At 31.7% G+C, this 72,089-nt stretch overlaps 3 protein-coding genes across 6 annotated transcripts; 1 reads left to right on the top strand and 2 right to left on the bottom strand.

Annotated features, from left to right (window-relative positions):
- The first annotated feature begins 20,532 nt into the window (after nucleotides 1-20,532).
- On the top strand, nucleotides 20,533-33,395 carry LOC126770772 (uncharacterized). Of its 3 annotated transcripts, none has more exons than XM_050490323.1 (16): nucleotides 20,533-20,658; nucleotides 20,737-20,857; nucleotides 20,995-21,124; nucleotides 22,087-22,311; nucleotides 22,786-22,924; nucleotides 23,446-23,587; nucleotides 24,196-24,330; nucleotides 25,231-25,331; nucleotides 26,109-26,197; nucleotides 27,003-27,124; nucleotides 27,938-28,049; nucleotides 29,405-29,551; nucleotides 29,798-29,907; nucleotides 30,665-30,769; nucleotides 31,237-31,445; nucleotides 32,478-33,395. In XM_050490323.1, coding segments are annotated over exons 1-16 (2,040 nt in total). In that variant the 5' UTR covers nucleotides 20,533-20,656; the 3' UTR covers nucleotides 32,629-33,395. The 3 variants fall into 3 exon arrangements, with proteins under 3 accessions (XP_050346280.1, XP_050346279.1, XP_050346278.1); XM_050490322.1 differs by having other exon boundaries at nucleotides 21,994-22,311; nucleotides 32,532-33,395; XM_050490321.1 differs by having other exon boundaries at nucleotides 21,994-22,311.
- Nucleotides 33,396-35,603: 2,208 nt separating this feature from the next.
- On the bottom strand, nucleotides 35,604-38,237 carry LOC126770851 (protein FAM234A). The gene is given in 1 exon segment (XM_050490452.1): nucleotides 35,604-38,237. A coding segment is annotated over 1 exon segment (1,860 nt). The 5' UTR covers nucleotides 38,112-38,237; the 3' UTR covers nucleotides 35,604-36,251.
- A 1,004-nt stretch (nucleotides 38,238-39,241) lies between these two features.
- On the bottom strand, nucleotides 39,242-70,560 carry LOC126770829 (suppressor of cytokine signaling 2-like). Of its 2 annotated transcripts, none has more exons than XM_050490421.1 (4): nucleotides 70,100-70,560; nucleotides 41,928-42,229; nucleotides 41,606-41,751; nucleotides 39,242-40,928 (listed from the first exon to the last, which is right to left on the bottom strand). In XM_050490421.1, exons 1-4 carry the CDS (start codon nucleotides 70,116-70,118, stop codon nucleotides 40,601-40,603), a joined length of 795 nt encoding a protein of 264 aa, XP_050346378.1. In that variant the 5' UTR covers nucleotides 70,119-70,560; the 3' UTR covers nucleotides 39,242-40,600. The 2 variants fall into 2 exon arrangements, with proteins under 2 accessions (XP_050346378.1, XP_050346377.1); XM_050490420.1 differs by lacking the exon at nucleotides 70,100-70,560 and adding an exon at nucleotides 42,779-43,337.
- Between the last annotated feature and the right edge of the window lie 1,529 nt (nucleotides 70,561-72,089).

The raw sequence follows: 72,089 nt of genomic DNA, 5'->3' as shown, positions 1-72,089 counted from the left end.
CAAACCATTTGTTGTTTTTTTAGTAATTTCAATTGAAAGCATCAAGTGAAAAATGTATGCTTTCCATTGAAATAAATATGATGATTATGCACAGAAATGAGCAACTATTTTTACAAGCTTTCATTTAAATTACAATGATGATAGTTTTTTTAGGTTAAATTTTGCAAGCTGAATTAGAACCACTTCCTCTTGTACTGCCGGGTTAAAATTTTATATGTTATTTCATTTCCGATGACATTGCATTTTCACATAGCATGACCAGATTCTACTTAGGATTAGCACCAAACAATGGAACTCTTCAACCGTTAACAGCATAGAAAAGAAATTTCGTATATAAAAATTTATATTTAAGCGAGCTCTGTGATTTGATTTAATTTCGAAATTAATTGAATAAATTTAATCATAATTTTCGTCTTAACAGTTAAAAAATTAAAACAATAGAGGTAATGAAAGTCATTATACTTTAAATCTATATAAATTTTCGTTACTTTTACCAACACAAACCGCCGGGACTGAATGTGAATTCTACCGAAAAGATCCGACAAGAAACTCGGCAGTTAATCATTGTAAGCGCATATAATTACATGTCTAAATATCTTCCGTTATACTTATTTTAATTTATATGCCTTGTTAAAAGTCAACGTACACTAATTTCACACTTTTTTATTCTTAACTAGCTAGCCGATGATTCGATGCTTGCGGATATAATCCTTTATGCCTAATTTTTGTTTAAAATTCTGTTTTCGATTGTATTTTAAATTATTACAAAAGTTTATTCAATTAGAAAAATATACAATTAATTTTTATCTAAATCGGGTTAGAATAATAAAAAAATTAATGATAAAATAATCAAAAATGAATATTACTGATATTTTAGACATTTGTGCCAGAAAAGATAAATTGTTTAAAGTGACTGTGTAATTTGTACCTGTGGTACGTTTATACTCCTTATAACGAAGCTAGTTTTTTTAAGAACGGCGACAATTTATTCTCTACATTAATAATAAAAAATATATTTAATCTACAGTAATTATATCAAAACGACGGTCACAAACGACATATTCTTTTAATAATAACGAAGCACAATCAAGCTTTTGAATATTTTATTTTTCTAAGCGAGATCGTGTGCTAACGAAGACATATTGATATAAGTTGAATCTCATTAACGAACGCGTTAAAATTCATAACGAGATTATATCGATATTAACGATTAATTAATAACTCTATCGACAGCCCGTTATATTTTTCCGATCGTATGTAAATGACATTCCGCTTTGAAACGCACACGCTCACAGTTTGAAGTGACGCAACGAGGCGTAAGAATATATCGGTTGATAATCATAGCATATAGATAATATACAGGCAACATTATATAACTTTGCAAAGTTTTTTAGTGGTGAAAGCAAATTAAACTCACTTTCACACTTATTCTATTGTAATAAAGCAAATACTAATAATATCTATTAGGATTTTAGAATTAATATTGTGTGATAGATATTAAGAAGATGAAGCGTATCACGAGGTTAAAGTGGAGTTGGCCTGGACACTTGGCCAGACCGGAAGATGGAAAGTGGACTACAGTCGTCACGGAGTGGTGGTCTAGAGAAGCAAAACGGCCAATGGTCAGACGATTTTAGAAAAATGTCGGGTGCTCAATGGATACGATAAGCACAGGACCGGGAGAATTGGCGCATCTGTGAGGAGGCCTATGTCCAGCAGTGGATTAATGTGGGCTGAATATGATGTTCATGATGATAGATATTAAACAAAAACATTATCTTCGCAAACACAATCTCGTACTCCGTGGTGAAGGAAATCCTTAGAAATCTGCATGTGTCTAGTTCCTGTCAAGGTGTATTCCACATTGGAGCAACGTGGTGGAATAGTCTCCACAGCTTCTCCTCGAAGGGAGAAGAGACCTTAGTCAAGCAATGGGATATTTACTTTTGTTTACCATCCTCCCAAGAAATTATAATCATAACGATGTACTCTGCTAGATTTTGTTCCATTTAATAATACTTATATAATATGTTTGCAAAACCCAATGAAATTGTGTTATATTCAAATAAATTATTACACCAATGTAAATATTTTCGTTTTTGTAATTTAAAAATAGGCTGGCAAATAAGCTTACTATCAGATAGTAAGTGTTCACCACCGCGTATAGAATTGGCGCTGTAAGAAATATTAGAAATCCCTTGCATCGCAAATGCGCCATCAACTTTGGGAACTAAGATGTTATGTCCCTTGTGCCTGTAGTTACATTGGCTCACTCGAAGTGGAAAACGGAACACAAAAATATTAAGTAGGTTCTTATTGCTGTTTGGACCCAGGTTTATATTCAAAGGGGGTATGGGTTTATACAAGACAAAGCCAATCCACCAAATGTGATTTTAATATACTATTCACACAAAACCGAAGCGGACGCTAAATACTTTTATATAAATAACATGTAATCCTTTACTTTAAATAATGAAATAAATAAACGCTTCTACGGAATGTATTCAGTCTTATTTATTTTGATTAATACAAAACTATTAATTGATTTGATTATTATTTAAAAAAAACGCAACATTATAATGTTTATATTATGGACGAAAACAATTATGAGTTTCTGATTAAAATGCACCATTACACCGCTTCTAGAACATAAATCTTTGAAACGCGTAAAGTATCCGTCTGTTCACACACCTATATCTACAAATCAATTAAAATTCTATGACTTAATTGAAAAATTTAAATAATATTATATGATAGCGTTTTTAAGGTGACGCTCTGTTGCGTCAAAAATAATAACCCAAATGTTATAAATTTCAAAACATCCATTATTTTTTATGGGCTGTATCTCATGTTTATTAAAATTTCAACAATATTTTACTATTTAATATGAATAAACGTTTATCAGTTTCACGTTATATTTTGCGTGTATATTTGTTTAAAAGGGTTTTGTATTAGCAGCTTTAGAAGATGAGACATCGATTTATTTGTTAAACAAAACAGCATTTTTAGACGATTTAAAAGAAGGTTTTATCGATTCGGCCCTTTTGTTTGTTCCTTAGTTTGGCCCATTGTTAGTAGCTTCGCCAATTGTGAATCAATTTCGTTCCTGTGTATACGATCGGTTATATATCAAGGGGAAGACGAAATTTAATTAAAAAAGCATCCCTTAGCGCTGTGTAAAAGTAGAAAACTCTTGGATTTGTCAATTGTTCTCTGTATTCGATAAATTTTCCTATTGCGAACAGTTTTTAATGATTTCTATTAAATAGATTATAGGTAGAGGATGGTCTGATGTCAATTCAAAATAATAGTCCATTTTTAGGGTGAAACATTTAATAGTCCACTCGTTAGGGTGAAACATGAATTTTGGAATTAATCACTTATGTATTTGATACTCGATATATTGAAATTGTCAATGTCATATCCAATGCGCCACCAACCTTGGGAACTAAGATTTTATGTCCCTTGTGCCTGTAATTACACTGGCTCACTCACCCTTCAAACCGGAACACAACAATATCAAGTATTGCTGTTTTGCGGTAGAATATCTGATGAGTGGGTGGTACCTACCCAGACGAGCTTGCACAAAGCCCTACCACCAGTAACTGCAGCTGTGTGCGTTCTTTTGTTGCTTTATTACCTAGCCCGTAACAAACTCAACTCTATAAACTCTATAAATCTGGTTCAAATATTAATGTTTGTTGTTTGTAAATTTTATACTTGACCAGTAAATAATATTTTAATACATAGTAGAATGATATTGATTTTTCTTCTCTCCATTTAACGGCAACTCTCAATAACGTCATAATATGCGCAGTCCCTTCAGTGTTGTTATATATAATTTACAGTGTATTATAAAATAATTTTAAAATTATTTGATTCCAAACAAGACAAAATATATTTTGTTACCTAAGTACCTTTGTAGGTATACCATTGAACACAATATATATATAAAATTAATGCTACAATTTTTAATTCCATAGACAAAAAAAAATCACAACAAAACTAAACGTTACCTTTGTTTCCATACGTATTTAAGAGAAAGACTGCCTTGTTGTCCTAGTAGCTGACATATAAGACCCTAGATAATACGACGTAGGTTCAAGCCCCAGGGCGGGCTAGTAAAATGTTATAAAGGTTTTCAGTAAAAAAAATCTAAGTAGCATTCCGGACTCTAGAAGTTGGAAGCGGGGATGTCCAGCGCCTCGGAAAGCAGATAATGACTCTTTCCGCTCGTGTCGGCTGTACCATAGGATTATGAAAGTGTGGGAATAGAGAGAGAATTAGATAATTTATTGATTTTTGATTAAGCTGAAATAATTTAAAATAAGTCTTCATGGGAAATATTAGTATTGGTAATACATAATAATAACAATCGGTATTTGGCAAAATTGAGTGCAACGTTTTAATGTAACGTTTAATTTAAACATTTCGAACGCTATGAAGTACAATTTGTCTTTTAAATATACGTTATATTATTTGTAAGCATTACGTCAGAACAAGGCGAACAGTAGCTTTTATTGTTAAAAGAATAAAATTAATATCCTGTCAGTTAGACTCACCTTGCCTTAATGCGTTCCCGATGTGAAATAATTTTCTCACTAATCCTAAAAATATATCGCCCATAAATAATCACTTGTATTGCCGACTGTCCAAACGCAACGACTTACGTAATGATGTAACTTCATTTCATTTGATATCGATAAACTTATTTTTATTATTAAACGAGGATCTTTTAACGTCAAAAAATGTACCTTGAGACTTTAAATTGTCTACATTTAATATAAAATATAAAAAAATAAATAATAACTGAGAATCAATCAGCTTATAAAATTTATTTTTATACTTTTGTACCCACGTACATAAATGTTTCACATACTTATAACTTCAATATTTTAACCATTCACGTTCTGCTCGGTAGCGTGAAAAACAATCGTTCCTCTTGAGCTATGACCGTAACTACTCCAAGCAAGTAATTAAATTTACATAAAATAACTAAAGATGCATTATCTCACTATCGATACATCAATGAACATCACTAAACAACAAATATAGTCGAGAACATCGACTGAATTAAAGACATTTGTGTAGATTAAAATACGTATGCTTAATAATGTATTAGCTGTTATTAAATTTTCGTTTTTTTTTTATAGACCAACACTTTCTCGCGCGTTAAACGGTTTTATGTCTTTATCAATGTTAAATTCTTTCCTCACGCCCTTTTCAATTAATTTCAACACTAGCTTCGTCATCCGGCTTTTTGAATTAATAAATATATTAAGAACAATTATGTGTGTGTAGTGTAAAATATTGGCGTCAAAGCACTTTGAAGTTATAACGATGTTAAATAAACATTTAAGATAGTCTGATTATTGTTTCCTCTTGTAAGAAATAAATTTAACTTTAAATATCTTTTTTATAAACTATAACAAAATTAATTAAAAAATATTATCCTCTTTTTCAACTAAATGATAAAGGTTACTTAAAAATTACATTTGATCCAATATAATTTAAAAGTACTTTTATCATTCTATATAAAACTTTTTTATACTTGACTCCTACATAGACAGCCTTCAACTTTTATTGAAATTAATTAAAAAATTAATTACACACATTGACGGAAATTAAAAAATGTAATCCACCAATTAGTCAAATATGGCGTTTAAATGTGGCAATTTAATCATATTTATTTTTAAAACAGCTTTTCTTATATTAAAAACTCAAGGTAAGCCATAAAAAATCTATTCTCAGTTACAACGGTAATAAATTATAACACTGGCAACGACAGAGCTCATTTCAACCAGTATAAAGCGAAAAGGTTCGAAAAAATGAAGCGTTCGAAATTTAATTTATTCAAAATTGAAACGTCACGGCACACAAAGGCACGCGGCGGACAATGGCGGTCGCGGCGAGTGTTAACACGAAAATTAAATGCTGATATCACAATTAATCAAGGGCCCATATTAATAATTGGCTATTCAGTGCTGCGAGGTGTCAAATTATATAGCTCAATTAACTTGTAGAATAGAATAGGGCGTGTTTTACGCTGTTTATAAATACGGAACTTGTACTTTTTTCGGACTTTTTTAATTTTATTATAAAATATTTTCAATGATTATTATGTATAATATCTATATAACTTAAACAATATTAGAAAGTTATTTTATTTGTTTCATCCTTATTTGTGAAAATAAAACATTGTTCATCAGCTAAAAAATAATCCTACACGATAGGTATCATGATATATGCGTATAAATAAATTATATATTATCGATTGTTTATTTTTCTTAGTCTCTTAAATTCTATCAACGCTTTTATAAAAATACAAAATAAACCAGACATAACCTAAAGAATAAGCAAAACTTATCTACATCCACGTTCAACATTTACTATTAGCGACTGCCGTAATAAATGTTACCATTAAGAATTCAGTTCATATAAATTACGACAGGTATATAATAACTATACAAAGACCATAAAAGTTAGAATCTAAAACACTTATAAAGAGACAATAACATCTTACTTCATATTATAATAGCATCTAATTATATTAAGATATAACAAAATGATTTATTATCCACTTTTTATTAACTACATAAAATCTATTAAAAAAAGGAAACAATTTTAAACGAATAGTAAAATTGGTTTCAGTTAGCTACCGGCCAATGAGATTATCCAATTATCGCGTTTATGGCGGCAATTTGGAAGATGGCCGCACCCGTTCCAATTTTCAAAATTTAAAGCTTGCATTCGAATCAATGGCTTTATTCTAATTTTATTATCCAATTGTTAGGTATTTCGTTCAACATTTTGAATATAATATACTTAAAAATTGAAATTAAAACGTATGTGTGGTGTTAAATTGGTAATTATTAAACAACGTTAGAAGCATTTATTTTAAATGTTTTCGTAGTAAATATCTAGTCTACCGCAATACTTCGAAATCAAAGTCAGAAGTAAGATTTAAAAATCAATCCTCTATGTCTAATTTGAGTATTCGATAATTTTTTTTCTATATAAAAAAAAAAACAAAAGTCAAAAGAATAAATTCTCAGCCCTACTGATGTATTTTTAACCACTTGACGCCAAGAGTAATTACATACCAGCGCTCACCTGCGTGAAGATTGAGCCATTTCCCCACCAAACTGTAATGATAGAGCGCTAATGATGTTTCTTAATAGCTATTAAAATGATCATTTCATTTATTCGAAAACATTAGTATTCATATTGGAATAATTGACAATCATCGCATTTTTTCATATTAGCCGTATTATCATACTCATGTAATAAATATATACAAAAGTAAAGGGATAACATATTTTTATCCAATGTAATTTAAAAAAAAACAACTGATAAATTGATTATGACATTCTACAATAAAAAGTAACTTGATGTATCCAGATTAAAAAAATAAAAAACCATTTTAGGCTTTTAATATATTATAAATTTTAATTTTATTAGCACCATAACATAAATACTTAAAAAAAACACTAATTATTATTAGAAGCCAACTTCTCTCAGCGTAAATTAATTTGTTGTTTTAATTATTTCAATTTATATTAGGATTTTATTGTAGTTAGATGAACTACAATAAAATCCGAGCCGTTCGAGCGAATGAACGAATAGTTTCGCATGCTTAATAATAAAGTGCAATTTATTTATTAAAATGAATAGAAACGAAATTATAACAAAAAAATCTACTGCTAACTGATGGTTTTACATCTGACATAAATGGAACGTCACTGTTATTAAAATATTAACAACAATTTACAGCTTAATACTGCAGTTAAGAGAGCAATCTCCCAAATAAGATGTCATCAGTAACTCATTTATACACAGATATAAAACAGCCGACAAATCAATTTCATTCACGCGAACGAATCATTAAAGTCGTATCAAAGGTGAGCGGTTCGTGAGAACATTCGTTCACTCGTTCGGTCACTCACGATCTGCTAATAGGGTATGCAAAAATTTGTCTCTGCACAGGATTGAGGCACTTTAAGTGTCTAGAATTACCTTAACAATAAATTACTTCAACCATAAATTATTATTTAAATGTGAGTCAACGAGGCTTTGATATATATGGCATCAGATTCTATTTATTATAAATGTACAAACAGATAAATTATGATAATAAGGAGTTTATTTCTTTAATTTACAATTGAAATACGATTCTAATCCAAACAAATATAAAATTAGTTTAGAAAGTTATTTAGTTTGAGTCTGAAAACCATTACAAACGACTCAACAACAACCAGACTATTATCGTACTATAAAAATAACCATATTTTATAAAGACTAGCTTCCTTCTCTGTATAAATTAAATCATATTAATAGTAAACTTATGAAAATACTATAACAATGTGAAATTAACCTACGCTATTATCAAGACATTTTTTAGTCTAGAAAATGTGAAAATTTATAAACTTGTAAAATATACAAAAGCATAGTTAACACACACAACTTGATTTTCCGAGTTAAAAAAAACTTATTCAGAAAAATAGGTACTCGTAAATATTTATACGTATAAGATCTAATTATATATGAAGGTATGTTTATGATTTTTATTTTATTTTCTGATATCTACACGTAAAAAATATACTATCTAACTCAATATTTTTATTCGTAACTTATTTTCATTGCGTTTAATTATTGCTGTTTCGACATTTTTAAACGACATTTTCAGATCGGTTCAAATTCTACTGCGATTGAAATGAATAAAAAAAACAAATGTTTGGACAATTGCGTGGTTTCCCTACACTTTATTCTTCTGAATGTCAATCGTCTGAGTTCCCATATTAATTTAGCGTTCCTGACACCTCTGACAGTTTGTAATGGCGGACAATTTGTTTGTCACTGTTCCATCTACAATGGACGCCGAAATTGAGACGTTTTACATCTAATAAAAGATCGTGATACTTAAGAGAAATTTAAAGAGACATCGTTATTGATAAAAATAAAACTACATTATTCATTAGTGATATAAACGAACAAAAGTATATTTATTTATATTATCACCGGACGGAAGATAATTAAAAAAGGTGGCGTAGCCGAAATTATTTTTATAATCTGTGGCAGTATGTCGTGGGGTACGAAGGAAGAGAAGAGGCACAGTGCAGACGGGGCGTGGCGCGGAGCGTTTATTAACATGTCATTGGCAAGCATAAACATGACACGGGTTACACTGCACGGACCGGTTCCCTGCTCCTGCGTTAAAGCCTCCTTTGTTCTCTCGCTTCACACTTGTTGTCTATGGTTAGTGGCTTTGTTTATTACACGAAAGGAAATAAACTAAGGATAACAACGCATTATACATTAAATATATATTTTTAAATTATATATAAAAGTAGAGCTCTAAGATAATATATTAATTAAATATAATGAGATCAGCGTCCAGAATTACAGGTTATATACGAATGTGGAATTTACATAAAAACGTAAGTAATATATAACTAGCATCGCGTGACTGTTTAAACACTATCGGTCTATAAAAGTTATTTAGCGGGTGATAAATTAAACAATCTTCTTTATAATGTCAAAATCAATAATGACAGCAAGAGCGAAGTCAGTTAAAACAGCCGCTATGCAACGTTTACAAGTAAGGCCGTATTTGCTTAAATTATGAACAAATTGCTTAGACACCAAAAAAAAAAATAATTAAGACGCTAAGGATAACTAAATTGTATTTGATGTAAGCAGTAATTAATACTTTCCTGATAAAAACCTCAGTCTTTTTATCTTCTGCAAGAACTGCTCCGATCTGATACGTTTAACATTCAAAGAAAAAAAATGCTTTCAGTCATACCCCAATACTGATGTTTGCTAAAAACAAAATATTCTAATATTTACATATTAATATTAACAATATGCAATAGCGTCAAAGGTAGTTCGTTAGTTCGTTTTAACTGAATCAAAGTACCGAAAAAGTTAACTTATATTAATTATATAGTATATTTTTTTAATTAATTGTTCATTATAATTAACGAATACCGGAAAACAGGTTTATTTTAAATACATTCTGATAAAAAAGTTAATTTATTACAAAATTAAAAGGTATTTTATTCAGTTGTGCGATAAATCATCGAATAATCAAAACGATTAGGGTTGCCACTGTCAATAATAATAACTACATATTATATTTATTTATCAATTATTAATTTCGATATGTCCCATATGAGATATTTCTTAGTATTTTTCATTATTTTATTTAACCTGGTAACCCTGAATACAATTGGTATTATCCATCAAGCGGGGCGTTTTAAAACCGCGATAATGCGTTGTTCTTTATTAATGTAATCAAGTGTTACATTTCTATTAAGACATTAATCTGGAGGCGTCCGTTCTTCTAACTATGTTTTAATTATGGGCCACGGGCGAAACAGCTGGATACTGGTAATAATTACAGGCTCGGAGCCGACCGTGCTGCGTTTACTTTATAATGAAGTTAGTGACTCATTGCGCTTCGTGAGTTACTAGTGCGAAGAAATTATTATTTCACTTAATTATTAAGTTAATAGTCAACTTGCTTGTGCATTAATATACTGTTTCTGCCAAATTTATATGATTTTAGAAAAAAATACTAATTTAAATTAAAACATACATATATTTATGTAATATACATTTATATTCAATAATAGTTTAGTTACCTAAACTAAAGAAATTAGCCTAGTGGTTAGAATACGTCAATCTTAAGCAAAAATTGTAGGTTTAAGCCCGGACAAAAACAATTTTCATGTGCTTAATTTGTGTTTATAATTCAATGTTTTCGGTGCTGGAGGAAAACCGCGAGGGAACCTGTATGTGTCAGACGAAAAACTGCTACATGCGTACCTTCATTGGACACGATGGACTAAATTCCAAACTCGCTCCTCAATGTAGAGGAGAAAATTTACAGGCTGTTACTTAACTTTTTTTTTAGTTACCTCCATAAACTTTATACCGTATGTATGGTTTTAAGATGTTCCATTACGTATAAACATATACCAGACGTAACAAACTCGCTCCACTGTAACAAAACACGATATCATAAGATATTATCCTATACTGAGTACATTTATACAATTAACGAAAAAATTAAAACAATTCTAAGAAGCAAGTGCAATAGCACACGTAAATGCTCCTCAGCGATTGATTGACGCTCGCTAGTTGCTAACGCTTACTTCTAGATGCAGTAATCGTAATTAGTCAAGGGATTAGCCCTCGAGTAATGTTCTATTTAATAAGACTCAGTAAAAAGAATACAATTAATGTGCTAAAGCGAGCGTAAGTCTAACTAAATTAAAAAAAAAACATAAATATACGTAATAGTTATGAAACCTCTTTGGTGTGTAATTTGTTTCAAGATCGTTGGCCTAGTTTTAAAGCATATCCCGAGATTTTGGGTTCAAATCTTGAGCCGGAACATTAATTATATTTTTTTTGTATTCTGGCAAGAAATTCGCAGTTATGTCGTAGCTTTAGACACCGGAATTTGAAATTGGGCAGCATTGACGCTAACTTGCCTTTTGTCCTACGTCTGAACATGACCGGAGTCATGTTGGTCTTGCCAAGAATATTAAAATGAGAGAATAGAGAGGGCACTTCCGCCTGCACACATACGTAAGTATATTTATTATATTATATCACACATAAGTAACTATTTTAAAAATAAAAAATAGAGCTTTTTACATTTAAATTCTTATTATATAATTATTTAACTGATAAGTTTAATTAAGACAAACATTGTGAAATGATTACACTTGATGTACGTTTATATGATTGAAAAATATTGTTCAAATAAATAGAAAAAGGCATTACTAACCTCTTAGGTATTATATTTACTGGTGGTAGAGCTTTGTGCAAGCTCGTCTGGGTAGGTACCACCCACTCATCAGATATTCTACCGCAAAACAGCAGTACTTGGTATTGTTGTATTCCGGTTCGAAGGGTGAGTGAGCCAGTGTAATTACAGGCACAAGGGACATAACATCTTAGTTCCCAAGGTTGGTGGCGCATTGGTGATGTAAGCGATGGTTAACATTTCTTACAATGCCAATGTCTAAGGGCGTTTGGTGACCACTTAGCATCAGGTGGCCCATATGCTCGTCCGCCCTCCTATTCCATAAAAAAAATAAAAAATTAATATTATATTTATCAAATTTTAAAACATATAGGCTTATGATTATAATTATATAATTCTGCAGTTTTATTTTTACTTGGTGGTAGGGCTACAGGTTTGGGTAGGTACCACCCACTCATCAAATATTACCGCCAAACAGCAGTGCCGATTTGAAAGGTAAATATGTCAGTGTCAAATATTTTAAATGCGTATTTCAACTTCTGTAGGCAAGGTAAAGGTAAACGGCGTTGAATCGTGAGTTCTCGCTTGGATTCACTTTAGTAATACATACACAGGACATTTTCACACGGCCATCTGGTCCCAAATTAAACTTGTACAAAGCTTGTGCTATGGAAACCAGACAACTGATATACAACATATACTAGTTTTCTTTTGTAAATACATACTTATATAGATAATTACACCCAGACTCAGGACAAACAGACATGTTCATGTACACAAATGTTGTTTATAAATTACCTTAAAAGGTATACATACCTTAAATATTATATAATAAATGTAGCTACTGGGCAGCTTAGTTTAACAAGATTTGAATTAATAGCATACTTAAATCGAGCTGTATAATAAATACAAATATAACAACTCTTTGGTACGTTTTCAAGCAAAAATATATCATTAACATCAGCGTATGACATCCATCCACATGTTAAACGCCCGCGAATTATCAGATAACTCAAAAGGCATAACAACCAGCAATTTGAAGATCTCACGAGCGCGTGAAATGGAGATATTAACGCAATTTACGATGCCTAACAACCGCCAGTAAACTATAACATCTAGGCTATATCAATAAAAGCTATTAACATCGATCAAGGTAAGTATCTGTCCTGGGGTATTACTTCAAATTAAGTTAAACGCGCCGGCCTGCAGTGCGGTAATGATAGTCTCTCGCCGCCCCAAGCGCGAACCTGACTAGGGAATGATAAAAATGGCTGGTAGTCGCAAAACGCCTATCAGAAATAATCACCGATTCGCATTCTTAGTAGGCCGTGTTTTAAGTATTTCACATTGAACAAAAGTCTTGTGAAGACTTGCCGGGCTTGCATGTTTACTATACTTAAAAAAAAACAAGCTTTGGTGACTCTATACCAGTTTGTTGATTAAGATAGATATTCTACTTACTTAGACGCAAATATAAAAAAAAAATACGTATAAATAATAATAATTTTGTTCTCTCCGGGTCTGCGGCCTCACATCTAGTCAATTGACCAACGAGGTAGTCAATTCAAAGTCAGTCAAAATTATATATAATAGCACCTTTATTATAAATAACTAAGACAATATACGAAAACAAATCTGTTACATAAGGCTCAGCTTAACTTAATTTTTTCCAAACGCTACGTAACATTATAATAAATCATCTGTAAAAGAAAACCACTTATTCGACAGGAGTTAGAAAAAAACTGCTGGTACTATTTATAATACCAATTATAATTATAACTTTTGATCCTAGAATTGATAATACGAATATTTATGAAATAAAGGTTATAAATTACACTCATTATTTTGCACAATTAATCATATTAATTCTAAGGTTAATTAAAAATTCATGTGACTATAATTGTTATGTCTATACTATTAGACACTCGTCACACGTTTCGCTGTCTGCTATTAAATGCTCTACGTAAAGTTCAGCGTAAACTTCCGATCGACGTTTCAACGCCAGACACAGCGTCAGCGGTCAATACATATCTCAGAAGGTCACACGTCGGTACGTCTCGATCACAACAATAGTCAACAAAGAGAGCGCGCGTGTGGTGTTTTTTTGGTGACATTTTGCAACGGCTTGAAATAACAAGAGACGCGACCCACAGCGTTTGAATGCCGCCTATCAACATGCCGACATCAACGTTTTAAAGAGACCACTACAGTACATTTCTATAGAAAGCATCGACGCGGCGTACGGTAAACTGTAAGCGATGGTGTTTATAGAAGACCACAGTCTATTTTAAAGCGTTCTTGCAAATATTTTAATAGTTCGCGCCAGTCATCATCAACTCTCATGAATAAAAATTCACCAGGCGCGGATGCACCGTTTTGGGCACGGTGGGCATGCCTTACTCTAGACCCTCAAAGGTCGATAGAAGAACATATAGGTCCATGCGGACAAAGCTTGGGCAAAGCATCCGCGTGGACGTCATACATTTTTAAGCTCCCCTTTGTAGCAATGCAATGTATCGATTATAAGTGATTCCGTAGTCCGATTCGAATCGCACTTGGCTGATTTTCGCCATATTGGCCATGACCACAGCCTTTTTTGAGGGTTGGATCCGCGCCTGAAACTCTCAATAGTAATATAATAATAATGTCCTCCAGACCGATTCCGGCCACGACGGCCAATCTCAAGAGAGATTAGCCAACTACGCAGAAAATATTATAGTGCACAAGTGTATGCGCAAACACAGGTGCATTCCCTAACTCTCATAATCCGATAGGACGGCAATCCGACACGACCGGAAAGAGTTCAGGCGCAGGACCAACGGCTTTACGTGCTTTCCGAGGCACGGAAGTGTACACATTTCCAACTTCCAGACTCCGGGCTGCTACTGAGAATTTTCTGACAGAAAAACCCAATAACTTTTTAGTGGCCCGACCTGGGAATTGAACCCAGGGCCTCCGGATCTTCGGCCTTATATCAAGCCACTAAACCAACGAGGCAGTCAGTTTCACTTTGACCAAGTCTCAATAGTAGCCTGGTTATAGATCATTTGTAATTACTACTACAACTATACGATGTAAGTCCTACTGCACCACATACCTGATCTGTGATCTGATTGATCTGAGATCTGTGTTATTTTACAATATCTATTTCGGTAAGATTGTCAGGAATAAATGGCTAACTAGCCAAACTTATGACTAGTTAGCCTTGTGCTACACAAATTTAATTCTATGCATTTCTGTACTATTTTCTAGTGGTCTAAAATAAAGTGTATATAAATAATACTGCAACTACTACTAGTATTTACATCTCTTTCTAACTCAACGAAAAGCTGTGACCCTTGCACCTGATTTCTCCTTTCGGTAAAAATACTTCCATCGAGTCGACCTATGAAACTGGAGCTGATAACAAATATCGCTAAGGAGAACTAGTAGGCATTTATTAAACATAATGTTTTCTTTGATATTATTAGAGACAGTGTTTGTATGTTTAACAAATAGGCAGACAAAACATCAAAAATTGAACTACCGTTGGTGACAATCAATTGTCATTTGTACTATACGAGGTTTTATAAGATTTACTATATAATTATAAAAAAGTATTTTTACAAGTTTTTTTTTAAATTGCAATTTTTGTTCGCGTCTGCAAGCTGAATTTTGAAATTATAACCATTTTCTTTTATCTTATGGAGCGATAAGCATAAGTTGATTGTTTTCAGACGAATGTTGACCGTTGCAACAGTGTAGAATCGTTTTTATATAAGAGTTCGATTTCTAAAAGTTTTTTAATAATTTCTAAACATTGTAGTTTTATTTATTTATTTTGAATAATAATACATACACTAATATTATAATAATAATAATATCCTCTAGACCGATTTCGGCCACGGCGGCCAATCTCAAGAGAGATTAGCCAACTGCGCAGGAGATATTATATTGCACAAGTGTGTGCGCAAACACAGGTGCACTCTCTCTTCCCTCACTCTCAAAATCCGATGGGACGGCAATTTACTGGTGGTAGGGCTTTGTGCAAGCTCGTCTGGGTAGGTACCACCCACTCATCAGATATTCTACCGCAAAACAGCAATACTTGATATTGTTGTGTTCCGGTTTGAAGGGTGAGTGAGCCAGTGTAATTACAGGCACAAGGGACATAAAATCTTAGTTCCCAAGGTTGGTGGCGCATTGGATATGTAAGCGATGGTTGACATTTCTTACAATGCTAATGTCTAAGAGCGTTGGTGACCACTTACCATCAGGTGGCCCATATGCTCGTCCGCCTTCCTATTCTATAAAAAAAAAAAAAAATCCGACACGACCGGAGTTCAGGCGCAGGACCAACAGCTTTACGTGCTTTCCGAGGCACGGGAGTGCACACTTCCAACTTCCAAACTCCGGGATGCTACTGAGAATTCTCTGACAGAAAAACCCAATAACTTTTTATTGACCCGACCTGGGAATTGAACCCAGGACCTTCAGGTCTGCGGCTTTCCATCAAGCCACTAGACCAACGAGGCAGTCATATACGATAGTATGAGGTACTAATATACGATAGTAACGCCCTCCAATTCGACAGCACATTGAGCACAGTAAACATTTGTTCAATCTAAACATAAAACCAGCCTCAGAAAAAAGTTATTCCTTAGTATCAGTCTGAAGAAGCTTTAATATTAAGATTATTTTAATCCTAGCAAGGTGTTCTTGATTAATTGTTTATTATTTACTTAATGATACATAAACAAACACGTTTCTATATGAAACACATTGAAATAATACACCTACCAATGAAATTATTAATATACTTATACTTCACTAGTTATTAAGTTATTAAGTTTCTTAATAACAATTAATAATTAGTAAATATATGTTATATAAATAGAACTAAAAATACGTTATTATAGTTATCTCAAAGGGAGACACAGACAGACGGAGAGAATAAGATACTTTCGTATTTTATAATATTAGTAGAGATGAGTGCGTAGTGCAGATTTTTTTTTTGTGCAGTAACCAGTTTTTTTTTAATAAAAATAGGTAGGCATACTGGCAAATGCCAGTGGCCAGCACTGCCCATAAACATAAGCACTGTAAGAAATATTAATCTACCAATAAATTGACAATGCACAACCAACCTTGGAACCTAAGATATTGTGTCCCGTGTGCCTGTAATTGTAGCCTAGAGAGCGGAACACAACATAACAATATAATATTACTGTTTGGCGCCAATTTAAACGCAAAAAATACTTAGAACTGTAACTTTGCCGTAAACGGTAGGCGGGTATAATTCCGAATATAATGTGATGATTTTTCTCGACGGTATTTATGTTTTGAGTGTATTGTACACGGCTTGAAGTGTATTGTACACCGCGCTTAATAGACTATTCATACTGCATTTAGCTAAAATGTTATCCTATGTGAGCGACGGAATGCAACTTACAGCGATGCGACGCGATTAAGCGTACTATATTAATACCAATAATTTACGCGACGTGTTATCCTATTCCGTAGTCGTCTGTGACCGACAAAAGCAACATTTTCAGTGCATGTTTATTTAACCATAGCCTGCAATGTATACTGCGTTTGTACTCGAAAATTCATATATTGAACAATAGGTATACAAAAACTTCGTAATTAAAGAACGAACAAATGTCCTCCGGAACGATTTGGGGCACGGCGACCAGAGAGAGATTAGCCAACTGTGCAGGACATATTATAGTGCACAAGTATGTGCGCAAATACAGGTACACTCTTTATTCCCTAACTCTCATAATCCGATGGGACCGGAAAGAGTTCAGGTGCAGGACCATCAGCTTTACGAGCTTTTCGTAGCACTTCCAACTTCTGCTACTGAGAATTTTTCGACAGAAAATCTCAATAACTTATTATTGGCCCAACCTAGGATTTTAATCCAACGAAGATAGAGAACAAATCTAAGGAAGGGAGAACAAATACTCTTTGTTACTGGTGGTAGAGCTTTGTGCAAGCTCGTCTGGGTAGGTACCCACTCATCAGATATTATACCGCAAAACAGCAGTACTTGGTATTGTTGTGTTCCGGTTTGAACGGTGAGTGAGCCAGTGTAATTACAGGTACAAGGGACATAACATCTTAGTTCCCAAGGTTGGTAGCGATTAGGTGATGTAAGCGATGTTTAACATTTCTTACAATGCCTATGTCTATGGGCGTTGTTGACCACTCACAATCAGATGGCCCACATGCTCGTCCGTAACAGTAACAGTCCGTCGTAACAGTAAAATAAAAATTATAAAAAAAGTTATTACGTTCTAAATTTTCATACACAAAACAAGCTCTGTTTAAAAAAAAATATCACGGGAACAACCATATCTCGCTCGTCTTTTTAAAGTCTGGTCAACTAAATTGTAGGTAATTTCTATAAAAAGTTATCAGCTCTCTGTTATAAAAAAAATTAAGTAACATCCTGTGAATTTCCCATTATATATTTATCTAAAAATAATCACTTAAATATATGTAATTACACTTTACATCTTAATATGTTTGATTTTATTGTTATGTCTTCCTTAATTTCAAATGAATTGATCACAGACAGCGTCAGTGACTTGGGTACAGGGGACAGGATGGTTTGTAGGTATGTATTTTATACATTAATAACTCTATTGGTGTACGTGGCACACGCCAGTAAAACTCCCTGTCGGCATGATATTTTCCATGACATCTTCAACATTCATTGTCAAATTCCAGCCTATTTACACAAAACATGAATTATACATACTAACCTAAGCCTTTCTCACGATTTCGTCCATTTGTGAAAACTAAAAAGTTCGCTAGTTTTTGAGTTTATCGCATTCAGACAGACGCGTTGGGAGGACTTTTTTTTAATATATAGTTACGTAATCAAGAGAATAATCTAGTTTAAATATTTAACGGAAGTTTCCTAAAAAAATTGACAAGCAAACCTCATAACTTGTTTATTAAGTTCGTATGACTTAGTTCGTACTTAGATCTTACTGAAGTTGACCCGCTGTAATCCGGCACCCCTATAACCCGACATTTCCACTACATACAAAACACATTTATTGCGGCAAATCTTCATCAATGTATGTTTGTACATGTTGTGAGTTGTTTGCGACATATTCGCTATTTAATTTGTCAGATTACAAGATTCTCAAAAAGTTCCGGACCATAAGGGGTCAGTCGCTGTACTCTATATATGTATATACGCTTTGCAAAACGTTTGTCGGATTACCACTTGTTAAATTTACTAGTTAATACTTAGACCTTAGTTCTTGCAAACGGTTATTTTGAAGTAACTTGTCTTAATCTTTCAGTCTTGCTAATTTGAAAGCTGTGTTATTACTACCGGTGATATTGGTACTTCTTTTCTTTTTAGCCATCATCTTTTCGGCTAATTCTGACACCTTATAGGAAGTGGTGCACTCTTATTGGGTCATTTCATTGGGTCTGTTTGAACGTCAAGGTCGACACCCGCGGTCGTCTTTGGTCTATTCTCGACTTTGTCTAAATAGACCATGCCGCTTTTAAATAATGGTTCGATAAACGGCTTCCATTCCAGATCGAGACCTTTATCGCAGCGCGAAATTCAATTTCCTCCATTATTGCAGCTTTCTTTTGGATGGCGTCATTGAATTAAAACATGGTACCCATAACATATTATATATACTTTTGCTGACTTCCTAATCACAATGGTAATATTTGGTATATTAACATTAGGTTATTTATGATTTTGGTTTATAACCTAAAACTTTAAATGTCAAATTTCTTAGATTTTTGTGCAACTTCATTATTTTAATACTTTTTAAAAACAAACTAATTACACTCCCTTAAAATCTACGTCGGTAGAAGAGCCCAACGCTTATCTGCGTCTCTCTCACTAATTGGTTACTCGGGCCTCTGAATCCAATTAGAATGGCGCGAAACGGGCCTTCCTGAATTTATTATGCAGCTCTTGTTTAGTTTGCTGGCTACTTTAATTGAAACCTAGTGCGTAAATCGTCTGACCAGCTAAAAATTAGCTTTAAAACATTTTAATTTAATGCATCTGAATTGTTGTAATTATAGAAACTTCCTAGTAAATAATTTATATATATATTTTTTATTATTTATAAAAATTAACTTTATAAACTGTCTTCTTAATAAAATAAAATGGAAAATAGGAAATTCAAACAACGTTAACTTTACTGTTTATGAGCTGTAATTAACTTAAAATTTTATACAAAGTGAGATAATCAATTTTTTAATCTACTATCACAATAAATATCTTACAGAAATTTCTTAAATATTGTACTGCCATCTACTATTCAATAGACACATTAAATATTGAATCCGAGTATAAAGACCTATCAGCGCCATCTGTTAGTTAATAGAAATTATTACTATGTACAACTTTTAATAATTAAAAAAAATAGTTAAATTATTACTTTTTATTATAACTTCAAGTAGGTTATTGTATTTTGTTTAGATTGTATGCTTTTTAAATGTAATGTTAACATATCAAAGCTACTGCAATTTTCGTAGTGAATATAAGTAAAAATATTTTAAAAATACTAGTTATTTATACAAAACAAATTAGCAAACTTAAACTAAAATTATAATATCTAATATCAATAATTTAATTCAATTCTTTGCATGCAGGCTACACAAGTACACAACGCATATTGTTCACCACTATCATTCACATTTAACAAAAAAAAAAAAGAAAGACATTTGCGATACGTTAATGTCAAAGTCTTGTTTATTTTCCACTTACCAGTCACATTTTAATTCCTTCAACGTTTAAAACTAACAAGTAATTGATAATTTCTATGAGATACAATTTTGTATGTTTATAATAATAATAAATTACTTAATGTTTTTCTTTTCTACCGGTGTTACGAAATATTCAAGATGTACTACGTTTTTTTTTATTTGATATAACAAATATTATTATTTTAGACCAATTTTTTTACTTCATTGCTGTGTTTCAGGAGTTTCGTGGACCTTGCTACCTTAGCAATGCACCGGCGACATGAGATGGAAGTTAGAATCAACGTTTTAGTTGATAAATGTGACCATGCTATACAAAATATAAAAAATTTAAAAACGCAGGTACTCCAAAATTTTTATTACTTCTCAATAATTTAACTTTTATATAAGTGGAAAATAGTAAATACTGTATTTACTATGAATACTAATGAATAAAAAAGTATATATTTATTCTATGCAATCATTGTTGTATGTTTTAGGCCCAAAGCTTCGTAGGAAATCTTAACTGTGACCCTGCAGAGTTGAAAGAGCGCTTTTTAAGCTGTATGAAACAGTTAGATGAATATACATATCTCCTAACAGACTTTAATCTTGCAATTAGTAAGCTTGGTAAGTTAATTATGATTTTTTACATCTGAAAATGTTTCCAAGTTTCTTATAAAATTAATATTTTGTATTAATGTCTATATCAATTACTTACAAATAATAATGGCTACTTGATAAATAATTAAAGCTAACATTAAAGAGTCATTAATTATATAAAAAAAGGATATATTAAAGATATTTAATTATACATAAAATATTATTCAATATGAGATAAATAGTATTAATTGATTTTGGTAGACTTAATTATATACTACTAGTAAGTATAAATTATACTGCTATTTCTATCACTAACTAAAAAAGCCGATAGCATTATCTGTGAATTCATTGTGACGACAATCCTTTAAAATTTTATCATACATAAGCTCTCTAAGAATTATAGATATAAAATATTAAAAATATTGGGTAGCAGACTAAAATTTAAAAAAAAATGATGGATTTAATAACTCGCAAATAGCCATAGTATACCATATTTACTTTAAAAAATTCAGATTTTGAAGTCATGGTACAAATACTTCAATTTCATTTATACATATAGTTATTTCTTAGTATGCATTTTTTATCTATCTATTTGATTAGTTAACATCACAATATATCAAAAATTGTCTGGAAGAAATATCATAATTCCAACAACAAATCTCCTCTTTCATTCCAATCCAATATCTAAGTCCACCTTTTTATACTTTAATTTTTTTATATACTTAATTTTACTGTTTATGTATAATAAAGAGATTAACAAAAACAGTTAGAGTTTAGTAGTTAGTATTAGAAGAGTAAAGCATTTTATTTGTTTTTTCAATTTCAAAGTTTTTGTAGTAAATATGAAATTTTGATATTTTTTGCAAATGAAATTAAATAAAACACTTTTATTGCAGATACATCTAATACTAGCAATTATACTCCAGTCCATGATGTCTCGAACCCTCCACAATTACCTCAACTACATGTTGGTACATTTAATTTAATAGATGCGTTGAGTGAACCAACACCTTCAACGTCTAAGGATCATACGACACCATGTTCCAATCAATACCCGTCAGAAAAACTACACCATAAGAAAATACCAAAAGAGGATCAGCTTTTGATAGCATTCTCAAGCTCATCATGCTCATCAGAAAGTGTCCCAATAACCAGAAATGAAAAAGAAGTGCAATGTCAAATAACAGAGGAAACGAAGAGACTAACCTTGGATGGTGAGATGTATTTTTTGATTTCCAAACAATTTCAGCCTTTCAATTTCAATTCAATTTCAAATTTCAATTTCATTATAAACGGAAAACCAAAATTTATTCCAGGCTGCTATTGAGAGTTTTATTTAGTATAGTTACAATATTGTTTGGTTGTACTGACTATCCATGCACAGCCAAACCCACTGACAAGAGTCTATATAGAGATTTTAAATTTAATGGGTGGGAAGGGTAACTTTAATGAATTTTGTCCGTCAAAGTCTGAAACGGCAGCTTCTTTAATATATATTTATATTATAATTTATATATAACCTTACCATTCTTCCAACGTCACAGTTATTTAATGATTTTGAATAAGCCAACAGCAAATTGGTATACCTTTTTTTATTAAATATTCTTGCCTTATATGTCTCAGTTATAATATTGTTGGGTGTCTTTGTCGATGTTAATACATTTTATATATTCTTTTTTTTTTTTTAGACTCTGGCTCTGCCTTTGATGAATGCAAGCTACCGGCACAGACCTTACTCCAGATTGATAGTGTATATACGGCAACAATCATGCATGTGGACGGTCTATCCTTCTGGGTTATCGCTGATGACGTTGATGATGTATGCAAGTAAGTGATGTAACTTTAAGAATGCTTGCTGGCTGACAGCTACGCTTTAGATAACACACTCACAAATACTAAATGAATGAGTTTTTAAATTAGTGGCCTATATTAAAAATTGTCTATTCCACGAAAGTACATATTTATTGACATAATTTAGAAAGTTTTTTTTTATAGAATAGGATAGCGGACGAGCATATGGGCCACCTGATGGTATGTGGTCACCACACCCATAGACATTGGCATTGTAAGAAATGTTAACCATCGCTTACATCACCAATGCGCCACCAACTTTGGGAACTAAGATGTTATATCCCTTGTGCCTGTAATTACACTGGCTCACTCACCAATCAAACCGGAACACAACAATACCAAAAATTGCTGTTTTGCGGTAGAATATCTGATGAGTGGGTGGTACCTACCCAGACGAGCTTGCACAAAGCTCTACCACCAGTGTAATAAACTTTAATTCAATATTTTTATTTATTTGTATTACTACATGTTGCTTTAGTAATATTTGCTTATTTCAGGCTAATGGTAGAAATGACGAGTTATTACAAAGAGAATACGATAGAAATGAACTTAGACGAGCTGATGTCGCTCACGTACTGCACGTACTATGCACCCGACAGCGACTGCTATTACCGAAGTCTCTTTATAAGACTCAGTGACGTAGGTTATATTCATATATATTTATGTTATAAAGTAGGCGGACGATCAAACGGGTCACCTGGTATTAGTGATCACCAACGCCCATAGACTTTGGGGATGTAAGAAATATTAACCATTATTGATCGCCAATGCACTACCAACGTTGGGAACTAAGATGTTGTGTCCCTTGTGCCTGTAGTTACACTGGCTCACTCACCCTTCAAACCGGAATGCAACAATCTTAAGTATTGCTGTTTAGGTAAAGACGAAATATCATTTCACATATTCCATGAGATTTGCTAATAAAAAAGTAATAGCCTGTAAATATCCCACTGCCGGGCTAAACGTGCTTTCCCTTTTGAGGAGAACGCTGCTGTTTTTCATCCGCCACATCACGATGTTTCCCTTCACCCTCCGAGCACGAGATAAATTATAATCGCAAATTAAGCATATATAAATTCAGTGGTGCTTACAAGGATTTAAACCCCCGATCCAGAAGTTCACGCGTTTTAACCACTGGGCCATCTCGTACGTAATATATTACGTTTTTTTACGTTTTAATTATCATATTCTGTAATGAATGTCATTAATGTAATAAACAATTAAAGAACAATAATATCTGGTACCAGGAGGATATGAGTATCGCGGAGGTGTTCCTGGTGGACACGGGCGAGACGAAGAGCGCCCCCATCTCCACCATACAGCCGCTCGCCCCAATGTTCTGCAAGGCGCCGCCCTACGCGCGCTGCTGCCATCTCGCGGGGGTTCGTACTACATCAACACAATTACATCAATGTCATTGTAAGGAATCTTGAGGGCTCATATCAGGTCAGGTTTTCATCCAAAAGTTTGTCTACCGAAATGTATGTAATAAGAATTCCATAATTGCCAGAATGGTGCTGCCGTATGGGTATATTAAAAAGGGGTTTTATAAGTTTGATTATTGACTAATTTTAAAATAGCGCCTTTTTTAGTTAATTGTCTTATATTCTCTCAAATTCCGTTGACGTCTACAGAGTATATTATTCCTTTAAATTTCACTTTCTAGCTCGAGATATAGCGATATGTAAATTTCATACATTTTGAGGGACACTTTTTATACACAAAGGTTTGTCCCCTTACCTCTTTTTTTATATAGAATAGGCAGGCGGACGAGCATAGCGCCACCTGATGGTAAGTGGTCATTTGTGATTTCTATAATTCATCTCGTGCTTGACGGTGAAACAAAACATCGTGAGGAAACCTGCATGTGTCTAATTTCATTGAAATTATGCCACATGTGTATTCTACCAACCCGCATTGGAGCAGCGTGGTGGAATAAGCTCCAAACCTTCTCCTCAAAAGGAAGAGGAGGCCTTAGCCCAGCTGTGGGACATCAACAGGCTGTTACTGTATATATCTGTGAGATAGGATGTATATCAATCTTTTTAGCATTTTCTCTCGTCCTACATACACTCTTACTCGTATTAAATTTTTCATTCGATACAATCTCAACTTTATTAAGAGTTTTCGTCAATCAATCTTAAATAAAAAAAAAAACTTTCTATATTATTTCAAATGGTTTATAAGACACCGGGTTCGTTATAAGATAATCTAATGTTGTCTTTTAATATTCGTAAATAAAACCCGGGTGTTCTTACTTAACAGTATGAATGTGTTAACAGGTTGATCTGCTGAGTTACCGGAGCAAGGACCTGATGGAGAAACAGGAGGAGTACATAAAGGAATTCATGGGGAAACCATGCAGTATCAAAATAGATGACAAGTATGTTATAGATGACTCAAAAAATTCTTCAATATTATGATGGGAATTTGGATGGTTTTTTTTTTAGTTAACTATAATAATAATAATATCCTGGGATATTTTTCACACACGGCCATCTGATCCCAAATTAAGCTTGTACAGAGCTTGTGCTATGGAAACCAGACAACTGATATACTACATATACTACTTTTTTTGGAAATACATACTTATATAGATAATTACACCCAGATTCAGGACAAACAGACATGTTCATGCACACAAATGTCTGTCCTGGGTGGGAATCGAACCCACAACCTTCAGCGTGAAAGGCAAGTATCTACCAACCACGCCAACCGGCTCGTCGTTAACTGTACTAAATTTTAATATAAGACACAGTGAAGATTAATTTTTCAAATATCTTTTTGAGCCGAACATGTTTCAAGGGATGGAACTCTTGCACTTTAAAAACCACTTGAGTTTTTAAAGTATAGAGACCTTCTCCACAAAGGTAGGGGAACCCTTCCACCACATTCACATTCACAAGCTGTTCACCGTGTTTTAATGTGACTCTAATACATCTCATGCTCGGCGGTCAAGGAAAACGTTATGAGAAAACAGCTTGTGTCGGTTACTGTGATTGACTTTCCCACCAGCCCGCAATGAAGTGGCATATCGGAATAAGCTCTATACCCTCTTGAGAGGAAAGAGACAGATCAGTTCATATACAGGCTGTTACTTTTTGTATATTTCTATATGAAATATAGTTTTGAGTTTTTATATTTGTACAATCATTTTCAGTTCATCAGAATCTCTGGACGTTTACGTGATCCTTCCTTCGGGAGCGACGCTCAACGACCTTTTAGTGGAAGAAGGACTAGCGCTAAGAAGTAAGTATGATTTGTTTTTTATTACATCTTAATTAATAACCCACTCCAGTAATTTAAGGGTCTACATATACTCGAATAACTTTGTTTAATGCAGCTTAGTAATGTTTTGTTAATTATTATTAATAATATATAGAAAAGTTTGGAATATATACTAATGCCTATATGATGTGACAACACGATTACACAAAAGAGAAACCTCGAATAAAGAAAGAAATCCGTATTCAATTAATATTTTACAATTGAAATTGATTATAAAAACTTAATTTAATATATGGGTGATATACATTAAACAATAGGCTTTTAATTGGTTGTTAGAAATTAAATTCTTCCTACCGCCCGACCCGCGCTGCCGAACCAATCATTAGCGCCCCGAACTTTGAACGCGGCACACGTGTCGTGTCGCAAATGCATATTTTAATACATATTGTGTACAATAAGCGACGCGATATACCTTAAATGAATGGAATATGACCGATATAAAAAAATAAAAGAGTAAATCGGGGAAAACAAAGTGTTTTTTTATTGATATCATTCACTTGAATGAATGAATGAAACATGAATTATCGTACCTGCCCTCTGTAAATATTCAAGATAGTTCGCATGATGCAATAGTTGCTAATGTGCGACAGAGAGGTGGGAACAACATTCCAATATGGCTGCGTATTATATACTCTTAGACAGATAAACGAAATTTTTGGATGAAAAATAGAATAGCAAAAAAACGTAATCAAAGCAGTTATCTCTCTAAAAATACGACTCGTCTCGATTGTTATTTAAAATTGAAACAAAACTAATTTGTTTTCAGTTGACAAATCAAACATGTCAACCGAGGGTTCAGCTACAACTAGGGGTCTATCGGAATTACAAGATGAAAACTTCGATATCACGCAGTGCCCAGAATATGATGACCCGCTGTTAGCTGTCACGGTAGGGTTATAGATTAGAGAATTATCGACAACTAAAAATCACTTGTAAAATTAAGTAATAGATTCGATCTATTTTAAAATAAACCGTAACGTAATAGCCTGTGACTGTCCCACTGCTGGGCTAAAGGCCTCCTCTCCTCTTTTTGAGGAGAAGGTTTGGAGCTTATTCCACCACGCTGCTCCAATGCGGGTTGGTGGAATACACATGTTGCAGAATTTCAGAAATTAGACACATGCAGGTTTCCTCACGATGTTATTCTTTACCGTAAAGCACGAAATGAATTATAATCATAAATTAAGCACATGAAAATTCAGTGGTGCTTGCCCGGGTTTGAATCCACGATCATCGGTTAAAATTCATGCGTTCTTACCACTGGGCCATCTCGGTACTTTTTTTTAAATAAAAATAAACTTAATATATCCACCTGCGCTTAAAACAAATACATAGATATTTGAATCTTATATATTTAAAATAATAATAAAACACCAAAAAATATTTTAAATAAAAATTTAAAGATTATTTATATGAGCATTTATTATTATTATATATTTAAAAAAAAGATAGTCAGACTGGCAACATCTATTAGTTGGTCATCACTACCCATAGACATTGCACTGTAAGAAATATTAACCATGTTTTACATTGTCTATGGGCTGCTTGGAAATCTTATTATGACCCTTAAATACCTAACCACATAATATTACATAATAGTTAATACGATGCCGATGACAGGATGGTCGATGTTAGAAAAATTATTGAAAATAAAAATCAAAAGTATAGGAAAAGTAGCAAATATTTTTTTTAATATTTCAGGGCTACCACAATCGAGACGAAATTGACATCTGCAAAAATTACAAGGGCGGACCGGAGAAGACTTGTTTCAAAGGAGCGCGATGTACGAAGCGTCACGTCTTAAAACATCCAGGTAGGCATAGCTTATGAAAAGACATTATTATTAAGAAGCATTAAGAACTAATATTTCCTTCACCGTTATTATAATTCATCTCATGCTTGACGGTGCAGGAAACATTGTGAGGAATCCTGCATGTGTTTAAATTCTGCCACATGTGTATTCCGCCAACCCGCATTGGAGCATCGTGGTGGAATAAGCTCCAAACCTTTCCTAAAAAGGGAGAGGAGGCCTTAGCCCAGCAGTGGAACAGTCACGGGCTGTTACTGAGCTAATATATAATATTATAATAAATAAATAAAAGCTTATATTTCGGACCATTAAGTCCATTAAATAAATTAGATGTTGCCACTAAAATAAAAATAAATTCTTAAACATTCTCAAATTCAAGGTAATTTTTAGTAGTTTGTAAATAGATTTTGTAATAATATTTTCTGTTTGGTAAACTTTTCGGTTATTTGTTTGCTTCTACTACTAACAGACGGCGGACGTCATAAACTCTTGTCTAAAAATTAATGAAATATATGAGGAATGACCGATTTGATTGTCTACGACCCCTCTGCCCATAGACATTGGCTTTCTAAAGAATATTAACCATACTTGATATATAGGTTTACTTAGCAGGACTTGTTTTAGCAAGCTTGTTTAGGTTGGATGCCTTTGGAAATACAATGATATCGTTTTAGCATACAACCCAGATTGCATGAAGTGTGTAATATTGTGATTTATATTTTGATGTAAATAAAGTTTTTTTATATAACATATAATACTAGTTCGTATCGACTTTATGTAATGCGTACACAGTTACCCTTCCCATTTCTCTTAAAGAAATTTACAAAAAAACTTCCTTAGCGGTTGCTTACGTTAATAAACCTATGATTCCAATGTCAGCTTTCTCGATTCAGTAACTTTGGCTGTGCTTCGATGATCACACAGATGGAATATTAGTATTTTAATTCGATTTTATGTTCATATTAGTTGTGATGTCATATACTGTACAATATTGCTAATGTTTTGTTATTGTCAACGCTAGTATCCAACAGCGTGTAATATAAAAAATGACTGTGAAGAGATAATATTATTTAATTGACGAACCGATTGGCAAGGTTGGTAGATACTTGCCTTTCACGCTGAAGGTTGTGGGTTCGATTCTCACCCGGGACAGACATTTGTGTGCATGAACATGTCTGTTTGTCCTTAGTCTAGGTCTATATGAGTATGTATTTATAAAAGAAAAGTAGTATATGTAGTATACCAGCTGTCTGGTTTCCATAGCACAAGCTTTGTACAAGCTTAATTTGGGATCAGATGGCCGTGTGTGAAAAATTTCCCCGGATATTAATATTATTATTATAATATTGAATTCCCAGACGGCTGGACGTTGGATCAGGTGTCGGTGGTGGCGAAGTGCAAGCCGCTGGCGCTGCCTGCGCCCGGCACCTGGCTGCGCGTCTACGTCACGCACGTCGCGCACTTCAACCGGTTCTACGTGCACTTCCTGACGGATAAGAAACCTGGTTCGTTGATACTGTCATAAACTTGATCTTGAATAAATCACAAACAAAGCCTCGCTATGATCGCATGGAAGAAGGCCTTCATCCCGTAGTGGGAAATTTACAAATATTTTTTTTGTAGAATCTTAAGTAATTTTAACTGAATGTCAATTAAAGTTGTTTGTAAAGTATGTGAATAAGATTCGATTCTCTTGAAAATAGCAAAATATTATTAAGAAATATATTCTTATTAACAAAAACTTATTATAGGAAATGAAAAAGTTCCAAGCTTCGGAGTTGTCCTCCCGCCGACTAACCTCGAAGCCTTAATTCTCGACATGAACTCTCCGGCCACTCGCCTGACGTACAAACCTCTTAAGGTAACAAATACAAAACCTTCATACATATACTATAATACAAATATATTTATTCATTTTAGAATGAATCTTAGTCGATGATCGCGGGTGTGAACACTCGGGCTACACATGGCAGGTCGGGCCAATAAAAAGTTAATGGGTTTTTCTGTCAGAAAATTCTCAGTAGCAGCCGGAGTCTGGAAGTTGGAAGTGTGTATACTCTCATGCCTCGGAAAGCACGTAAAGCCGTTGGTCCTGTACCTGAAGTCTTTCCAGCCGAGTCGGATTGCCTGCCCATCGGATTATGAGAACTAGGGAAGAGAGAGTACACATGCGTTTGCGCACACACTTGTGCACAATATAATATCTCCTGCGTAGTTGGCTAATCTCTCTTGAGATTGGTCGCCGTGGCCGAAATCTGTATGGAGGACATTATTATTATTTATTATAGTCGTTCAAAACAATTTCGTTTATAACTTGTTGTATCGACGTGGATACATAATTACAAAAAAAAAAATTATTCATGTAAATTAAATTAACCGTGAAAGTCTATTTAAACTCTGGTTAAAGCGAACAACTGCTTCGAGGGACCTCACTTAATTGTCCTCTGAGAGACATATTAAAACAATTAATTTTGATATCCGCAATAATTATTCTTAATTTATCTTTATGTCGCCTATTATTATCAGACGTGGGGTCTGTCCTTTCCTCTGATCCTGATATCAAAATATTTCATACAAATCTTTTGTAATAATAATAAATGTTGTGTGGTACCACCCAGATGATCCCTGCGCCGGGCGAGCTGGTGGCGGCGCTGTACCCGCTGGACGAGCAGTGGTACCGCGCACGAGTCATCTCCTCCACGCGCGCGGACCAGAATGTTGAGGTATTTATGTTTAGCCATTCGCTTGCTCTTATACGATTCATTTGGAAGGCAAGAAATTAGAAATTATCAAAAAATATTTATTCGGCAGACTTTTTATCATGGCAATGCTTATGATACCTTTAAACCTTTGACGAGTTGTCCGCCTACGTATTATGAATGCTTGAAGCGCTCAAGTGTTCGATTGATGTGATTAACGGCAAACCCTTAGTCTGTTTCCTACGACACCCATGGGTTGTGGGTGGTGCCATCTACTCACAAACTCAGAAACGTGGTTTTATTTATGTTACAAATAATAACCTATTACAACCACAAGAGGAGTAACACAAAGAAACAAATTCAATGGAATTGATCTAATAAAGTAGGTCGAGATCTTTGAGACATCCATTATGTATTTGCGAAAAAATGGCGTTTTGAATGTCGGCATTGGGTTGCATAAATAATTATAAGCATGTGTTCCCCACCTCCAGGTTATTTACATCGACTACGGCAACGTGGTGTGGGTGAAGGAGGACGCGGTCCGCGAGCTGGAGCCGCGCTTCTGGTCGCTGGAGGCGCAGGCGTCGCGCTGCGCGCTGGCCGGCGTCGTGGCCAAGACGGCCAACTCGCGCCACTGGGCCGCCGCCAAGGCCGCGCTCTCCGCGCTCATACAGGAGCGCCGCCTGCAGGCGCACGTCGTGTGAGTCACGCGTTACTTCGTACGATAGACGCCAGGCTCATTTAGTGTACTCTTTCTTTATTGTTTATGTTCCTTCAAACGAGGCGTGAAGAGGCATCTTGCGGGCCGGCAAGGCGAGGGCGGCTAGTGTATAACATTCTTCCCGACTGTACTGGCCGTCGTCGCGTTTGGACTCTACTACCACTTACCATCAGGTGGAGTAGAGTTATTTGCCCTCCCGGCAAATATAAAAAAAAAATATCCCTTTTCTCATATTCCAATAGGACAACAATTTTTTTGTGTATACGGAGGCTCAGGAGTGTAACAATACCAACTTCCCGACTTCTGGCTGCTTTTGAGACATTCTTGCCAGAAACCGATAAGTTTTCTTGACGTGAACTATAAATTGAACCCTCGATGTACTGACGAGGCAGTAAAAACCAAGGCAGATGCATTTGTAATATCCGTGTATTTATATTTATTTACAAATTCAGTTTACTTGCTTGAGAAATATCCAGCACAAGCCCTACTCGCACGTAGCCTTGTGACGTACTGTCAAATGTAATCAAATATATTAAAATGAAACCATAAATAAATTATTACTTTTTACTGGTTTGACATATTCCTAACAACTGAAATATTTCTGATGCCTAAAAAGATATTTTACCGAAAGATGTACACGAACCTATGGTATTTGAGCTGTGCTTATTTTTAAATATACTAACGAAGTCAGATTTCTCTTCTATTTAAGAAATGCCACACAAAATTTGGTGAATCCAAACATATTTTAGTCAAATTTCTGACCTTGAAAATCATTAAAAAAATGCTACTAGCAGTGACATGAAAATGTCTAAATTAGTAAATAAAATCGATGCTTAATGCTATTTGTCACGCTTTCACGGCAAAATCGCTAAACCGATTTTGATGAAATTTGTTGTAACCGTAGTTGTAGCTTAAACCCCAAGATAGACATACTTTTTTATTCCAAACACCTGCTCTTCCTGCAATAACACGCGGGCGAAAACTAGTTATATATAATGTTATCGTGAACAGGGCGAGAGATTACGACGAAGTTACCGTGGAACTGTTCGACGAGAAGGGTTTTAGCATAGCTGAGCAACTAGCGGCCGGCGAACTGGTGAACCTGACCGAGTACTCCATAGTGGACGACACAGATGTCAAACAAAAGTTAGTGTTGCCATAACTTGCAAATGTTAAACAGTAAGAAACATGTGACTTAGTTGGGATAAGTCGATTAGAATTATTTTAAGTAAAAAAAGATATGTGTTTATATTTTATCTGTACAATGTACATGCTTCAACATGAAGGATTTTTATCGACAAATATATACAGTTATGGTCATATAATTAAGAACAATTTAACTAAATTTTTTTTTTACACGAACAATATGTCGACCATCTCGACGAGATGACTTTCTCTATTTAAGTACACGCGGAACATTTGAGTAGTTTGATACGTGGCAAAATGCTTCACAGCATGGAAAACCATCGTTTTTGAGAATTACAGATGGTAGGTTATCTTTTTACACGATCAATTCTTCTCGCGAAGTTTTATTATTACTTACCTTATAGATTTTTCACAACTAATATTTTTCCCCATTGTTTTCATATGAAGCAAGTTTTTAGACTTTTACAGCACTAGATGGAGCCTAAATTATACGAATAGTGACCTACAACCACAGACCCAAAGAGTGTTCCCTATTTAAATTTTAAAAAAAAATTAACTATTCAACGTTCTTAATTATGTGAGCCAGTAAGTAGTAACACAAGGTTCAGATCTAATGTATAAAGTTTACCCATTTATTATTTAGCCAATCGATTTTTATATCAACGAATGAAGCGCTAGTTTGAAAAACTTTTGCGATACCAAGACAAATACAAAAAATTACATGCAATTATAATATACTTTTTAGTTTGAAAAAAAAAAACTTTAAATAAGCGTTCTTAATATATGACCACCACTGTATACATTTGTTTTAAAAATATTTTATCAATTTGCTTACTTAAGCTTAATGTTAATGTGTTTACAGATTAAATAAAAATTGTTATAATCTTTTGATATTATTATAAAACAATGAGAGAAATTATGAAAAAAGTGTCATTTCTGTTGTATAATTTTTAAACGAAGTCAAAGTTGAAGAATTTTATTTTTAATATATTCAACCAAAATGGTTGTAATATATATATAACTTTTTGTAATGTTATAATATCAACTGTGATAGAATGGTTAAGTGAATTTAGTAAAACTCTATAAATATCATTAATGAAAGAATTGTAAGACTGAATTGAGTTAAGTTCATTTTATTAATAAATAAGATTTAAATTAAAAAAATATTAAAACCATTACAAGCGTATTGATTCTGACTGCAGTTTTTACCGCAAAAGCGGGAAAGATCGTATAAACTGAATTTCCCGCAATCGAATGAATACATGATCTCTCTCTCGCGATGCGTTATGCGAACTCGTAGATTTCTAGGATACGTCGTATCGCTATTATTTGTTTACGACCCTAACTTCTTTATTTATTCAAAATTATTGAAACCAATTTGTTGATATTTCGTTCAAAAACCAAAGTGATATAAGTGGTTATAATAAGTTTAAAAACATCAATGAATAAATGTTATGTCTATAATAATTTATGTGCATATTTCTATGTATATCTAAACAAACCATATAAAAAACGATAAAGTTGGTTATGTCTAAGGATTTATATTCATATTAAAAAAATTATATAAAATGCTCAGTAGTAATAACTTGATTTTTATATAATCTGCACTATGCTATTGATTGCTAAATAATTAAAGTCATATACATCTTTATTGTATCATATTATTATGTATATTTGAATTTAAAAAAATAATAGAGTATTTACCGTACTCCTTGCATAGGCATTTAACTATTTTTAAGATACTATTAAATATTTTTTGTTGTTATGTATACTTTTAAATAAGTTACGCTGTATATTTACAACGTAATTGCATTAAGGCAAAGGCACAGCCAATTGATCAAGTTCCTGATCCTGATTGCGGAGGAATTATTTCATTTCTTTGTTTCATAAATAATTAATAATAATGGTCTATGGTTTAACTGCTACTGTAATAAGAACATAATACTCAAGAGGATTTGTTAAAAATTAAAAAAATACCTTAATTATTGTTTGATTATATAATAATAAAAAGAATGTTTACATATTTATAAAAATGAGTAAGTTTTTTATTAATTATCCAACTTTGGAATTGCATAGCAAAAAAAGCCTGTCCTATTGTGGGACATTTTTGAGCTGTTAATTTTTACCATACTTTTACAAAGGCAATGTATCAATTTTTGATGCTTATTTGTACAAAGAAACTAGCAAAAGACAGAATGCTTATATAGTAAATGGTGATGGTGAGATTTTGTTTTTTTTTATACTAAATTCATTGACAGGCTCTAAAACATTGATATCCTGTCGAATACACACGTGATAATCTGTGCATATTTGACACTATCAAAAATTATATACGTTTATTTAAATTTTAATTGTTCTTTGTTCTCTTTTGTTAAAATAACATTAGTTTCGAGAGGTAGGTGAGATAAAAAGCATAATAAATTAGTTTAAAAGTTGATAATCGAGTATAAGACTGTCACTGTAGTATGAATCGTATTACCCTTCGCTCGATGAAGAATCAAAGATTTATTATTTCGCAACACTGAGCGTAGCGATATCGCGTTGTTTGAATATTTATTGTATTCGCAAATACAACAAATTCGTCATCTACACACGTGCATATAACTCGAATATGTCATTTTATTTATTGTTTCGAATCTTTATACAAATAGTAAACAATCTGCACTATATGACAACTCATGAAAAAAGATGGTGACTTAAAAGTTATTGCTTACTCAAAGAGAGTTTTTTTTTTAAATATAATTCAACATATTAGGTTTATTGCAAGTCTTGTAACACTAACTATATTATTTATTAATAAAGTACACATGAATCCAACTTCCATGTATTCTACCAATAATTTTTTTTATATTTTTTGTTACAATATGTTAGAAAGTGTAACATCACCGAATTAATATTTTCCTCATAATCTGTGTAAAACTTTCTTCATGTCAGTTTAAAATTATTAAATAAATAAAACCATTTATTTTATATATATTACTTTTATTTTAAATAGGAAATACAATTTGTGAATACAAATACTTAATAAAATTTTATTAAACAATCCTCTTAGCCTCTCTTAAGGCACATTAACTGATTGATAATAACTAAGACACTATTTATATTAATAAAAAAAATGTTTATCACCACACAGTTGAACATTAAATTATATTATAGGAAAATATCAATAAAATATATTTGTAAAAAGATAATCCCAATAATTAATTCACAATATCTATAAATAACTTCTCGTAAGATACAATAAACTATCATTTAAGACATCAATATAAAGCAGAATTCTATGACAAAGATTAAACAAACAATTAATATATGATTTGAGATTCATTTAATAACAATATGATTCCTTTATAGTGATATTAAAATTGAACACAGATGTTTAACATTATTATGAAGAGCATTACAATCATCTCTGAGAATTTTATTAATATTGAAATATATTGGTCTGAAATGAACAAACAACTATGTAACTATATGATTTAAAATTGGCTATTTACAATTTACCTACCATGATATAAATTTGATTGATGACTAGATATATAAGCCACTGCCAAGCCAATATAGCATGCATAGCAATTTTTAGAACAAAATATCTTAAAACTAACACATTTCTTTCATTGATTAAAAGTTTCAAATATTGTATTAGTTATCTGCAACAAACAACTTTGGTATTTCTGATTCTAGCCTAATAACTCTAACGGTTGACGTCAAGCGCCAATCGTCATATGCTTGGGATTTCTTTGGAGAATATGACTCTGGAGGATTAAAAGTACTGTAGTATGATATTAATTCATGCGACTGATCTTCATCTAGATCCGCAATAACTAAAGATCTCTCTTGATACTCTAAATCAGGTTGACATGTTGGTGATGGGGTTCCAGTGTCAATAGAACCACGGACACAAATTTGTACAATATCAGTTTGGCTCACATTTACATGAACATATGATTGAAGGTTATCAAACGATACCAAAACAATTCTCTCTGAAATATCATGTGCTGTGAAATTTGCATATTTGATGAATGATGAAATAGAAGCGACATTTATAGTCGGCCGGTAATAAAATATATCATAGGTATTCTTGGGGCTTTGATTTTGTACATTGTATCTTACTTCATCAATTTTAAGTGCACCCTTTGCCAGGTGTGCACTGTTCCACTGTCATAATTTCAAGACAAAGCCCCTAATAGAGTTTGCAAAGGCAAATGAACTAGGCTTCATAGCGTACACATGGTTAGCAGAATACTCCCAACTTACATTTGTTGTTCCATTTTTCTCAAGCAATAATTTTAGATTAACTCTACATGAGTTGGGACACTCACCAGAATTTTCAACAATAAGTTTTCCAGGTCCATTTGTGTATATTTCCCAATTGTTTGCACTGCTCATGCTCTTTTTTAAACTGACGTTTACCCTCTTTGAAACCATTGGTATGGGAACTGAATGATTTGTTGATTGATCTAACTTCAACAGTTTTCTATATAGCCATGGATATGTTATCTGCCGCACCGCTTCAGATGTTCCATTTTTGCATAGATATGTGATACCGTCGGACTCTGTCAAAAGCTTAATCAATAGACAATCATGAACGGTCATTGGATCACCTATAATGTTACCTGTTGCTCCAGATATTATCAGCAATGAATTATGATTAGCATTGGGATATATGGTGGCCACAGTCAGAAGATCATAAACTTTATCTTTATCCATATCTTTTATTACTATTGGAAAATCAATTGCTACAATATCACTGAATATTTTACCTTGTTTAAGAATATACCAATAGTATGTTCCTGACAATGGGTTAAGAGCGGCAAGCAATCCCTCTGTACCAGACACAATGCAATCTTTCTGCTTATCGCGATTCACATCAATAAGATGACAGTCTATTTCAGTCGGTATTCTAGTTTCTCGTGTATACCAACCGACTTTACCAGTATTGCCAACAATTAATAAAACTCCATTCACATTGTCATTATTGTCTTTTTCCTCTTTCATATGATTTCCGCGGTATATGAAAATAAGATTTTTTGTATTGGGTATAGCTCCGTCTACGACTTGAACGGCTCCAGAGAGCTCTATTTCGTCGTAAGGAATCTCCCAGCTCGTAGTTTTATCTTGCCACTCATTGTTAATGCAGCTACCAACGTCGGAGCATGGAATACCCCAAAGAAATATTACTATAGTAAAAACGCAAACAAGTATTGATGCGATAAATGCGCAGCGCCGTGAAAATGACATTCTATTTGACATATCGGATTGTAAAAAGCTTACGTTATCCATCGTGCTTTCTACTGTTTTTTCATTTGAATTGTACTCGTCCATGTCACTCATACTGTAGTTCTTTGACGACTGCAGTCCACTGTTGTAGTCCAAATTATTACAGCTATCCGAAGCCTGGATACGTACGGCATTTTCTAACTTCTGATCATCTTCCGATTCTGAATCCGACAGTATTTGCTTAAGAGGTGCATAGTTACCGCCGGTACCATTTGCTGACATGGCTTGTAATGATTAGTTTAAAAATAATACCTTACATTTCTTAGTTTGAGAAAATAGTTCAAAAATACTTAAGTTATAAATAAAATCAATATTCAATAACAAGTCACGCCGGTTGACATTTGGAGACTTTGGTCTCTTGGCTCTTTGGTCATAGATAAAGATAACTCTATGAACCATGATAAATAGACTAACTGATGTTGTTCTCCAAGTTAAATGGAATAATTTATAAAATGAAGCAAAATCTTTGTTTTATTATTAATTACGTCAATATTCATTTAATGAATTCGCTTAATATGTATTACATTTATTTACTTCAATATAAGTTAAATCTCACTTTTTATGTCAGAAACGCTATCAAGGTGTTTGTGCATTATTACTAATACACCAGCGAAATGATTTTTTTAACCTATGTTCTAAAATAACAAGTCGTGTTTATTCCTATCCAGTACCTACCTATATTTTGGCGCTAATAATTATTAAAATTTTCGTGATTTAAAATAAAACTATTACCTCTTTATTTGCTACTAAAATAAATTGATCCAAATTTACGCAAAATTTCTGAAATTGATTCTGAATCTAATTTTTACTTCAAAAAAGCAAAATAAAATTTACCCTACTAAATCCTTGCAAATATTATAAACGCGCAGTGAGTTTGTTTGTTTATTTGTTATGCTTTTACGTCTTAACTACTCAACCGATCATTCCGAAATTTTGCATACACGTTGTCAGGGGTAAAGAAAAAGACATAGTATAAAATTACTATAAGGTTTGTACACACGTACAACTTACGCCTTTAGACTATCGTTGTTCCTAAGTATTTAAATATTTTATAATTATTTCAATCATCATAAAATATAGCTGAAACAGGTGTTTTGTAATAGATCGAAAACTTTGAAACCGTGGTTTCTGCTAGTTATGACCTACGAAACTAAATGAAGATACAAAAGCGCTCTGAAATAAGCATAACTGTACAGAATATTAATAAAAAAATTATAGATCATTTTATTATTATAGGGGAATTTTGTACACACTAACTACTGGATTAATTTAATGAAACTCTTTTACTGGTAAATTTTGTTTATCTTTAAAGTAGAAGTTAAATATTAAACTTATTAAAATAAAACAACAAATTAAAGGCCGAATGTATATTTTTTTGTATATAAATTATTTGCTTTTCTTTTAATACATAAACCTACGAACAAACATCCTCCTATTATGTCACACTTAATTACTTGGTGTTTTGTTTCTTTCAGAAATAGTATAAAAATAAGTATGTTGTTAAACAATTTTTATATTAATTTAAGAAATTGCCTCATAATAAAACAAATGCATGTTATTTGAGGCTGACACCATTTACTTTTCACACATGTATTATAAATATATTAATTTTGCGCTAACAAAATATTGTGAAGCTTAATATTTAACTGAGATTATTTAAGGTACATGTTTTATTCTACATTAGTGAACATCACTAGCCAAATCCCTATACTACACTAAGCAACCATTACATGGTATACATTTTGTATTATTAAGATTTTATTACACTAATTACAATTCAAAAAAATAAATAGGAAAAACAAAACAATTACTATATACATATTCAGCCTCAAAATATCTGTTATAAGTAATCATACTTTGTATTCATGTTTTGATGGCACATATTGATATTACTGTGTTTAAGACAATTTTTAAGATTAGGAGCAATTTTCCTCAACTTATTCATTCTAATTTTTATATTTAACTAATTAAAGAATATTTTTTAAATAATCTTCGAACTGAAACTATTATACGATTCACTTTAATAATTTAACTCGCAGTATGAGTAATCTTAGATAGGAACAAAACAAATATTGTGTGTCAGTAATTAGCCTATTATTTTTAGTCGAGAAATAAATAAATAAAATATAGCTCTACAAAATAGTGTGATGATTTCTTAATATTATGGACAAGATTAGGCATTTATGAATAATTGCTTAATCAAACAAAATATATTGTTTCAATAATATTACTACTGACTGTTATTTAAAGTGGCGATTTACAATTGTTGATAGATGCTCAAAGAATTCAGTCTTGCATTACATTCAAAACATCTATATATACAGGTTAGACAGTAGACACACTTAAAAAACATCTGCGTAAATATTTCACTAAATACCATAATTGAGTCCCATATTGAATACTTATAAATAATACAGAAGTTATAATTTAACTATTAAAAAATAAATGATTGTTAGTCAGTTTTATAAAGGAGCCCGCCCTTTATGTCTAGCATCCTGTACTAGCTTTTAACTTTTAATGTACATTTGTACAATAAATATAAATTAATGCAATGTGACTATACTTAGGGTTACATTATTATCTTACTGCAATTAATATTTGCATAGTCCATATTATTTCCATTATATATTTGCTCTAATACCCTAATATCTTCACTAGGCATCGTTAAGACGCGATTAGACTACATAAAGACTAAAGAACAGATCCAAACGTTAGATTGAGTATGGATATTCGCCGAGATAGTCTATTAGAGTGGAGGGCAGTGGCAAAAGCCTGTGTTTGGGGGCACACCAAAGTTTTGGCGTGAGCGGGTTTGAGTCTAGGGTCTTGTGAAGCGCTAGGCGAGCTGCATGAAGTAGAGTCGGTGGCGATTTCTTAAGAGGGACTTTTAGAAGGACCGGAGAATGTGGGCATCCCTCTCGGTCCACCCAAACTGTGCCCGCTGGTCCTCGTTCGCCGACTCGAGTGTAGTGCTGTACGAGTTCCACGACACACCGAAACCGCGGCATATACCTGGCAAGAGGCCGGTCGCAGTCTAACCTAAAAAAAGAAGCACATATTAATTTTATCGAACTATATATTACTTAAGTATAATTTTAATATTTATTTGAGCAACCCTTATTGACAGAAGTTGACATTATGATGTCAATTAATATGTCATAACATGTTTTATAAGGTCAAATAATTTAACCCAGAAAAATCACTATACACGGAAGAACAATGACACACTTTTATTGCTAACTGGTTTTATATGAAACTAAATAAATGATGAATCAATTTATTATTTAATACTTGTAATTTGTTATTTTGCAATTACTCTGCATAAAATCCAATTAATATTTACTTGTAAGGGACTTCACTAAACAATGAGTCAGGCACTGCTTTGTTATGCAAGTTTTACGTAGAATTGGTTTAAGTAGGTTCCATCTTAATATATTATTGCAATATCTTAAAAATATTTTTAATGAAAACTGAATTGTACTTAAGAAAAATAATACTAATGTAACAATTACACACAGGTTAATAGGAGTATGAATTCAATATGAAAGTTAGTAGTTATGAAAAACTTTAATTTGTATGTATGCACTATTATAATATTTATTAATTTTAAGTACAAACATTATCATAAAAACCATTGCAATTAATATTAAGATATTATTATTATTATAAGAGGTCATTATTGTTTATTAAGTACCATGAAAAAAATTACTGCTTACCTAAAGAAGCCCTGCTCATAGTGTAGCCTGACAGAAGTTGGTCCCCTTTCTGTTTGCACAGACAGTGAGAATATAAAATTTCTATCACCGGAATCTCTTATCACAAAAGCACCGACACTTGCGTCTTTAAGTAAATTTCGAGCACCCTAGAATGAGAGAAAATTACTTATTAATACACCAATTATACAAATTTTACAAAGAATTTATGATATGTTAAGTTTATATTAATTCAAAGAACAATAATAACAAATAAATTTTACATAGATTAAGTTTATAAGATTTTAACCACCCCTTTATATTTTTAAGTTATAAGGGTACAAACCTGCCAATCTAAATTTCCATAGTACCACCCAGACAGTCTTAATGCTCTCAGCGTATCAGCTAACCGTCTCAACTCATCATTGTATGGGGTTGGTATTAATGGTGAAGATGGTGTTGTATATAAAGGAGAATGTGGCAAGTATGTTGGCTGGAGAGTGAAGGGTGGTGTGACTGGTGTCACAGAAGTTTGTGTGTGAGTCTTAGCACAGGCCAAAGAGACTCGGAGCTCATGCTTGCAGTTTGGACAGCAAGCAACACCTGTTGACCAACTGTTGAGAGGCACCCCCACTTCCACACAAGCATCTGTAACAATGAACAAATTAAGATTTAGTTTATTAAAACATTTTCATTTAATTATAGTTCATAATATATACCTTAACTTTTATAAACTTAAATTGAACTGTTTAATGGTATGATTTAATATTCACAGAAAATTATAAGAGAATATTCCCAAATTATTTTTATGAATAATAAAATTGAGAGTAAATAGTTTCACGTAAAAACTTCTACTTTTATGCAACTTTATCTGTTATAGTTGTAAGCAAAGTCATTGAATAATGATTTAACTGAAAAACTACTTAAACTATAAAAAGTAACACTAAAACACGCATGAACAAAATTTAGCATTTTATAGAGAGAATATAATTTGATTGGTCGGAAAAAGTTGGACTGAGTAAATATTGTAAATTATTTTAGTAGTTGAGAAAAAACGCACACATTACCGTATTGACATTACTAAGTGTTTAGTTTATTACACTTATCACTCCAACTTCAAAAATACTTTGTCATTTTTTAATTTTAAGGTTACAATTATACTTTATTGTTAAAAGTAACTCAGTTTATAAAACTCACTTTGTGTCGGTAATCTCGTTGCTATGGTCATATTTAAAGGACTCAGTATAGTACCCCGTCTTTCAACCAAGCACATTTGGTTTTCACTTTTTGGTGGAATACTACGTGTTCCACCAGCCTCGTCGTCGTCAGAGGCCACGTTTTAATCACTTTGCCAAAAACAAACACAAAATGTTTTATTTTAAGACACTTCTCTATGTTGTTTCTTTTTGTAGTTTTACAATTACAAAATTATTAAAGATATAAACTTTAGAAAACACAAATTAAAATGTCAAGATGATCCGCTTGTAACACTAATAGCACTTGTACACAGTTCATGATTTTGATGACAATTGAGAATAGTGTTGTGACTTGTGACATCGGCGAATACCAAAGACAAATGTCATATTTTTAGAAAATAATTAATTACGCTTGTAAAAGCTTTTTCTAACGAATATATAGTGTTACACTCGAAGTAAACGCGCGAACATTGCACAGCGATGTTTTAAATACTACGCGAGTCGCGACTTGCAACTGAAGACGAGCGAACTTGCAAACGAGAAGTGGGGATGTACGCTCGGAGGACGCTGCCGAACGACCGCGACACCCGAGTGATACGAAACTCGAACGTTCACTATTTCCGAGAATTCATTCACTAACCAACAACAATTATCCAGTTATCTAGTCGTTTGCTTGCTATCTTCATTGTATTGTATTTGTACGTAGCGCACGATTCTGCGTAATCTTACATTCATGTCTATTCTACTCAATTCATTCTAGTTAATAATGAATAATGTCGATCGTATGAAAAAACAATTTTTGGAACCTTTTTTAAGCGAACTTAAAACAAAAAAAATCTCATATTAATTCTAAGATTAGGATTAAAAGATAGAAGCAATATCATAAATGTTACATCAATGACAATCTTAATAATTAATTTATTATTGTGAAATATACTAACTCAATCCCCATTAAAATAACAAAAGAAAAATAATTAATATTATTAAACATTTAATTTAAGATAAAAAGTAAAAGTTAAAACTGACCAGAAACTAAAAACTTACAAAAAATGACCAAAAGTGACAGTCGGACAAAAAAGAGCGGCTTTGACCGAAATGCGTTAAGTAACGCGTGACCTGGTTACAAGAGTGGGTTCACTCCACTGTAACTGTGCGTGCAGCTCTAGTCACGAATGTTTCCTTGAAATGCTATAACTTTTTACGATTTCTACCATAATCACCTTTATGTCTACTATACAGAAATCAAACTATAATTATAAATTTTTTTAAACATTATATCACATAATGCTTGATATTGCCATATATTAACGGTTAAATAGTTATTTATCTATTATGCTTATAAAAATGGAGTATAATCATTAACATTAAGTTACTTTAATTTATAGGATACTATAATAAAAGAAACACGTAGATACATAACGGTTTTGATGAAAATATATTTTCAAATGTATGTATATATATTAAATAATGTTACAAATTAACATAAAAAATTGATATGAAACCAGGATAAAGTTACATACTAAATTGTATTTCGAACGCTATAGAATACACAGGTGTTCAATCGACATTCGAAATTCGAACGTGCCATAGAGAGTGAGTTCCCCGTAGTGCGATTATATTTGGCGTTCTCAGAAGCCCCTACCTGCGAGAAGCTTTCACAGCCATAAGCCATCTGCCGCTTGCGCAGTTGCACATTTGATACGCAGCTGCTCAATATTTTATACAGAATACAGATTGATTAAATTTTTATACTGTACATATTAATACTATTCGCAGAATATTATGTTCTTAGAACGTTACCTTTTCAAAAGATAGGTAAGTGACAGCTGAGGATAAATGACTTATCTTATATCTTATATTGCTCGTAAGTATATCTATAAATTTCATGCTACCAACACGATGAGGTCATTAACGATTTGAAATAGTTATTACTAATAATATTAATATCTATGATTATATGGGAAACGCTTGTCTGAAAACAAAACTAATAATACTTACACCATAAATAATAATTATTTTAATAAGAAATGATAAATTAAAAATATTGAAAATCTTACAGACATTATAAGAGTATTAAAGATTTTCTAGTAGAATCTATGATTTGAAAAAAAACCTTATATAATATGATGTATTCATTCGTTAAATCGTATAAGTCTTTAAATTTGATTCATTCATAATAAAACATGTACAATATTTCGTTAAAATAATTTCACAATATAGCAAATATTTCACTATAATACTAATATACTAAAAATGTATAAACCATTAACAATATTTATACCTTTCACTGTTATAGATTAAAAATATTAGATATGTTTTTGTTGTGGTTTCCTTAATTTTACCTTACTATGAACAATGTCTATACAGGATTTTTAACTGATTTCCTGATGATTTAGAGATTTGAAATGTTGAGTATACCTTAGGATTTAATGACAATGCAAGAAAATGAAAAAAGGCGTTTATTTCATTTGTGGATTTTATTATAATTTGACTTTTTAAATACAAATGAAGCTAAGGCAATTTTCCTAATTTCCGATCGAAATAAGTACACATTCGGAAGGTCACCGCGGTTCACGGAACTCGCCACACTCCGATTTCAATTTCTCAGAGCGTACCGTTGTTCGTGGTATGTACTTCTTTAACTTGGGGTCTGACGATGAGTATACACATTCTCGGAACTCATTCTTATAATAGTTCCGTATATCATGAGACGGGGCTAGTGTATCGAGGAATTAGTAGCGTAATGTTTAAGCTTAGGTATTGCTGGAATGAGCATGATGTTAAATTCCCGAGTATTGTGACTGCTAATCATTTAAGGTCCAGCTTAGATAGTAATTTATTTTATATAATTTATTAATCAAGCTTATGTAATAAAATCCTATTAGCTAGATATAATATATTTTTAAGTATTATATTTATTAATTAAATTTGTATTACAATGTTAATGGCAATCTACATGAAATAGTTGCAGTTTAAAAATTAGAAACATTATTTTTTTTAATAGAATGTCTGATGAATAAATGAATGTTTAATTTCCATTGCGTCAGTTATATTTATGGCAAAATTTTCGATGGATAGATCACATTTTTCTTGTATTTTACGAGGTTATCAATATTTTTTTAATTACAGTTTGTACCTGAATTATGAAATTGGTTATAAAACGTCTAATTTATCAAGGAGTACGGTCCTTTATTTTATGAAATCGATTTAAATAACTTCCATCGAAATGTGTGACTAATTTAATTATACTAACAAAATTATTGTAAGCCGACATTATACTATAGCTGTTGATTCAATAACACTGCTTAGGTATGCTTCGCTGTCCGTGGTCATGATGGTTTTGTACCATAATGAGTACTTCTACGAACTCTATGTTCATGGCGTAAACAAGACGAGGTAGTTGAACCGGTTGGAAAATACAAATAAACATAGTGTGCCTTTTATGGTCAATGTCTGATATTAATTGTGTAATGGCAGTATCATAACATGAAGTCATTTTGGTTATAACCAATAATTTATATATATATATAAATAGTTGTACAAAAAATAAATATAACATCGTGTCTTTTGTTTGAGCAAAAAAAAATCTTTTTTATCGGAAAATATACATATGTATAAACTTTTTTATTACAAGTATTTCATTTAAATTGATTGAATTATAAAACAATTTGTTTTTTTTTATAGCAATACTACTTGGATTACTGATTGTAATCAAAGACAAATGCCATATTAAGTTCTGTCACACGCATATCCAAATCTGCATTTGATTCGGATGATTGGAGTGATGGCAGTGTTACTATTATAAATATATACATATACGTATTATATGTATATAATAACTGTTCATACTAGGAGCTCATGTCGTTTTTCTTAATGTTTTAGTAGCTTCCCCGAGTATTTTGTTTCGTTTAAGTCATATGAAATCATATCGATATTAATCTTTATGAAAATGATGTCATCGATGTATCGAATTAGTTTATCAACTGGGAATAAAGATAATCAATATTAATCGTTCACTTATCACGATTTGTGTATTACGATACGGGATACGGGACCTATGTATAAATAGGCACAGACAACCCAGTTCAGTACCTTTTTCTCTATTGTTTGTTTGTTTTTTTTTCTGGTCGCTCGTCTAGCTTTAGTATTATCAATACAAAAAAAATGTAATACGATTACGAAATATATATATGATACATATATTTTCTTCAAATTTTCATAAAAAGAAGAAAACACCATGAATACTTTAATTTTAAACACGAAAAGTTTTCCAACCGGTTCAACTACCTCGTCTTGTTTACGCCATGAGCTCTTAATACAATCCAACATTCATACAATTGGTTTTTTTTTTGTTATGTATTCAGAACTTTGTAATGTAATTGTTACTTTAAACTTCAAAGAAATAAATACTTAAGCAGAAAATAACCAGTCATATTTTACACAGGTATCCAAGAGGATACACATACATTATCTCTAGCCGACGCTTTACTTTGCATTGTTCTTAAGATTAAGAATCTTTCTTGATATTCGCCCTGGAATGACGGCGTATTTCTAAGAATAACTTTTGTTACTAATACCTTTCCTAAAACTTAACGTCTAAAGGTATTAATTTCACGCATTTGAATACTCGGAAAAATGATTAATAAACTACGGTTAAGTATTGACAACGCCTCGAGTATCGATAACAAAGAAATTTTAATGTCACGAATTCGAATATTAACTCGTTCTTCGAATTAATAAGCATAATTTCAAAACATAGGATTGATAACTCTAATGTGTCATTGGAATTTTTTTGGAAACATAAAAGAATCCAGTAAATTTATAAAAAAATATATAAAAAAATTGCGTTTTCAAATAAACAATACAAAGCGTGATATTCAAAAAGATATGACCCGACAGTTCCTTCGTACTCATTTAATATATATATATATATATATAGACCAGATTTTTTTATCTTTAATCATTATAAATCTTACATCTGGTCTACTTAAATGAATAATAGTTCTTGCAATTGTCTAGTGTGTCCTTTTTTTAAAGATTTTAATAAAATTGGTTCGCTTTAAACATATAATAGCTTTGTTTTAATCGGTAATTATGTTATTATTTTCATAATATCCTGAAGGGATTACAAAAAAGCATTAAATATATCACAGATAAAAAATAAAAAAATAATATCGTTATCTGATAAATGTCCACGCTAACTGGAATAATATAATTATTAATGATGTATAGAATAACGTACTGTGTTGTAATATCTTATTATAAATCATTCTACGTATTTAAATCAATATGACTCATTAAAGTTTTTGTTACTTTTTAGATTAATGTATTTTCTTCAAGTTATTAGTCACCAATCCTAGTCATGTTTTTAAAGAAATATATATGTTAAATTAATAAATAAAGCTCATCAATTTTGAATGTTAAAAGGAACTTCGTTATAAAATTTCTAAAAAATGATGTCATCTCTAGGACGTTGGTTTTTCATATTAGGTATACTAGATACCGACTTCGAACAGTTAAAATTTTAATATCTAAAGTCAGTTGAAAATTTCAGATGAATAATTTATTTTGGATAGGAATTCCGTAGAGTCCGTTTATTTTAAGTCCACGTCGCAAAAGGAGTAACTATGCTCAATTTCAAGTCAATAAGACCGATAGTTATAAAGATTATTTATAATAACCTAACATTAAGTAATCTAGGCACATATTAATATTAGAGTATTCAATTATTTAAGTTAATAAATAATTACAAAAATATAAAATTTAGAAATAATATATGTCGAAAAGGTGATAAATTACAAATATTAAAAAAAAAAAACAGCGATAACCTAGTCGCTCTATTAGTCTAGTAATATAAGTCGCTCGGCGTAAATTAAAAAAAAATATTATTCTTTAAAACCTCTTTTTATAATACCATTCTCTACCCTTTCCTATGATTAGTTTTAATAATTCAATAATTTATATCATAACACAGACTTACGCACTTATAATTTTAGTAAATAAAGTGACGTAATCGCAGAGACAACGTATGAATAAAACTTGCTTATTATAATCGTGAGCACGGTCCAATGACACCAGTCACGAGATCTTATGACCTCATCAATGATCATTAACATGCAACAAATAGCCTAATTGTAATTAACATTCGTGCGTTGTTGAGTGTGTATCATATTCAGTATCTTATACACATCTTTAAAAACTATTACTTAATACTTCGTTAAAAAGCCGAGATGGCCCAGTGGTAAGAGCGCGTGAATCTTAACTGATGATCGTGGGCTTAGTTTGTGATTATAATTCATCTCGTGCTTGACGGTGAAGGAAAAACATCGTGGGAAAACCTGCATGTGTCTAATTTCACTGAAATTCTGTCACATGTGTATGCCACCAATCGGGATTGGAGTAGCGTGGTGGAATAAGCTTCAAAAACCTTCTCCTCAAAAGGGAGAGGAGGCGTTGGCCCAGCAATGGGACATTAACAGGCTGTTACTGTAACTGTACTGTAATTATATATAACTAGTTTTCAACTGCGACTTCTTGTTCGGGAGGGGGAGGCACGTATTAAGTAAAAGTAGTTTTTGTCCTTCCCTGGAACTCAATTTTGTTACTAAATTTCACCCTATCATCGTTTTTTTTTCTTATTTGTTCATAGGTTCGAGTATTATACCAATGAAAACGTTGCTTTATATATAGAATGTAATATGTTTTATTATTCAACTATCACAACACACTCTAGACTAATTATAAATAAATGTTAAGACACGAGTCACGACTCGGGAGATCGCATGACTTCATCTGTGTAATATTATAATTAATTCTTCGAGAATCTCGTCTGTATAAGAGAAAAAAAGACGATAAAATATAAAAACTCGTTGCCTATTCCATCGAATATAACGTTTTTTTTTGTATTACATAGACAGAGTATAACTAACGTTTTCTATCATCAGGATCCATTTTTAAAATATGAGGTGCACTGTTTTTTTTTTTTTAAAAAACGTTCGTCTATTTTTTTGCAGAATAAGGCAAATATTTTTTATGTAATTAAACTGTGTCCAAAATAATCAGAAAAGATTTTACGTATAGTTAAATACAAATAAAAAAACGAGTAATGATACAGTACTCGGAAAGGTCGCGTCATGGCGTGTATGCGATTTCTCTTGAAGTGCCGCTCTACCGTTTTATACTTAAACCTGACTCACCTAGGGCGAAGGTTGGCCTTTGTTTTATTTATAGAAGCTTGCTATAACCAGACATAAACTTTCTTGAAAATAGTATCGGTTACGCTTGCTTATTTATTTTTGTCCATAAATTAAAGAATACATTTACTATCTCATCTGTTTAGTTTCGTACTTTTACAATGTAACTAGTAATACTCGTTTTAATAAAAATGTGGAAAAAAAAACTAACTAAAATGGTAACAAATCGTTATTTTTAAATCATTTCTTTTTTTATCAAAAACGAATATGACATGCTTATTGTTTTTGGGCAATTAATCCCTTAGTCATTGTTATCATATTATCGTTGTGAATAGAGATAAAAATACGTCGACGGCGCCAGCTTAAAATGAGTATTTTTAAAGTACGACCGTGTTATAGAATTATTAAGTACCTATGTCTGCGACGAAGAGGCTTAAAATATATCACTTCGGCTATAATGAGCATCACAATATAAGAGAGGGTAATACTAAACAGAAAAAAATGTGACAAGGTTATTAAAACAATAAATATCAAAAAAGATAACATGAAACTATGTATTTAAAGAGTAAATTCATCCTAAATTAAAAAAAAATCGTATCTGTTGATAATATATCTTTAAAAAGTACGTATGATTTATTTTTATCACTCCTAATAGAAGTAAAAATAAAACCAATGATACTTATTCAAATGATATAGCGTCTCAGGCTTTTTTCCTTGATTACTTACGACCTTAATTATTAACAAACCGTAAATGTCCCACAGTTGCCTTGGCTTGTCTTTTACATACTGCTCTTTAGAGCTTATTCCACTATTGCCAACCTCAAGAGAAGTAAAGACAAATAAACAACTTTGACATTTGATTGACGCGGTATAATTGGTTGAGATCTTTAACAATAATCCATGATTTTCATTACGATATTAATTTAAAAAAAGGCGTTTGGATTGTCTGTAAAGTTTAGAAGTAAAATAAAGTAAAGTAGTTTATTGGAATGGTGTTGCAATATAAATAAAAAGAGTCATTAGCACATTACATAGAATATGAAGATTTATGGTTTTTTATATCAACTCTTTCTTCCAGATTCAATGGGCAAAATGTTTTTATAAATGTTTTTGTAAAAGTTTTGCAGTTTTTAATTTTTCGAGTGTCCTTTTACTGAATTAAAAAAAACCTTACAAAAACAATAGTTTGAAATAAATTCCTTAAATATTATTAAGAAACGATTATAAATTAATTATTTGTCAATATTATGTATCTATTCGTTTTGATTACTAATAATTAACTTGTAATAGTTACGTCATTTCTTCTTTACGAGAATTAAACAAACATTTCGGAAGTTAGTGTCGTGTTGTTTTTATCGATAACAATTTAAATATCACAACATAATCACATATTTTGTAATGTTTAATTAGTTTCTAATATAAATCATTGCGCCTAACAGATATTGCTTAAGAACTATTAAGCAAAGATTGAACTTTAAAGCAAACAGATTATATCCTCTTTACCTATTTGTTGTTTTTATGTATTTAATTTTTTTGAGCGTGTTGAGAATAAACTTGTCAAATTAAATTTTGAACAAATTTTCTAAACGCATATTTTGATTAAAAACGTTTCTTACAAAGAGACGCTTCTCTTTTTGAGGTGAACGTACAGTTCAATTTATTTTATATATTTTAACACAACTTTACAGAGAGTCGTTAGGAAAGTATTGTATCCGATTTTTCTTATATTTTATTCAATAAAATGCAAATACTTTAAGCTGGTATTAAAATTCCAAATGAAAATAGCGCGATCGGAAATTCTATTTATTATCCATTTTCTTAGAATACACAATAAAAGTTATATTTTTATAAGAATATTGTAGCAAATATAAAAACAACAATTGTATAATTAATTCTTTGTGTAATATATCATAAAAACCATAAGATGGTTTATTTAAAATATCAAGGAATGTAAAAAAACCATGTAAATACAATGGATAGAACACAAGGGTTTTTCAATTGGATTGAGTAAAATTTATATATATATATATATATATATATATATATATATATATTTTATATATATATATATAATTGAATCACCGATAGGATTGAATATTTATTTAATTGTCAGAACGCAAGGGTTATTCAATTCGATCCGAGCGGTGATTAGCACTCTGTTGGTAATTATAAATATAAAAGAGGAAAAAAAATATACAGAAATCTGTGACTGTTCCGAAATATAATAACAATTATATACTTTTATACCAATACCGTATATATAATAGCAAAATAATTATATAATAGCCAAATAATTATATAATAGCCAAACCAGTAAAGTACTCATCGTAATACATAGTACTTAATCAAAATGTTAATAAACATTCAAGACATATTGAGATACTTACAGGTGATTTTAATTAGCATCTGTGAATATGATAAGATCAGGTTGCACAAATAGACTACTGACAATAAATTCCTCAATATTATGTTACGTCATCACCATTAAATTCTTAGACTACTTTTGTTATTAATTTAAGTTCGTTATATTTTTTAAATTTATTTTGAATGCTATATATCTAAATGATGTAATATTTGAGTAAAGTATTTTTGAGTGGTGATTTTTTTTTTCAATGTGTGTTACACACGCACATTGAAAAACAGCAAACTATAGTATTTATTATATTATTTACACCGAACTTTTCATGTATCTGAGTAAGCGTTAAATCAAGCGATATTTCGTTCTTAGAATATTCAGATCTTCCGCGAATAATCATGTCGATATTAAAGTAATCTTGTTTGCGATAAAAAATCAACGTTTTTAATGGCGGCTGTGGAAGGATTTCTCGGAAGGACGCCTAATAAAAATTTGATCATCTGTCAATAAAAATGTAATTAGATATCAGAATTTATTGAGGTTTTCGTTATAGATCACTTTAATTTCGGATTTAATTGGAATTATTAAAAATATTTAAGATTAATTCTTATGTTATTAATGCTAGGTAGGTAATTTTTATTTTTCATACAAGATAAGGTATTATCATTTAGTCTCTTATTTATTAGATACAATATTCTTAATAAAAAGTTATTGGGTTTTTCTGCCAGAAAATTCTCAGTAGCAGCCCAGAGTCTGGAAGTTGGAAGTGTGTACACTCCCGTGCCTCGAAAAGCACGTAAAGCCGTTGGTCCTGCGCCTGAACTCTTTCCGGTCGTGTCGGATTACCGTCCCATCGGATTATGAGAGTTAGGGAACAGAGATTGCACCTGTGTTTGCGCACACAATTGTACACTATAATATCTCCTGCGTAGTTGGCTAATCTCTCTTGAGATTGGCCGCCGTGGCCGAAATCGGTCTGGAGGACATAATTATTATTATGTGTAACAATTAATAATAATTATGGTATAAAATATATATAATAATACATGTATATGTTTAATGTTAATTAATAAAACCAGATATAGGTTTTTATTAATTAATATTAAGCGTATATAATCAACAATAATACCGGTCTATCAAAATTCCAGGCAGCGTGTTTAAAGCGATGTAATTAAGAGCAAAAATCGGTTCCGACGAACTGAACCAATCTGCTACTAATTACTACTTTCAATGTAATAATTAACAAAATTATCGATAATGACAGGAAAATGTAATCACAGGATATTATGTTTAATTTAGCTTATTTCCTATTTATATTTTAGTTATATTCTTGTTAAGTGACTGTAAAAAGAGGTTAGGTTATTTTTGTTTGTATTAATGAAAATATGCTAGGGTATTACGATCATATCCCTTTTTTTATAAAGAATCTTGGCAAAGATTGGCTTTTTAGGAAATCGTGTTCATTTGTTAGGGTCGCTATAGAACTTGCGACTTTCACATCACCAGTCACTTTGAAACCGTATACTGTGTTGCTATTGTCTTTTCAAGGTTGTAACTTAGACACGTAACTAATTATGACAGATTAAAAAAAAAAACTAAATAACACTTCTCCCTCGGGATTTGGCACAAAAATATAATATGTTTATTCTGTTCACGCGAACATAATACCAAACAACATTTTAGTCATAGCTCGGTGTTTCTTTGTCGTATCCGTCCCGAGCGTCCTAGAAGTTTAATTAGAGTAAACTAAAACCTCATTAACGGACCTTAATATAAGCTTTCTGTTTATATTCTATATACTGTGTTTTTTAATCATATTTGCGAACTGTCGGTCGGTTTAAACAAAATAAGGAGTTATGTTATTTTTTTTCATTTATTTATACATTAAACTATGTATTACAGATATATATTGATAAAATTTCGTTTGATTCATCTAAATAGCGCGATTTAACACATGATAAATAGTTTTAATTACTCTATTAATACAAATGACCGCAAATAACTGTTGTACCGGTTATATTTAATGTATTCAAAATGGTCGTTGGATCAAATGTATAATGTTATAATAAACCAAATTTCAAAGTATTCCACGGAGCGAATGATAATTGTTTTATAGTTTTATTGATTTTAGTATGGTATAGACGTATATATTTATATATAGTTGCAAATATATAAAACATTTGAAAGTTGTTTATGATTTTTTATTTTTGGAAAGGCAATGACCATAACAACATCCACAAATTAAAATAAAATACCCAAAGTATATAGTATAGGTACTTTAATTATAGTATTCGATTTTAATTACACTAAAAAGTAAGTAAGTATATTAAAAATAGTAAGTATTTTAAAGAAAGAAATGACAAATCGAGTATAGTAGGCCTGTGTTTTCGATTCAAATGTGATCCCCTCAAGATACAACCTATTCAGTGAAAAGCATACAATCGGCAAAAATATTTAAAAGCAACTTTTACAATTTAATTCAAATTAGTTAAAAAAATCATCTACATTATATGTCTGTTTGTGACGCTTTTATAGTATACCATTGACACGATGCTGATAAAATTTGGTAAGTACGTTTGATTCCAAAGGGTCATTCCTTTTATTTTGATCCGCTGGTGAATACTATATAAGAATAAATTCCTATAAAAGCTGTAAAGTTACCGAAATACCGAATACTATACAAGTATATAAATACAAGTTATATTAGTATACTTATGGGCGTAAATTCATAAATATAGCAATTGTGTTAACTTAGCTTAAGCATTTTTATATAAATTAGGAAGCCTTTGACCTGCGCCTAGCGCACCCAAGTATCATTGATTTTAGCCCATGCCCTGTATCGAATTGTACTGAAATTCGGTATACGTATTTAGGACAACAATAATATAAAGAATTTTAAGATGGAAAAACAAAGATTATAATCATCGAGTATTGCGTCGTTGGATTTGATAATGTAGCTTCTCTTAAGATGCTGATTAAAAGAATCATAAATATATAATAAATGTTCGTTATCACGATTAATCGTGAAGTATAAAAATAAATAATAATAATAATATCCTGGGACATTATTCACACACGGCCATCTGATCCCAAACTAAGCAGAGCTTGTTCTATGGAAACCAGACAACTGATATATTACATAATTATACTACTTTTCTTTTGTAAATACATACTTAAATAGATAATTACACCCAGACTCAGGACAAACGGACATGTTCATGCACACAAATGTCTGTCCTGGGTGGGAATCGAACCCACAACCTTTAGCGTGAAATACTGTAAACATAAACTAAGCATTTAAAGATTCCATAGTAACGTAAAGAAACAATAAAAAATAACTAAATTAAATGTATATGAAGCGTCTTTAAAATAAATAATGTAATTAGTACTTATCGATTACTTCACGTTACATAATTATATGATTGACAATAGCAGTAGTTAATAAAAAAAAATGTTTTATAAAATTATTATTAACAGAAGTTTATTATTTAAGTAATTTTATCTTCTTTTACCTTTTACTGCACTGAATGTAACGTTTGTGTTGACTGAAAAGCAAAAACAGCCTAGCTGAGACTACGACCTTTTCACCAAATTATCAAACATCACATTGTTAATTCTTTTTTATGGTTTTGTACCTTAATTTTTTTTAGTTGTTTTTTTCTTATACAGGTAATTCTTAAGTGATCCATTGTTCTCTTTGGAATGTAAGTACTGTTTCGATGCTGGTATGTTATAAGCTCGCAGATGTCTCCCACTTTTGGGCAAAGGCCTCTCTTGAGGAGTGGATATGGAGACTATTTCACCAAACTCCTTCAATACGGGGTGGTGCATGGTATATTTGAGTGTGTATAATTAGTTACAGTAGCGAGAACTATTCAAATAAATAAATCACTTTTAACGTGTCTAGATGATGTTTTTGGATATTAAATAAATATGTATATTATTAAATATTTAATAAACAGTTTACTTAAACAATGCTATCTTATTCTTTTGAATGTCAAAACAATAAGGACAGAAAAAGTGAAATATGTGTATAACTAAACAGTCGCTAAGCAACGTTTATATTTAAGGCCGTATATTATTTTTTTCAACTTAAGATATATAACGTGTTATGTAATTTTTATATCTTTTACTATTTATTGAACCTGTTATTTTTAAATAAGTCTACATTCCGAACAGGTGATGTCATGCATTCTCTCAGCGGCCGGATATTAATTGTATTAAATTCTTAAAACATAAAACTTTCAAATGCGTCGCTTATCAAAATATAGAAAAAAATGTGCTAAAATAAACTGCACTTCTAAAACATAACAGTTGTGAATAAAACAAGGGATATCAACAAAAAACAAGTCATTATTCGCTCGAACACCCGCCATGTTCAAAGAGTCCGCCTGTCGGAAATGAGAAGAGAAATGGACGCCGTTTCAACATTTCGCTAAGAATAGAGAATATTCTAGTTTTAAAATGGTTGAAAATGGCAACAAAAGATATAATTAAGCTTTTGTAATATTTAAAATTTAAAAAGGAACCCGAAGTGTTAACTGTTATTAGTTTTAGTTTTAAATAATAATCCGTATACACTCAGTATTTTAATGCTCAGCGACATCTTAAAGGAAATAAGTCACGATATAATAAAGTACATTAAAGCACAGCCTACATTTCAGATTAATTTTGCACATTTCATACTTTCAGATATTCTACCGCATAACAGTACTTGGTTTTGTTGTTCCGGTTTGAAGGGTGAATGAGCTATTGTAATTACAGGCACAAAGGACATAACATCTTAGTTCCGAACACTCCTTGAGTAAATAATATGTAATACAATAGAAAGCGTAAAGTCGACACACTACACTATAGTATACTACATTTGACAGAAAAATATAAAATCCTCTGTAACAAAAAATTTAAGCGGAAACGACGGTATAAATTGTTCGATTTTCATAGCTTAGTAAGAAAAAAAAAACATTGCTTAGTAAGTCGTAATGGAAAATGATGTGGAAATGAAAGTGACAAGTGACATTCATTTGACTACATAATAACGATAACAGAATCGATAAAAAATCGATAAATATTAAAAAATAAAATTAAAAAATAATTTTATTTAGAAAAAAATACGAAATATCAGACTTGTTTTATGATCAAAAATGAGCAACTATTACTCTTGAAGAATTTTATAGATAACTATAGTGCTAGACGCTTTTTAAGGCGCGTAAATAAGTATACATTTTTTATTAATCGCCGATCCAACAGTTTCTTTATTTTTATTTGTAAGTAAATACATAACAAAATCAAACTGCGATCAATAAATATACGCATAAATAAATTGGAGCAGTGATAACATATAATCAATCTGGTATGTCTTCTTGTTATTCATAAAGAATAAAAAAACAGCAAATTTTGTGAACATGGGTAGTACTTTCAAAATAAAACACCTATTCATACAGTTATACATTTGAATAGCCTTCGGAATATAATTATACCACTATATTGCTCATTTGCTTTTATATTTTTCGCCGTATTGTATTTTTGGACAGACATTCCGACCGTCAAATTGTTTTCGAACGTATAATTTTCTCGGAACAGATAAATAATTGACATTCGCTTCAAGACTGTTTTTGTACAAGAACCAGTTCTACATGTCAATTTATTGATAACCTATTTCAATTTACGTACATACATTATTGTTTTACTATTCTTATGTAAAAATAATGTTTTGTAGCAAAGTTTTTATTTAAAACACTTATCAGTATATAGTAAAGAGCTAAAATAATAAATGTTTTAGACTGGGTGATGAGAAAGCAGGATTTAGGGGACTTTTAAAATATATAAAATACTTGCGCCTGTCAGCTGTTGTTCATATGAGCCGAGTAAAGTATAATAGCAAAATTTCAGATTTCATCACCGAGTCTAATTTTACTATCGACAATATTTTATGGTTTTTTTTCAGACAAGACTCTTGAACATATGAAATCATTTAGCTTTTATTATTATCATAATATATTTACATAAATTTTAAGTGGCTTTCATCGCGGACTATTTTGGATATTTAACAATTTTTAACATAAAAAACAATAAACGTTAAAACCGATAGCACTTATTATAATACAATCACGTGCAAAATACATCAAAAGCGTCTGATACGGATTTTTGGAATTCATACATCAGACTAGAGTTTTGGGGCAGCTCGTTAAGATATCTAGAATGAAAATAGCCGGTATATTAATAGCCGGCGAACTAAGCTTCCTGGAATTCATACCCTGGCACTTGTATATGTGTTTATATCGGTTGAAACTTCCATAGAAAACTAGTATTTTGTTACAATATATGCACTAATATTTAAAATTATTATACAATCTTCGAAGGAAGTTGAATATCGTTAAAATAAATACACTTTATAAGAGTAAGTATATTCAAAACACCTGTCTCCTTCGTGAATGTTATAGACATGACTTCAGTTCTTGACAAATATTTGTGTATTTTTATTTTGTAATGGTGTAATATATTTAAGTATGTGTTTTGAGTTAGCACGGTAATTTCGGAGTATTGTATACAGTATAGGTATGCACACATTAATGAATGACTCATTATTGTTATAACAGGCGACGTTTTCTTTAACAAAAGCAAAATTAAAAAATTTAATTATTGCATACATATAAATGTTATTATCCTAGTCTTAGGTGAGGCAAATTATAAATTTGTTTGGTTGAAACATGTCTATGAAGCTGGTTATAGTATAAATGCAACTGAAAGTTTTAGTACTCCGACATATTACTTCCACTTGTGGCACTGGTTAAAATATCGTCTAGAAAATCGGAATAGAAGACGGAAATATTATTTTTTTTCTACCATTTTTGTCACCATTCTCCGCTGCCACTATGTGTACAACAATTATTTTTAATTCAATCAACTACGTATTTAATGTAAATAGTATATAATTAATCATATGTATATAATAAATGTTGCATATTTTACTTTATAAGGCCAACTTACTATGGCTTACCCGAGAACGGAAATATCACAATTATTTACAAGTCAGTTCTGTTTATTGGGTTTCTTCGTATACCTACTTTAATTAAGCAACTTTAATTGGTTTAACATTTTATTAAAAATGACTTTGTATGTGTTTCCACTTCTGAGAAGCATTTATTAATTATTAAATTACTTAATCGAAAAAGAATATTGAGCTTAATATTTAGTGAACGATATTTTTACACATTTTCTCTTGTTTATTAAAATAATAAATTAAATCCTATAGCGTTTGTTAAAATTTTCATACATGTTGGCAACCCCATTAACCGCCAAGTGAGATAGCCTCAATTTCTTCGTGGCCTTTGACTTCAAAGAGCGGAACGAGAACCGATTTCATCACACGTACGTACGCCGTGGAATTCTTGTATCTAAATAGAAAGCCAAGTAATCAGCATTTTTAATGCTAATCTGATATATCTACAGTACGTATAATAATCATTTAAATCAGCTAAAATAGAACTTAAATTTCATATTCGGACGCATCTCAATGAGGCTTTAGTAATTCTTATTATAATAACCGTCGTTTATGTAATTTTCGGAGAAAAATTCCTTTAAAATTGAGGTAGATACAAGAACATGTTTGTATGCAATTTATATTTTTTAATCTTCATTTCTCAAGGATTTAATTGCCATTTTTATTGTTATCATGTTTTTATAGATTCATTAAAAAGCAAATGAATGTAATTTGAATGTGGAATGGATCTTGTTTATAAAAAACTAAGCGCAAAATGGCGGTAACGTTGCCCTAAATCCAGTGAGCATAGCCGGCAGACTGGCAATAAAAAGTCAAGTATAGTGTATGTATGCTGTAGTCAAAAGCACATTAAGAGTTCGGCAATGAACGTTCCGTTCCAATGTAAGAGTTTAGCTGAGCAACCTTCGCGTGTTCCGAGAACTTCGCCGACCGGTTGGGCGTTCGACGTTGCGCCGCGCTTCTCGGAAAGCCATTCCGTGGCCCATTCGATTTTTAAATAAACGCGTTCCGTTATATTTCACCGGCATAGGTTCAGATTTATAGCCGGTCAATTAGATGTTGTAATCTGTAAATAAGAGTGACTATTTTTATCCCGCGCCAGCGCTTGCGAGTGAAAGGGGTTTCCTACTGTGAACTTGTTGAACGGGTTATTGGATTACAAATTTGCCTCCATTCACGTTTTTATTTCAGTTCCTGTGCTGAACTTTCTCAACCGTAACACGATTTGACATTTTTTTCGTGACGATGACAACAACACGCTTGAGCCTTATTTTATCAGTAAATATTTTATTCACTGTTGTCTACATTGTTTCAACGTAACTTAACGAGTAGACAGGTTGACTGACAGTAAGGTGATACTTAACCTTCACCGTATTAAGTTACAACAGCTGACAATTATATTCTATTAAGTTCCTATTACCAGTGAGTTAAAAATTTGCTAAGATCTATTTTGTATTTCAGATAAACTGTTTTTTTCTAAATATTTTAAAAATGCTAAGATTTCTAAGTAAAAAACAAAAGCGTATTTATAAATATTTAACAACGGAACTAATTCGGACAGGAAAATCGAACTCAAGCATTCTAAACTAGACCTTATCGCTTTTGTTTGCGGATCAATCTCGCAAAATATCAAAGCATTATTTCAATCAATACGTCAGGCAAACGTGTCGATCGGCTTCGCAGTACTTGGCTATTGAAATTTTAAACTAGTCCACTTTCTGGGAATCAGCTAGTCTTTTTGCGTCCACCGATCCCCATCCTAGGTCAACGATATTTGTTGCGTCCAACCGCGGAGATAATCAAAGATTCGTGTTACGAGTATTTCTTCCACGAACAAAAAACCTCGCCTGATAAAGAGCGACGAACGAAAAAAAAACGTTTCATTCTAGTCTTCGTGCTGCGAGAAACCAATAAGAATATTGACTTTCTAAAAAATATACTTTTGCCGATGACCGTATACATTTTGAGTCGAGACGAATTGATTCGACGTACTTAAATGTTTCTAAAGATTCAAAAGATACCGTCGGCCATGCGAAATTGTTAATTATTCTAATTATTCTATGCTGTAGGTAATGGCTTTTGTTTTTCATTTAAAATAGCTTGTAGACCAGACAGTACACGTGACAGAAGTGAAACTAATACGTTCTATTAGTTCTCTTTTCATTTCTCACGATCAGTTCAAGTACATTTTCCATTCATTCTGCATCGAAATCGTTTTATTGTTTTTACTCAATTTCTGTAAAGAATACTTGCTTTTAAAACCTGTCAAAAACTAAACCAAGTATTGATTTAGATAGGATTAAAATCAATAAATAATCGATATTTCAAGATCTATAAAGCATGTACATATGTAATTTAATTGGTGCGTAAAAGAGTAATTAGGTACTGAGTTTCGATCCTGTTCTTCTCGGTAGAATCAATTGTCCGAAACGATTAAATCTTTACATTTGATATATTCTTGTAAAATAACGATTCATAATTCTTTGTTTCTTAAAAGCTTTTTTTATTTTATTTGAATATATTTTATATATATGTTTTCCTACCAGCGCCGAGACGAGACCGTCATACATACATAATGTATGTGTTTGGGTTGTGGAAAATGAACTTAGTGTATTAATTCGATATTGCTATCTAAACTAGGAGTTAGATTAACAACTAACAATTTAGATAGTACAAATAACCAGACGCTCTAAGAGTAACCATTATTTCTACGACAGCACAACACTTTTAGTGCTACACTACAATTGCATTTATTTAACCTCATCGTTTTAGTGTCTAGCTCGTGAGTTGCAGGTTCCGATGTTTTGACTTCAAATTCTGGGTCGGTTGATTATCAACAGTTCGTTATAAGTTGACAGTGTTTTCAGTCCTGTTCCCCGGAAAGCACGTAAAAGCCGATGGTCCTGCGTTCGAACCTTTTCCGTTCGTTTCATTAACAGTACCAGTAGCCGTAACAAATTATGTGGGAAAGCTAACAGAGAATGCACCTGTGTCTGCGCACACTTGCTCTCTTTGAAAATAGTAGCCTTGATCGAAAACATCGCTGCTTTATACAGCACAATAATAAGTACACCATATTATATGAAAATACAGATTTGCTTTTTCATCATTTGGTGTTTTTTGCATTTAATTGAACATTCCTTTACCTTCGTTCATCGTTCAATGCTTTTGTATACAAAAAGTTATAAGCTACGACGAATAATTAATCCCTTAATTACATGACAATAAATATTAGACTTGAGGAGAAGTTTACCATCTCCTCAAAAGGGAGAGGAGGCCTTAACCCAGCAGTGGGAATTAACAGGCTGTTACTGTTACTGTAAATTTACTTTATTGCTTAAAGATACGAATTCACAGAAAAATGTTTAATAATCATTAAATCAAAATGATTAATGTTAATTAATTAATATTTTGAACTTAATAATTTGCTAAAGAAAAACCGAAACATATAACATACAAGTAAAAGTTCTGGCACAAACACATTCAACATTTGTCCAATATTAATGCATATATAATTTAATGAATTATCTTTGAAGCAGACAATCGAATCGAGTTCAAAGGCAACATGTCAATTCTCTATGAAACATAAAAAAATACGACGATTTCTCGTAACAACCCTCTGAAGGCTTCTAAGGATTAATTACGCGTTCCGAGTAGACCCGCCACCGGGCCGGGTTCTCGGTAAACTCGAATCGAAAAAGGAGCAAAAACTTCGTGTTCTGAGAACAAGCGTACCTGCGCGCGCGCACCCATCCTACCTCGTTCTTTCGTTTCAATCGGACGCACATTTTCCTAGTAGTGCACTTTGAATCTTTTTACCCGATTACGGCGAAAAAATAACGGTTATTATACTTCCTGCATATATGAATTACCTTAATCTATTATGATAATATTTCATGTTTCTTTATTATGAATAATAATCTTGACTTCTAATTGAATATATGGCTAGCGATCTCGACTATAAATTGAGTCATATATTATTGTAATAAATATACAACTTTTACATTAACAAGTTGTATTTAGTTAACACATTTACTTATATAAATAATGTAGAGTATAAATAGCACGCTTGCGAAATATGCTTTCTCTGTCTTACTTTAATTCACTTAAAATTCCAAACTGTAAAAGAAATATCTTAAATCACTTTCGATAAACAAGTGAGAAAATTCAAATAAAATATCTTTGGGTATTAAGATCATCAGTGGAATTTCAATGTCAATGGTGCAACAAATTTTTATTAAACGTTCATTTTGAAATACTTATCAACGGTAATTAAACAAAAAATAAAAATATTAAATAAAATTCTTAATAATAATTATTATTAGCATTATCTTATTTATATAAACTTTTCCCACGCATCGACTATCTGTAACATGAATGACGTTAGTTCGTTGACCTAGTAAGTCAGCGGACATGTACATGGACCAATGAAATTTTTTTAAACTTCAACACAAATATTATATTCATATTTATACTAACACATAATTAAAACGGTAAAATGACCTTTAAAAGCTGAAGGACCTTTAAAATATTTTATAGAATTGTGTGACGTAATGTGGTTTATTTTATTGTCAAAACATGGAACACTTCTTCGCCTACGTGAGTAAAACTGATCGTAAGAAATATTTTATAGTATGTAATTAAAAAAACCTTGTAATTACTACAAGTGACGTGAAAAAAACTAACAAAAAACTACACTAACGAAGTTAAGCCGATGAGTTGTTTCTAGTTTTTTTTATGTGAGGTCATACGTAGATACGTATTTTTACATCTCGACAATGCAAGTTTCACGTTGTGCAATGAAAAAAAATACTTTTAAATTCTACTACTGAAGTATTTTAAATAATGATCGAAAGTGTTGCTGGTTAAAAATGTTGACCAAGTGTAATTAAGAACGCGATAGACATTTACACGGTACATACCATAGACAAAAAAAGTATTTCGATACCTCAGACCACAGAATAAGAAATAAATATAATAACTTAGTTTAAAAGCGAATATATGTAAAATTGTTTGTTAATGTTATGTTATATTTGTGAGTTAATCCATACGTTAATATTACAAATTTGACGTTTAACGGAAACTAGCATTTTAAGAGATTCTGCTATCTAAAAGTTAAAGTAATGATGTCCACTAATTTAAATGTATTCGAATATTAAATTTCGCTTATTTTTAATGTTATCATAACATTATCATATTTGTTTAAAACCGAATTAAATTGTCGTTTAATATAGAACTTTATTCAATACAATTAAGAGCGGGATTATATGTAATTTCTAAAAGATTTTTATCCGAACTAATTAGATATATATGGCAATAGTTTTACCCATAATTCGTTTTTTATTATTTATTTATTAAAATAAAACTAATGCACATACTAATTAACAATTTGAAATATATGTTTGTTTTAATAATAATCGATAATATTATTCAAATTTTACTTAATTTTTACACAGGTTGAAGATAAATTAAAACTAATTTCAAATTCAATTTTATGTAAAGAAGCCGCGAGAAGCGATTTCTGTTTAATATCATGTATTACACAATTCTAAATCAATGTATTAGAAACTTTAATTAATATACAATATTCGTTTCGTTAAAGCTGGCTTACAAGATAAGTAGCACTCATAGTCGGCCGATGTCGGTAACACTGTTTCTAGGAAACTTTGCCGCCTACATTATGCAAGCGCGGTCACCATAAAAGCATGGCGGTGTATAGTTATGACGAATACACAACGCTTTATTAGAATTTACTTATAGAATTGTTATTCAGTATTTATGGACATGCTGAATGAATAAAAACATATTTTTAATCATATATTAATATAAGCCGAAGTTTTTTTTTTTCATTTTAAGAGCCTCATTAAATGTAGCGTCACTTGTTAATTGATTAACGTAATTTGCTTTGTCTGTTTTTATTTGATAAAATTCATGAGTTTTTATTAATTATACCTCATTCTGTCGTCTGTTAATCTACTTTGCGAAAGAGGGGTACGTATAACACGTTACAATTAATGTTTCATCGATTTCAAACAAACATACTAAATTATTTATTTTGTGTTTTTTACAAAATGTTTAACATAAAAAACTTACCCTGTAATGGGTCATGTCTAACGAATCTGTATAATAACTGCATAATGCTATTTATTGCCGCAATTATTTTTATAACTTGCAAACGTTTAAAATACCGCCATTGCGATATCATCGTGATGACAATGAAAAAAATTAATATTAATTTTATTCTTAAAGATGAAATGATGAGTGAAAATTTATGAGCAATTATTGAGTATTAATTTCATTGTTACTTATTACTTAGGATGTAATAATTATAATTGAGATGTTTGAATTATATTCATGTAAATATTGCGTGTAGTTTAACAAGTTTTAATTTGCATTTATTTTTATACTTCTTTGTTTATTTTATTGCTTTTGTAACTGTAAAGTTTATACAATTGGCAAGATTTACGCAATAATACTTTTATTTATTTATTGTGTCGTGTAAATTGTCGTATCTAATAAAACTTATACATAAATATCAATGACTAACGTACTATCTACAAGAGCGTGCGTATGCAACAGAAATAATTTCCTTGACACAATTATAAGAGAAAATCTGCGGACGTTCTAATTCCTAAGAAACTAAAATTGTCACAAGGCATTCTTATAATAAATGTTTAACAATAGAATGAGTCGAGATGCTCTTAGAGACATAAAAATAACTGGTAAAAAACACTATTGTCTCTGTTAGCGAAACAAATGCACGGTTCCCCGTATTCGTTTTACCTGTGTTCCCGGTAAAACGAGAACAATGTGCGATTGTTCGCGGTAACCGGTCTGCAGTGAGGCGGTAGCGGCGCGTGTAGGTGCGGTAATTATGGCCGGATTTGAATATATTTATCATATACCTATTTATTTAGACATTTTTAGTATCTTAAATAACTATTTTATATTTTAAGGGATGCAGACCCCGAGGTCTTGTCTTCAAACGGGTCATTAAAAAGTTATTGAGATTTTCTGTCCGGAATTTTTCAGTAGGTTTTGGACATGCTGTGTTCACACTACTGTGCTGTAGGTATATTGCGTAAATCTGTCGGTTTAACGAAATCTTTTCGATTGTGTTCGATCGCCGTCCTATCTGAATATGCAAGTGATGGAATAGGATGCATCCATGTTTACGGTCACACGTATCCGTAAACATAGGCTTCCATATTATGCACTAAAATATCTGCGATGTTGGTTTTAGTCTATGTTGAGAAGCTACCGTAAACGGCATCAGTCAAGAGAAAATCATCATCATTATATCATAATTTGCTAATTTGACGTGTTGTTGGTGAATATTTATATCAAACGCACGATATCTTATTTGGAACGAATACATTATATACATTGAAGAGGAATGCAGTATTCTGAGTATTTAAACAAAGGAAAATCAAACAATAAAGTTAACTGTTTAATATGTTTATGAAGGACTGTCTTAACATTTTGTTTGTATGTAAATCGTTATTGTATGCTATTGTAATTATAATTGCAATTTCATAGAATACAATAATTTTTACGTTCAAGAAGAATTCCATATGAAAAATAGTCTATAAGATCTTTTTTTTTATAGAATAGGAAGGTGGACGAGCATATGGGTCACCTGATGGTAAGTGGTCACAAAACGCCCTTAGACATTGGCATTGTAAGAAATGTCAACCATCGCTTATAGCCAATGCGCCACCAACCTTGGGAACTAAGATTTTATGTCCCTTGTGCCTGTAATTACACTGGCTGACTCACCCTCCAAACCGGAACACAACAATATCAAGTATTGCTATTTTGCGGTAGAATATCTGATGAGTGGGTGGTACCTACCCAGACGAGCTTGCACAAAGCCCTACCACCATCCTTCGAAAATTATAACAAATGCCAGTATTTTATTCAATGGTTATTGTTTTTTAATAGATTTTATTACAAAGTGATCATGTCACTTCTGTAGGAGCTTAAAAATACAAATATAAACTGCATAATCGAGTTTCTGCGGTTTAATCTTAGATTGACGGAAAATAAATAACCTTGGCTATTACAAAGAAAACTTTTTATTTATATTGCTTCCGTTAAAACAACTCTTAACAAACTTCTTAATTAAGAACTGACTCGTCGCTAAATTTAATACATTTAACATACTTGCTTTTTTATATTTGTTAACTGTTCATATATATGATAAAACTGTAACTTAATTAAATATAGCAATGGAGCCATACCTATCTATTATTTTTATTGCCTGTTTATATTGGAAATGATATATTTTAAAGCTCGTGGCTCTATATACACTGACTCATTCAACTTTAAAACAGAAACACAGAAATATGGCTGTTTAGCGTTAGAACACTGGCGAGGTTCCTGGACAGGTTTGTACAAATCTTTACTAGTAAATATTATATATACGGTACGTGACAGACACTGTAGTTAAAGTAAATATTACAGGCGCCAAATGCCAATTTAACTTCTAGCGTCCAACAGCATTATTCATTGAAATGTGAGTCCAAATAATATTGTACTTACGTGGAATCGTAAGTGTGAACAATTTATACTCTTAAAATAGTAAAGCAAAGAATAAACTTTAATTAATTATATTTTAATTAAAACATGTTTTTGGAAGTTATGACGCAAGATTAAGCATAAAATCAGATTGAGTTAAAATACTTACTATCACATAATATACGTAATGAATATGACACGTTGTTTGCTAAAGATATTCGTAACTTGTTTGTTTTGAGCGCAGTGGTAGTGGAGATGTAGACTTTAATATTTATATTAGATGGAAAAAGACGAAACTAAAAGTTATAACGAAACATTTAAAGCGATTTATCGAAAAACCGACGATCGCGTGGATCACATGGAACGAAGCCGATACAAATTTAAAATGTATAAATTATAGTAGAATTACATTTAAATTTTATTTAATCAAAGCCTACGCACTGTTCGATTTAAAGTTATTACGCTATGCAGCATTTATAATAATATTTTTTATAAATTCTGTTCAAGACTTTTTTAAATATCTTTTCAATTTATAGGAAATAATTAGGATAACAAAATATATTTTTTTTATCATTGATAAGTCATGTACTCTACTATCAATATTTTTGATTAAGTGGGCAGTTTGAAAAGGAAATAATCAATCAATTTTTTAGTAAAAAAATATAAAATTGGCTACTATAATACAATATCGATTACAATATCGATATCGTATCAACATAATCGTGCATCGTTGCGTCATTATCACAAGATTAAAAACCAACATTGCGTAAAAATATTTATTTAATTCGCAATGCTAAGATTTATAATTTACGCAAAGTTATTCAAATATACATATTGTTTATATATGACGAAAGGAAATACGCTTAGATCAAACATGATAAAATTTCGTCACTCATAATACAGTTGCTATGGATTTTGCAAGTAAATTTTATTTCACAATGAAGTAATCGTTAGACAATACTCATTGAGAAAGTCTTTGGTGATCCAGTTTTTGTATCAATTTTGTATTTCGTATAAAAAGTTTATCTTAGTAGTATACTTAATACTAGTATAAATAATGTGCGCTAAATATATATTTTTTGGTAAATGGGAAAGCATAATTTTCATATATTTTGTTTTAGTAATTCATTCTCTATTCGCGCGCAAAAAAACCGACTTGGTTTCCTAAGAGTTGAATCACTCATTTGTTGAATAATTAGTCCTAATCATAATTTTTTTTTCAAAAACTATTTCATTTATATAGCATTAAATTATTGGTGGTATATATAAATTATCATTTCAATTAGTATAACAACATAAAAAAATTAGTTAAATATATTTGTTTATACATAGTATGATCAAATATAATTGCAAATTGTATTTATTGAAACTTTCGAATTTCCAATAATGAAAGTTAAATTTTAACATTTATGTTTCGACATATATTTTTTTCATAAAATCTAACGTTATAATTAATATAGCATTAAATAATAGTTAAATTATACTTGGCCGATACAAAAAGCCGAGATGGCCCAGTGGTAAGAACGCGTGAATCTTAACCGATGATCGTGGGTTCAAACCCGGGCAAGCACCACTGAATTTTCATGTGCTTAATTTGTGATTATAATTCATCTCGTGCTTTACGGTGAAGGAAAACATCGTGAGGAAACCTGCATGTGTCTAATTTCACTGAAATTCTGCCACATGTGAATTCTACCAACCCGCATTGGAGCAGCGTGGTGGAATAAGCTCCAAACCTTCTCCTCAAAAAGAGGAGAGGAGGCCTTTAGCCCAGCAGTGGGACATTCACAGGCTGTTACGGAGACTTGGCATTTTGATTGAACCATTTAATAATATGGTTAAAGTGGAATCGATGTATTCTTACGTTAAATTAAATAAAAATCTTGTTAATATAAAACAGGATTTTTCATCGAATAGTATAATATCTCGTCAAGGTGAGCAAGGTGTTAATCTGTTGAAAGTCTGCTTGTATGTGTGAATTTACTTTCGAAACTTCGTACGAACGTTAAATTATTATGGTGCTGCAGTAATCGAAACGATCACTGTTACGACAAATATGTGGAACCGGGACAGCTAAGTTTGTAATGTAGATGACCTGAAGACCTTTACGATATCACTTGGCGCCACATACAAGTTGAGTGCATTTGTGTTCTTATTTAAATCAGTGATGACTTTCATCTGACACAATACAGACTTTATAATTTTATAAATAAACAATGAATAAAAACATAATCCGTATTCTAATCTCACCTGGTAGTTTAACCACCATTGGAGGTGCGATCGGGTGATTGGGATCCAATGTAAACGTCTTATGTAGCGACAGAACACGGAAACACACAGTTCACTTATAATTACTGATATTTCCTCAAATCCACTTTATTGCCGTTTCGCTTCTCGGTAAACTCTTTATAAGTTGTTTCGTAGAAGCGAAATGCACTGGAGAAATTAATTTGCAGAAATCGACGACGCTGGCGGCCGTTCGTCCGCGTGCCGTCGCAGAAACCTCTTCTAAGAACGTGCACATTCAATTTCACTCGATGCCGATGTATTTATCACAGATACAGATATCGCGACGGGAGGTGAAAGTTCGACGTTACGGGCCGTCGCGGCGTAGTTCCTCTGTCGTGCACGAAAGTCGACTGGTGGTAGCGCGCCGCTCACACGAAGCGGAGGTAAACACACGGCAGCGGGCGGCGCACGCGGAGCGACATCGCGCCGCTCGCTCGCTCTCTACGTAACTCGGCGCGCCCGCACTTCCCAGAATTACCAACCTTGGCGCTTCTAAGAAATAACTCAAGGCATTGTCATTAATTTATATAAAATATATTCTTTACAGCACGTCAGCCGGCACGCAGCTGGCGTGGCGACTGTTACTTCGTTACGAAATATTTCGACGTCCAGAGAGATTAGCTAACATAATTGTGCCTATCTATCATTGTATAGCACCCGCCCTCTATTCCCTTCTGCATGGAAGTAATAAACGACGGGCAGTTCATTCACTCATGGTCTATTTTGTGTCGCTGGGTGCGCTGTAGACAGAAAACAACTTCATAGATACCTATATAAGTGTAGCCGTATTAATGGATTAAGCTTGTCAAGGCGTTCAAACAGAAACTGAAGTTATCACTATCCGGCATTCTTTACTATATCATATATATTATATAACAATTACCTTAATTATATAAAAAAAATTACATGTTTATTTTTTTTTAATAGAAGTAATGCTTAATACCGAAAAGAGTGCCTTAATTAAATTTCTGTGAAATCTGTTTATTGACTTGACTTGTTTTTATTGACTTGACTGTTCCATAAAGTGTGTAGAAATAATGTCCATAAATTGTTAACATTATTTTTTTGTTATTATAGCTGAAAGATTAGAATAAAACTGTATTAAGGTGAACCTAAGAATTTCAAAAATTATTACAATACAATACAAAATACAATAGTTTTAGAGTATACATGTTATAGCATTTTTGTAAGCAAACCAAGTTGAAATTTATTTAAAGTACCAAGTTCAACAAACCTATAAAGACTTTAATATAACGAGCTACTTGCTTAATGCAATGGAAATTTATAACGAAAGTAAGTTTTTTATATAGATTCAGTTAATATTTAACCCCTTCTTTGCCAACGGGGTCTTTTACGCCATATTGAGTAAAAGTAGAACTGAATAGTATTAATTACTATTATAAACATGGTTAAAGGTCCTTAATAAACAAGAGAGGTAGGTACCCAAGTATGATTTACTAAAATTCACGACAAAATTATCTGGGTTTAAGATTTTATAAAAAATATCAATTCATCGGATCATATCGGAGAAATAAATACCTTTTTGTTGATCCTTTCATTCATATTATTATCTAAACGTACAAATGATTTATCTGTTATAGGTTTTCACGTAGACTTATAAATCTTTGTCCTATTTTCAACCCGAACCTATGTAAATGCGATTCGGTCACGCACTTTGCAAGATTTATTTACGAGGGTGAATATTAGTATGTTAAGCCGGTTTTCTCGCAAGAGGTCGTATATAAAATGATCTTGAATGTTTTTATTTTGTTGTAATGATTAGTAATATCGACGGCAATGCTGATAACCGAAGTCTGACGGGATATCGAATGGTGTTGATCAATGTTGCAACTAAAAAACATTGAGTGTCAAAGACATTCGAGTCAAATCAAAAATTGTTTATGGTTCAATTTAAAATCTTTTTTTTTAAATGCAATAAATTACTACTTAT

This window comes from Nymphalis io, chromosome 9 (genome assembly GCF_905147045.1).
Source record: "Nymphalis io chromosome 9, ilAglIoxx1.1, whole genome shotgun sequence".
In the NCBI taxonomy this organism is placed as follows: domain Eukaryota; kingdom Metazoa; phylum Arthropoda; class Insecta; order Lepidoptera; family Nymphalidae; genus Nymphalis; species Nymphalis io.
Note: the sequence above shows the minus strand (reverse complement) of the source record. Positions and strands in the feature narration are given on the sequence as shown.

Coding starts and splice junctions, on each gene's coding strand:
- LOC126770829 (XM_050490420.1), bottom strand. CDS start 42,854: ATGTGCTTGGTTGAAAGACGGGGTACTATACTGAGTCCTTTAAATATG. Junction 41,752..41,927: donor ATGGAAATTTAGATTGGCAG/GTTTGTACCCTT, acceptor CTCTCATTCTAG/GGTGCTCGAAATTTACTTAA. Junction 40,929..41,605: donor TATGAGCAGGGCTTCTTTAG/GTAAGCAGTAAT, acceptor TTCTTTTTTTAG/GTTAGACTGCGACCGGCCTC.
- LOC126770772 (XM_050490321.1), top strand. Junction 28,050..29,404: donor TCACGTCTTAAAACATCCAG/GTAGGCATAGCT, acceptor TTGAATTCCCAG/ACGGCTGGACGTTGGATCAG. Junction 30,770..31,236: donor GCGCGGACCAGAATGTTGAG/GTATTTATGTTT, acceptor CCCCACCTCCAG/GTTATTTACATCGACTACGG.